Here is a 72,089-nt window from a genome sequence, read left to right as displayed (position 1 = left end):
AACAATCCGTCTTATTCTCCTACGCAATGCAGGAGGAATTTTAGGAGGCTGCCAGTGGATTTTGTTTTTCTATAATTCTTTAGAAAGATGCAAATCAGCAAATCACAGTTTTACTGCGATTTACTTTAGCTGCGATCGCCCACTGTGACAAACCTTGTTTATGGAAATCTAGAACTCGAGCACGCTAAATTTCGGTAGGTTCGTTTGCTTTAAGCATGGTGACACCTTTACGCGATGACTGTACTAAAAAACTGTACTATAACTGTACTAAAACAAATCAATTTATAACCTTGGTCTTACAATTTTGATCACGTGAAGAATGCCCCATTTCATAAAATGTAAATTTCTGAATAAAATGTTTGGAATGTATCTTTTTTCCATAACCTTTTACGTTGTAGTATTGGTAACCTTAAGTGGGACTAGTTTAAATCCTATCCTTGAAAAACGTTTCTTTTTAAAGATTTTCAAGTAGGCTTAAATTTGGGATCAGGAGTGTATCTTCGTTTTCTTATTCTATAAATGCCGTTTCCTTTATGACTTTATTTTAAGTCGACCACTCTTTATACTCTATATAAATTACATTCGAGAGAATATTATTAAGAAAAGTAACAGTTATGCTGTTATGGTGTTGCTTCTAACCTATTTTCCTAAGATCAAGCTAAATTTCTGATTTAGAAGCTAACCTGGGTTCAGCCATCGATTCCGGTTAAAATGGTTTGTTTAGTTTAATCCTGTTAATACTCAGGTATTGCATTTCAATCATGTATTTTTATTGATAGATGTGTTTGCGATGAGAACTCGACTCTATAATCTCTTGATCTTTTTTCATCAAATCTTTCTTAGGGTTCATATATAAAATCTATTTCTTTTTCTGCTTCTCGTAAGGTCGATACTTCATATTTCTCTTAGCACCTTCTAACACCCGAGGCTATTTTTTATTCTTACATTACAGAATTTTTTAAAAATTTGTTTGGTTCCACTTTTTCTTTTTCAGTGCAACTAACTTTCTAACAAACGTGATTTTACTAGTCTCAGTCTTTTCGATAAATACTATTATGCCATGTATTCTTCATAATTTTCTAATCTATTCGCAAACCCCATTGATCTGACTCGTTTTACTAGTTTGTCTAAAGGTTTACATGCTTTAATACTTCATTGTAATAGTTTCCTAATCCAGTAGCTTCTGTTCAAGAACTACACGATTATGGAACTTTCTTCCTACCCACTTTTTTCATCTTACCTATACTGTAAGATCAATAGGCATCTCCTCTCTTTGTTATAAACATCATTAGTTCTTGTTTGATCCTTACATCAAGTGGATTTATGCCTTGTCTCGAGCGATTTCAATAAAAAATTATTAGGCAACCATGAAGTTTTAAAACTAGTCTTTCAAATTTCGAAATGGCAAAAACACTGTATTTTAACTATTAAGTGCAATGTAAAATAGCTGATATGTTTACGAGTAAATCGTTATGGGTTCTGGTGTGCTTCGTACTTTTTTACCCTAAAGTCTTGCTTTATTTTTATTAAGGTTTTTCTTTTTGTTTGAATAAACACTTAATTAATAGTGATCTAGTACTGCAATGATCAAAGTCACATTGGCGCAGGAAAAACTTACACATGTGATACCATAGACGCCCGACAGAGTGTTAGAAAACGATTAATAGAAAACAGGAAACGTGTGTGAAAAGTAAATAAATCAAAACAATAGGAGGAAATTAGAGGAAATTATTCATTATTAAAACCATAGTATAGGAAGTTGTATTGATAAGAATACGATTGGCGGTCCGATTGGATATACAGATTACATTAAAGATTATTGATTTTATGTCAGGTGCGAGTAGATCGAGCCGAGAAGATAATCACTAGGGATAGACAGGACCGAACAGCTAGCAACACACAACGTTTGGGATTCTTTTTCCTACGCTGTCTGTTGAAAAGCTGCGCACTACAGTTTGTGACTCAAGCAACATCGGGAGCAAATAAAGATATGAATGAATCAAAGACCTACAAGCATAACCTCGACAACTAGTAATATGTGGACGTTTGAGTTTGGGCGGTAGGATTCGCGATGGTATAACACACACATACATACACACATATACCAACGATACAACTAGCATCAACAGAAAGTGTATGAGTTTATTTATTTTGTACCAATTTGATTTATTGATTTTTTATATACTTGTAAGCAAGTGCTCGCTGCCTCGGCAATTACCAATGTTAGAGAGACAACGACACAGGAGGAACGGGAAAAATAGATGAAGACTAATAGAAAACCACAGCAGAGCAAAGCGTTACTGAGGTGGTTGTTGAGAAGGTGACGCATAGGTTTATACACTCATGAAGCAGCGATGAAGGATATTTCCCGAGTCGAGAACACCATAATTCGACAAGGATGTCGTAAAGACTGTTTCCATTTGATTTGCAATATTGTTGGCAACATCTAAAACTTACGCGGGTGTACAGAGGTGGCAGTGTTGTTTGGATCTTGGGGAAGGTTCGCGATCGAAATTCAAATAATGGCATCCGTGACCATTGACTTGTTCTTGTAAGCGATCAACATGCCACACTCTTCGTGTATGCACATAATTGCTGCATGGCCTGCGTTCTACTGTGACGGACATTTGAGAGACGCTAAAGATCATGGTTGCCTTGGAGTCTGTCCAAGTTTACATAGATCTCGCTGCAATGTTCTGCTTTGGCAGATGTTATTCATTTCGTCGTCCGATTTTTTTCCGCCATGCATTCATGTAATTTAATAAAGAATGTCTAGCTAGACATTGGTGAACGTATTTTTCTTGGACCGCACTTTATCTTTGACAGTTGGAGTGCGCAGCAATAGTCGTTTGCTCATCCGATGTCTTCAAGATTTTTTGGGTCTAGTTTAACTATTGTCGCTTTTTTCTGATGTAGACAGTTGCCTTCCTTAATATATTTCAACATTAATAACTGGACATGAAGCCGGATTTTATTATAGTGATACTAATACAAAACAGTATCTCTGCTTTAAGTCCTTTATACCTGTGTACCTTTCACAAAGTAAAGAGAGATGAGCAAGCGTGTTCATTGTCTAATTGTTTACTTCTCCATATTTTATTTAAAGTGATCCATGGATTCCTGATACGATTTTTAGCCTGAGTCGGTCTATTCAGAAGCCATTCACGCATAAGTGTAAGACAACACTTTACAGCGTGGATTGGCAGATTTCATTAGCGAATTAAAAAAAATACAATTTCCTGTGTGATCTATCGATCATACATTTTGTAGATAAGACCGAATGTACCGATTACGTTCATGGTATTGACGCTTTTCCCCTAGAACAGTTTTTCTCGTAAATCACGTTTTTGAAAGTTTCTGTAAATATTTAAATTGCGCATCCTCATAAACATGCAAACATATCAACATGACGGTGATGTTATTTCGGTCCTTATCACGATTTCTTGAAGATGTTTGTGTCAATGTGTATTTAAAAATTGCATAACATGTTTTTGTTTCTTAAATGCGTGATCAGGATGGTGTCCGACGCCACTTTTGTTCTTGCTTTTTACTTTAAAATTACATAACATGAAATATAATTTATATATATATATATATATATAAATATATATATATATATTATACTTCTATTTTATGTCATTTGAAAGTAAAAAGCAAGAACAAAAATGGATATGGAATATACGCGCCATTTATAACTAGGTATTTCTATCCTCAATGCTGCTCCTAAGAAGTGGGGATAGGGTTCTTGTTGAATTAATCATTAAATTTATATACATTATTATATTTTTGTATCATTGATATTTCCTTTCTTCTTCTGTATCTAAGCTCCACCTTACATGTTGAGCTTTTTTTTACTTTCCCGATAAGTCTCCATTTAAAGAATTCTTCTATATTTTTAGGAATCCCCGTGCATATATGTATCAACATTTTACATTAGATCCAAAATAGAGCGAATATTACTTTTGAAAAGCAAACACAGTATATTTTAAAGAAAATCAAACCAAAATAAAAGGAAAGTACGGGCATACGCAGATAATAATTGCCTAGAGAAATGTGTTCAGAGATACCTATGATTCTGATTGGGAGAAATAAAAATCGATGCATGAGAGCAAGCATCTTTTCATACATAAAGACTTAAACAGTGGAATGTTGTAAGTAGAGTCTTTATGGTCAGATATAATGTATAGCTAAATAATAACAGACAACTGAATGCACACATATCTAGAACAATGTCTGAAACCTTCGAACTCGACGTAAGGTCTGTAGTGGAATTGTGCCGTAAATTAACAGTAACCTTCTATATTAAACTTTATATTAAGCTTCTTTCCTTTACCAATTACAAAAAGATATATTTTCAACCCCCTTATATTCATTACTAATAGCATTTTATTAAAGAGCTCTTCGACAACATTCACAGGTAACGTGAATTTGAACAAATACATCGAGAACATCGCCAGGGCTGCTGAAAGAAAGATAAGTTCAATTAGCCGTGCTTGAAAATAACTAACTCCTAAGATTCTCTTATATTTTTATAAAACAATCATTCGCTCATACATGATAACTTGTTCCAACACCTGAGCTAGTACGTCTACTACTAGTCTCTCTGTCTTAAATAGGGTCTACAATCGGAAAGCTAATCTAAAGCTCCCGCATTGTCATCACAGCTTCAACCCTCTGTCCAATCACTATAATGGTAGTATCACTGTGTCTGTTTTGCAAATAATTAAAATGGTGAACTCCCCATGTACTATCTTGTCATATATATATATACCCGAAAAACCCATCTAACAACACAATCTCACCCCTTCACTCTGGATGTTTCTAGAGGCTGAAAAAACTTCTACTTTTATATTTTCTTTCTTCGGGCGGCTAGACTTCAGACATATCTCCCTGTTGCCTGCTTCTTAATAGTAGTAACACGCAGAAGTTTAAATGTAAGGTGAACAGACATCTTGCTCATCCTCACACATAATCCCTAGATCACATAATCCCAATTAGAAACTCTTTACGTGCAGCTGACAATATGCCTTGTTTAAGGTGAATGAGGATGAAAAAACAGGTCATAGACGTTATGTGATTTCACGAATATCAAAGATCAAAAGTAGGGAATGTTTCAGAGGAGTTTGGTTGCAGAACGTTGCGCGAAGCAGGTCCCCAATAATGCTGTATTAAAAAAAAAATGTTCGATGATCGCCAAGAGTGAAATCCCCACTGCCACTACGAACTTTGCTTTTTGGGTTCATCTATCAATATTTAATGAGATTGTTAATTAATTATCTAATACCACAGGTTAGAACGAAAAAAAAAACGCCGCCATAACGAAAACAACACCACAGCTTTATTTTAGAACTTTTTATTGAAAAATCAATTCAGGTAACTTGAGAGCTGATATCTATGCAATGTAGCCGCCTTCAGTCTCAATCACCGCCGGCGGGAGCTGGAGAATACTAGGGGGTTTATGGCGATCAAGCTGGTTTTGGTATTTTCGGATGTCATATTGATGATGCTGCCGACGTATGACCAAACGAAGTAGTCCAGAGGAGTAAATCCGAGGAGGAGGGAAGTGAGAGAAGGATGCATGTTACGTGTTCGACCTGAAGGAGAGAATTGTCCCTCATTGGGGAGGCGGATATGCTAAGATAGTTTTAATAGCTCGCGCGTAACAGCGGATATCCCGAAAATTCACAATGGAGGATATAAATATATATTTTATTTCATTGTCAAAATAGATATATTTACTTATTGTTTGAAAGTCAGAGAGATATATTTTGTTATTCAAAATTGGTGACAGAAATCTGGGAACAATAACATTGACATTGTCTGACCTCCACGAACTCAGAGCCAAATGTTCGGACTGACAGTCGGGAACTGTAGGGGTCATAAGAATTTATATTGACTTGAATCTCAGATTGCAAAATTAGTGATATGGCTGAATTGCACACCCGCTAAAATTTGGAGTTTGCCCAAATTTCGTGGCGTAATTTGATTGGCTTAGAGATTTTCCACCCCGACCACACACACTCCTATTAATGCTAGTGCCGCGCAAAATAAGTCGGTTTCCAGCGAGAGTTTTTGCGAGGAACTCGAAGTAACCACACCTTTCCCTGAATAAGTGACCCCTTCTCCAACCCCTCTGACGCTATCTGTGAAGAGAAGAGAGATTTGAGACTTTTAAAAACTTAGTAAGAACTGAACCATATATTTGTAAAAAGACCTGTAATATATCTTGTAAAATAGAATAGAATGCAAACGTTTGTTGACCTTGCCTGCGTGAGTTTTGTCATTCGTTTTAAGCATACCAGATTTCATACTTCATGTGACGGCCTCCAGAAGTACGAAGACGACACGAGCCGAATTTTCGACGATCGAGGGGTCCTTGTGTAACTTCATAAGAGAGGGTGTTACATGCAAAGTCGTAGCACACCTTCTGAAGCCAAAATTGTGTCTCATGGGACTTGTAGGCCAGCACTGTCTTGCTGCCACACTCAGGGTCTACCAGACCCACCTGACTGCACCACGAGGCCACCACATTTTTCAAAACATCCAGGTATACTTTAGTGTTGACTTTCAAGCCGACTCCTAAAATGTGTGGTGTCATGTTGGGGCCCTCACCTGAAACCACACCAAAGACTATAACTGTGGGTCGTCCGATGCATTGAGCTGTGCCCTTAAGCGTTGAATTGTTTAAATTTGCATATTGCCGGTAATGGTCCTGTTGTCGTAATTCGGATTGCTCGAAAGCATGAGTTGTATAGCCACCTATCTCTGATCTCGCTTGTTGAACATTGTGTCAATTTCAGACATGATAAAAAGTAATCATCGCTTTTAGGATTTTTACACAACTGGCATCTTAGTAGATGGTCTGGAAGAAAAAAAGAAAACTGGTTTTCATCAAACGGAAATTGAACCATGTCGTCTTTTCTTGGGCGACAAAGTTCTCGTCCAACCCTGTAGTTTTCGTCCCTGTATTAAATATTTAACTAGGAAAATATACATTAACACCTCATAGCCGTTATTAATATTATTTTCTGTTCACATAGAAAACATTTTAAGAACATAAGAATTCGATAACGTAAAAGTAATTCTTTGTATGCAATCTTCAAATATAATGTTTACAAATACTTGTCAGTAAACCTTCTATACATTTTTCATATTATTCATAAGTAAATTGATTATATGTATATATATATATATATATATATATATATATATATATATATATATATATATATGCTAGCAATTCCGCCCGGCTTTGCTCAGCCCCTATTTCTGTTCCGTACTTTATATTGAATATGTATACATATATTAAAAAGTGTGCCTATGTACCGTAATGGCTTTCTATATAATAGGCTTCCTTAACTACCATAGAAGCAAGTTTGCAGAGACCACAGACGTCAATTTTTTTAACTTTGACCCTAATTTTGACTCCTTAACATTTATTGTTTTGGGCTCAAATAAAAAATTAACTGTTGAACCTATGTCCAACCAACCTACATCTAAAATTTCAAGTGTTTACGCCCATAATTGGCGGAGTTTGGTAGAGTCTGCAAAGGTCAACTCTGTAAACTTTTACCTATTTCCAGACAAATTTTCGCCCAAAAACTGATTGAAAAGCTTGCTGCATGTCTGAATACGTTTTATGTAAAATTTCAAATGCTTAGGCACAAAATTGACTACACCGGAAGGAACATAAGACAAGTAACTCGATGACTTTTTTGTAACAACGGCATTTATTCCGGGTACTTTCCAGAATGAACGTTATTTTGAACTTTTGCTCGTGATTTTGACGCCTGTTCTATCGAACATCATCCATGTCTCTCCCGTTATCGTCCTCTATAACATGTTCGTTCTCATTTTTATAGTCTTTTCCTATATTGGTAACGTCATCTTGTATTTGCACATCCTGTCACGTTGTTGTATTCTCGACTCTGAGAATTTCTTTCATCGCTGGCGTAACTATTCAATGAAATGTTTGCCTAAAATGTAGATTTATTTGAACCGCCGTACCAAAGTACCAATCTTTCAGTAAAAAGAAGTATTCTGAATACAGCAAATTCTTTCGCTCATAATTGAATACGCGAATCACTAACGTCTAAAATCACAAGGAGATTTCAGGCGGTTTAAAAGTTTTATTGAGGAGAGAGATTATTTCATGAGAGGAGAGAAAAATGTATTTCTTTGAAGTGGTTCTTTCCTACAGAGTATTGGTACTTACATTTAAAATGGTTGAGGAACAGACAGGATCGAGGAAAGATTCACTTAGGTCCCTACATTGTGTTGACACACCTAGTTTGGCTGCTCATTCGTCGCAAACTGCCCGAAATTTATATCGCCTTACTCGCTGGGAGCAGTGGGGCTGTAGAGTGGCGTTACTTTTTTACTGCGCCGTTACATTTACAAACCCTTTTGCCCCAAACGCTCTCTGGTATCGTCACAATAAAGTAAACAAATAAAACAGGAAAGAAACAATAATCTGACTCGGCATTTTTCTTTAAAAATTTTTTCACTTTAAATGAAGTATATTTATTCGTGGTTCTCCCAAAAACAACGCATTTCATTGTTGTGCAAAAGTCTTTTCACATACACATGTGCTTTTTAAAAGTCTCTCCTCTCGCCACCTAACGCTGGTGCTAGCCACCACTATCTCGTCATCGTATTTACATGTCCATCTTCCCCGTTCTCACTTTGCTTCTCTACTCAACCACGCGGTGTATTTTTCTCCCCTTCTTCTGTGATGCAAGCTCGCTAACACTTGCTCATTTGCATACGTGTTTTAAAAGTTGTTGTTGCTTATATTTTCGTTAGAAGCTATCATTCGATTGCTTCTGATTTGCTTACACGCGCTGTGTTACATGTTTATTTCCGTTCGTTGCTAGGCCGCCCCCACATGTACTTTATGTAACATAATTTCTTCCTACCGGCATAGAGTCCTAATATATAATTGACATTGTGTAGAAGTACACGGTTATACGATATGATATCATACCCTGGCCAGTATGATTTATATTTTTCACTCTCAAATATTAATTAATTTATTTTTATTTATAAATAAATGAACAAAATGAACCAATTAAAAAAAAATTAATAAAATAAATATAAAAGAAGTACAGGTAACAACATGAATGCGATGTCTCCGGTCAGTCTCGAAAAACAAAGCATATCCGCTGTAGAGGCAGCTACGCGAGTAATTGTGAGGCAAGGATTGTGCAATCCTAACCACACATTTACTCAACTGGCATTAAGTCCAGTTGCAGGGAGAAGTTTAGGAAAACTGGAAACAATGGCGAGATCACACGGAGAGAACAACATGAATAGATAACTATTAATTTATTTTTATTTCGGATTTTTAATCTCATCTTTATTAGTTGTTATTTTTCATCTTTTATTGGGTTGTTTATTCACAACGTTTCGGCCAACTATTCCTCTGGCCTTCGTCAGGTAGTAACCGCGACGGATAGGAACTTCGAATCTCCTAACTGCATTCTCAAAATAAATTAATATATATATAATGCTCATCTCAAAAAACGAATTCCAATTAAGGAATAATATATATACAAATCTGTACGGACCCGACTATGGAAGATCAGATAATAAATAAACGTGGATTTATAAGATCAAAGAATCCAACCTTGATCGCCCTTCGGGGCCCGTGGCGCAGTTGATAGAGACGTTGAATTTCTACAGTTCCAGATGAACATTGGCTTAAGATAGCGGTTTCAATCCCACCCAAAGTGTGCCAGAGGGTTACTTGGCCAAAATGTGGTGAGACGACAATAACTACGGATGGCAGTGATGGCTGAGAATGCAGTTAGGAGATTCGAAATTCCTATCCGTCGCGGTTACCACGTTGTGAATAAACAAACCAATAAAAGATGAAAAACAACAACTAATAAAGATGAGACTAATTGTCCGAAATAAAATAAATTAATATATATAATGCCCATCTAAAAAAAAACGAATTCCAATTTAGGAATAATATATATACGAATAGATAACTTATTTTAATTCGACGTCATACGTTAGAATAAAGTTGAATCTAAGGTACCCACTCGACATAATGACTCTCAAGAATGAATGTTACACTAAAGACAATAAGGACTTTGTTTGGGAGGGAATCAGTAATTGACCAATGAAAATTATAGTCAGACAGGAAGTAATGTTAACAACTAATTAGACTGGTCAATTAACCAGAGTAAACACTACATTTAAATAACAATAGCCGCAAATAAAAATTACACGTATTCAACATAAATAATGGCCGACAAAATGAACACATGAAACCTTTGGTTTAGATTACTTTTCATAAATATATTTCTACACTACTAATGAACACTACTCATGTATGCAGTGCTGTTCTACTATATATTAATCTAATTATATGTATACATACAATCAATATAATTATAAAACTCAAATGGTCTTGTAACGATGTATGTAAGCCACTTTCCGTTTTATGACATCCGGTTGCGAATGCGCGCATGACCTGTGCACTGAAATATTGTTATTATTTCGAAATTATTATTTAACATGGGAAGAGTGGGGTTTAAAATAACTTAAACGTAATACAGAAATGAAGATGTAAAAAAACCCAGACAGTATTAAAAATTGGTTATTTGGATAATTTAAACCCAAATATAAACGTTATTATTTTGAAAGTATTATTTAACATGGAAAGAGTGGGGTTTAAAATAACTAAAACGTAATACAGAAATGAACAATGTAAAAAAAGGCAGATATATTAAAATTTGAATTAAAGTATAATAAGTATTATAGTATCTGATCAGTGCACAATTACCCATAATGTATGGCCAACCACTTATAATTCCGTCACTGGAATTTTTTTTAAATAATCAATTATAATAAACAGAACGACTCATAGAAATCTATCTATATTATTTTTGATTTAGTATACTTTCATAGAAATGTTTCTGTTATGTCAAAAAATCTATTTTCTTTACGTCACAAGTGTCACGCTCATATGTGAATTTCATAGCAAATATAACATACTGACCCAACGGGTAACGGGTAGTCTAGTAAATTATATTTATTAATAAAAATTGGGAATTAAATTCTGAAAATTAAAAAATTCATAGCAAATCTATTATTCAACAAAGAAATACGAAAATTTAAACGTCCTCTTTAATTCATTGGCTTTTAAATACATGGCTTATTTTATGAGAAGACATTCTCAGTTAACCTATTGCTATATATCTTGTATTAAGGTCCTTTTATCTGGCTTGGGGCTGTCTTATAAATATCGTTACTAATAATTCTATGAACTTTATTTTTATAGTATTATACACTCTGTAATCTGGAAGTATTTCAACTCAGAATTAATAAATTATATATATATATATATATATATATATATATATATATATAATGTATATATATATATATATATATTCTTTTGTTTTAATTTCATTCAGAAAAAAATCACTTTTCAGAACAGAAATCTATTGTTTGAATTAAGAATTATGTTCATATTTTACTTTCTTTAACCCATTGATTTTCGATGTAGAACCCATGTCCACAGAGGAAAATTCATTAGCAAATATTAAATCTTATTCAAAATAATATTGTTATTTCGCACAGGCAATGAAAATATATTTGAAATTAACTACATCTTTTTAGAGGGCACAGATAAAGAAAATACATGAAATAAAGGTAGTATAAGTGAGAGCAAGTAGAAAGAATATATTGAGCTATTCTCTTTTTCGTTGTGATTGTCGTATATAATATTACCTCCCCCCCAATTATGTAAGACTCGATAACACACGATTAATATATCTGTGTTCCTATTTACTTCAGGATTCTCACACACACCCACACACACACACACACACACACACACACACACACACACACATATATATATATATATATATATATATATATATATATATATATATATACTTCAGAATAATTTTATTTAACAATCAGTTGGTATGGAAACCTCTGATTATAAGATTTACAAAATATTACTGGTAGTAATATTCTATAAGTATTATCTCATCAAAATAAGAATTGCTCCATATGCAAGATAGAGCAAATAAATTAATTGTAGTAATTCAATGAGTTTCAGAAACCCATTATGGGAATGAAGCATTTGAGTTTCATGTCAAAGATTTGAAGAAAAGTATATGAAAATTGTAGATTCAGATTACTTGGTAAAATCCATGGGGGGCGTTCTTTAAAGAAGTTAGGTAATAAGATCCAGGTTATATATTGGTTAATCCGCATAGCTGATTAGTATATATTTATGTGCATATATATGTATATATATGTATATATACATAAATATACATATGTATACATATATATATATATATATATATATATATATAAATATATATACATATATATATGTGTTTAAAGAAAAAATAGAAACAACCGAATGAAATTATTAAAAAATCAACGTTTCGTCCTTGTTTCAGAGGACATCTTCAGGATAATTGAAATAAAAATGTGAGAAAAGAAAAAGTCATAGATCGTGCGAAAAAAGACAGTTTTTAAATCCAACCCATGTCGGGAAAGGACGAATATTTCTTTTCTCACATTTTTATTTCAATTATCCTGAAGATGTCCTCTGAAACAAGGACGAAACCTTGATTTTTTAATAATTCCATTCGGTTTTTTCTATTTTTTCTTTAAACATAACGTCAACCACCGCTGGTATATTTTTTCATTCCTTATACATATATATATGTATGTGTACATATGCATATATGTATATATATGCATATAATTATGTATATATATATATATTATGTATACATAAATGTTTATATATATATGAATATCCACATATGTATATATATTCATGTATATATATATATTTATCTATATATAAATTCATATATATATGTGTATATATATTCATGTATATGTATATATGTGTATATATATGAATACATATTATATATATATATTCATATATATGTATATATATACATTCAAAGATATATATATGTATATATATATATTCATATATGTATATATATATATATATGCAAAAAAGAAAGAGAAAGATCGGTAGATAGAAGAGAGATGCGCTAGATAGAAACAAATCAAGAACTCGACGTGGCAAAATCAAAACACTTACTTCAAGTACGTACAAAACAATAAGGGATGGAAAGTAAGTAGAGATTTTTTTCAAGTTATCAGAACAAAATCTATAAACAAAAGATGAATAACATCAAAGAGAGGAAATGCATGGGAATTGTAAGAAAAAAACAATAACTGATCGATGTTGCAATGGTATTGACAAGATCACAAAATCAATATTAATAAGAAAAATAGTTTTCTTTTTATGTGTTTATTTGTTTTTGTTTGTTTACCAGGAACTCTGATTTATTTATTCCGTCGTTAAATAGCTGAAAGCAATTAAGTTATACGAATAGACACGAATACACAGATATACACATACCTTTACAAAACATTTATATATATATATATACATATATATATATATATATATATATATATATATATATATATATATATATGTAAACCAATACAGAAACGAACAATTGAGTAAGTCGAAAAGCCAGACGCTGAATCGATCCAATTAATAATGATAAAAAATATTGATAGTGAGATGGATTTACATATACCTTCTGTAAGTTTTTTTTGTTTTACACACACACACACACATACACACGCACACACACACACACACACACACACACACGTGTGTGGGGGGTGCGCGCGTTTTGAAAATATATATGGCAATTAGGCTACACAGAATTATCACGAGAATAAAACGTGGAATATTCTCAGTAGACTTATTGCCATGTACATTTTAATAAATTACTACCTATGTATTGAGCATTGTTGAAGTAAATACTGAAAGTTTGCGCATAAATTATATTTTCTGTATATTAAGTCATATGATTAAATGAAGTAATGACACACACACATATGTAAATATACAAACACACAAATAGATAGACACAGTGTGATGGCCTTCTAAATCTCTACCACATACTTATCCCACGCAATGCTTCAAGCAAACTACATAACAATTCCATATATATATATATATATGTATATATATATATATATATATATATATATATATACATGTTGTATTATAAATTACGTAGAAAAAAAATCCTTGTTTTGCATTATTTTTATATTTTCTTGCGAAAATTAAAAGTAAGATCCAATATATAATTCTATTCAATTTTCTGTGTTGAATGTTTACGTTGTTTTATTCTTAAAATGTCTAAAATGTAACGCTTAATCTCAAGAGTACCTAAGAAAAAATTTCGTTTAATTTTTTTCAATTATAATCCAACGAAAATGTATAAAATACGGTTTAACCTAAACTAATTCCTATAAGAAATATAACAAAAACTGATATGTTATGCATGTATATTAATTGATGATTTTTTGTTTTGCATTTAACATACGATGTTTGATAGTTTACGTTTTTAATAATTTTTGGAAATAAATTATATTGCAGGAATGTATAGTTTAAATACGCCTAAATATTTCGTAAGAGTTACAGCACAACATTAGTTAACATGGCAAGACAATGGTCCGTTTCTATTTCTAACACTGATTGTCGACTTTAATATTACGATCTAATTCCATTACAATACGGCTATCCTTTTGTGAATCGTATTGTGTTTGTTTTTAATTTGAAATAACATGACACGAAATATGATATTCGCATTTCATGGATTTCACAGTCAAACGTAGAATTTAACAAGAAAATTTTTTACAAATGTTTAATTGAAAATTGTGACGTCATCGCGAGTGTTGTTCTAGTCGAGCATAACGAGTTTATTTCGTACGATTATTGTTGGCAGTCGTTTCTGTGATATTTTTCTAGTTTGAATTCTTACTAGAAAAAACATTTGATATTTGCGGAACGGACCAGGTGAAGGTTGCCAACATGCCTAAATGAAAGTGTTACTGTGGGGCAAACTGGATTCGAATTTGACCAATCCAGTTTGTCAGTTCGCGTCGTTACCAAATTTGTAACCATCGGAGAATAGAAATGTTAACAGCTGGTTTATTTTCGGTAGTTTTTAATACGCACTATGGTTCGTCTCGTTTACAAACGAAGTGAGTGTGTGTGAGCGTGAGTATTATAATTGGATAACAAAATGCATTATAAGAAAACCCACTATAACGTATGCCGTGTCATGTCGAAATAAGTAAAAATATCCACCAATTACGAAAATTGATCGAGTAGAAAATCTGCTACAACTATTTTTACAAAAGAAAATAAAAACAAAAAAACAGCGCTTCTATCGTCTCTTCTCGATCATACATTTTTCGAAGTCAAAATAATTAACTGAAAAATAGGGAGGAAAGTCAGTTTTCCATACCTAATTGGGTGTAATAAAACTCGATAAAACTACATTATTCGATAATCTTTATTTCATTCTTTTTTTTTTTTTTAATTATTTTGACTTATTTCTCACTCCTAAAATGCGTATTGCTACTTTGTCTCCTAAAATGCGTAGTGCTACTTTTGGCTCTCATCTTAAGAACACCTTATTCTTAGTGAAACTTCCTGCTCTAACCATCACTTCTGATCTGAAATGGAGCACATACATTAAATCCTTAGCCAAGCTTGCTGGGAAAATGGTTCAAGCATTCTACCGCTCCAGTAAATATCTCATTGCTGAAGCAATTCTCTATCTATATAAGGGCCAAGTATGTTGTAGGGTGGAGTACTGTTGCCACATCTGGGCAGGAGCTGCTCGAAGTAACTTATCTTGCCTTGACAGATTTTAAAACGCAATGCGTAATTCTAGTAGGTGATGAACATTTCTCTTTCTCTCCAACCTCTTTCACGCAGAAGAAATGTTGCGAGCCTGTCCCTTCCGTATCACTATTTTCATGAAAAGTGTTCGACTGAGCTCCAATCCATGCTCCCTCGCCAATCCTTAAAAAAATACGCGTCTAGCCAAAAATCACGATCAACACGCCCCTCACTCTATCGTGTCCTAAACTTTAACATGGATGCCATGGACAAAGCTTCTTCCTTAGAACTACCCGCCTGTGGAACTGTTCCGCTGGTCTGCTTTCCAGCTGGCTACAATATCATTACTTTCAAGTCCAACGTAAACAAGTTCTTATTAAACCGTCCGGATAAATAATCTAATTGTACCAAATTCATTCTAGAAATGATTATTATGCAACTGCCCTAATGACTACCATACACACATTAACCCTTATCCTTGAGTGGCCCCAGGGGCTTGAGATGTGGTCACTTCCTAGTAAAAAACTGTGGTGACTTCCTTGTAAAGTAATAAAAGAGATCTTATGCCATGACTAAAAGCAGGCTTCAAATTCTGTATTTTGATAATGCGTAGGAAAACATTGATTAAAATATAGAAATTTGAAGACAGAAGATATAAAAACATGAACGGAGGAATCGACTGAAAGAAATCAGTTTACGCCATCCGTTGGATTGGAGGAATGAAACTGGTTTTGAGACATATAACAAAGGAACAACACAAATGTGTTTAAAACTAAAACACATTAGAAAACAAAATGACATAAAAAATGAATTAAAAAGAAAATAATTTGTTTTGTCAAAAAATACAAACATCAAAGTAAGATTGGGCGATCCGAGTTAATTGGACGGGATAATTGATTAGTAAGAATTATATAGAGAGGCTTTCTGGACATCTTCAACTCTCTATCTTTCCTTCAACTCATTTGTCTTTATCTCTTATATATATATATGGGGGTGTATGTGTGTGTGTGTATTTACGCAGCATATTTTTTCATTTAGCAGATTTGTTTAAAATAACGTAATAATACCCTTAGTAATTACATCTTTCTTATTTTTTCGATGTACTTTATCATCTATATCGTGTCGAAAGCATTAATATATTTTTCCATATGTATTATGAACGTTTTTGGTTCTTTGTCGAATAATCATGAGGTGAAAAAGCAAATGACCAAAAATATTGAGCTCAATAAAATGAATGTCAAAAGATAGTCGAAAAATGGCACGTGTTGCCACTTAAATGCAATGGAACCGTTCTCATAGTCTTCCAGAAAGGACGTCAATAATTTACTTTCCCCGATGCCAGATTATAGGTCAGAGGAAAAAAATGTATTGCGTTAAACGTTTTTAAATTCTGTTTACTTTAAATGTAATTGAACTGTAACGTAGTCGATTTTTTTTCTAACGGACCCAATACGTTGTACGCAGAGACAGTCAAACGTAAAATGATAACTTCGATTTTTTTTATGAAGAAATTATGGTATGCGGGTTAAACTGTCGGGACAAGGTAGCAGAAAACTAATGTCGTAAAGCACACTCGCACGACGATAATTTTTACAAGTTACACATTGACTAGAGGAAGAAGGCTCGAGTTGGTCGCCGGGCATAATTTGCTACGCGTTATTTTTCCCCCTCTCTTAGTCTCTATTGTCTTGCTTCTCTCGATATTAATTCCTATATACGCATTTACGTCCGTGACATCATGTATACGCATGACAGCCAAATGCTAATGCGATTTTTCACTCTGTAAATTGTTGGTTGTTGGGTTTTACTGAATATTGCTTTGAGTACTTTACATTTTTTTATTTAGTTTCGCAAAGAAGTATGGTAGTGTTATTTATTTAACCGTGTCTCAAATGAGAGGAATCAGTTATCCTTAGTGCGAACGATAGTTAGAGTGCAATTATAATATTACTTTAGATTTCTAATTGGTCGTGGCTGACAAAGCGAGATGTTATATAGAGCGTTGCTGGGGAAACATCAAGTAATCCGAACGATTTATTATTGTGTTTGTAGTAGATGCTTGGAAAATAGAATGTTGGAAAATATGTACTGAGACAAATTAGGTATTTTACAGATAAAATATTTATAATGTTAACGTTGAATGTTAGAACAAACAGAAATCTTAGCTTAATAAACAAAACACGGTACAACGATAATTCAGCTTTTTTTGTTTCTTTGGTTACGTGAGTTGATGAGGTAATGAGGTAGTTTAGAAATGCACGTATAGTTTCAGATTAGATAGTAGTCAGAATGAGATATTTGGACACGTTAGCACGGAATACATTGTCTCCGCGTTTGGAAGCTGGGAGAAACGCGGCCCTGGTATGGTGTAGAACTTACAATGCCTAGTAGTTTCGATGGGAAGTCGAGAATAAGTTTATGTAAAATGAAGTTTCTACTTGACGTTCATTCAAAGGGAGACATATGTTTCAGGACTGCAAGAAACAAACGAGAAGTAAGAGGGACTTACTCGTCCCTATGAAGAAGGTGTGTGTTTTTTATTTGTCTGAATCTAGCGGACAAGGATGTTTATTAATTGTTGTAAAACAATGTCTCGCGTACTTTTGTTTGTTACGATGTGAACAATGTTATATGTGAAACACACACACATGCATACAACTAGAATGGCATTTCAAATAGTAGACATTCACATATTACATATATATATATATATATATATATATATATATATATATATATATATATATATATACCACACTTCGACATATAATAGAGTGTGCGATCACGCTGGATTAAATAAAAGAGTCTGTTCGGAATTCCGCCCAGATCTCGGAGTCTGACACAAAGATTGCAGAGTTTGTCAATATAAACCTTAAAATGTGTGCGATATGTCGGATGAAACGTTGTGTGAAAACACTCAAGGTGAAAACAGTAATTAGAATAATCAACATAACAGATTTTATTTTGAGTGCCATTTTCTATTGATGTTCGTCTTTTATCATTTTATGTAAATAGCATCAGTGTTTTATCTCGTTGTGAAAGTTATGAGATTTACGCATAGATATACGAAGGACGTCTCGACAGTTATTCCTCCTATTTTTTTATTCCCCCCAAACAAATCAGAGAGGATTTTCAATTGCATTCATCATATGAGTGAACTTTTGCATTCATGTCTTTAAATTTCATCTTTTTATTGCAGACATTGACGATGTGAGACTAAGATGACGGTCCCTTGTATGAGAGTACGTCAGAAACAGAAAAAAATAAACCGATCAATATTTACCAGCGCCTACTGGACGTTTATGAAGTGTATGTCAGCAGAGTTAGGACATGCGTTTGTTGATTTCAGAGTAGCAACAGAGATGTGAATAGCTCAGAACTTTTACGTCCAAACCATCAAAAGAGGCATTGTGTATGATGACCATGTTCAGAAGAAAAAAATCGCTTGTTTTAATGGTACCACTTCTATCTCTGTAGTTTTTCAACGTTTTTGATTTTGACTTATAAAATACAGAGGTTAATATCGTACTTTTTGCAGCAAATGGGCCGGTATAAATAAAATTTAGTAGCATAGAATCTGTAAGGATTTTTGTAATAAATTTAATAGTAACATTCAATTTATTTGTCAAGGAAAGGTCTCCGTTTTTTCTTGTTTTTATTTATAAAAAAAAAAGCAAATTATTTTCATTTCCATCATAAAAGTTAGTATTTTAAGATTACTGTTCATGTGAGATGTTTCCTTAATTTAGAAAAATAGGTTGGCTTATACTGATTTCCATCTGTTTTTTTTTTAATCTGTTATCCGTTTGTGATAACGGTGATTGAGATCGACAATCAGTAAGAATGGTTTGGTTGTTTTGTTATATCGACTCTTTTGGGTTACTTCATGCCGAAGCCAGTATTTTAGTAAAAGTTCATGGCAAAAGTTTCGTGCAACTAAAACACCTGCTCGCTCTCAGTAAAGTTACAAGAAAACTCATGCCGTAAATCATATTTGCACGATGATCATTTTTAAAAAGTACGCCTTTCGGAAAAGGGTGGAAAAAAGGAGAAGTTTTTAGCTACTTTTCGTCTTCTTCTTCTTCTTCTTCTTCTTCTTCTTTTGCCCTCTACTCCCTTGCCCCTCGATATGAATTCCTATATATGCATTTGTTTATGACGCCATGCTTACCCTACGCATCCTAAAGCTAACGCGATTATATTTCATTATTAATTATTAGTTGTCTCTGTATTTTTTATTATTAAAAAGCAAATTCCGTTCATTTCCATTATAAACGTCATTATTTAAAAATCATGCGGTATGCTCTCTGAATTTAGGAAAAATAAAGCAACATTTAATTGAGTTTTATTTGCATTATCGTGTTGTTATCTCTTTCGGATAACGGTGATTGAAGTTCGACAATCGGTTAAAATGATATAGTTGTCTTGTATTATATAAACTCATTTGTGTTTTTGTGTTTTTTTTAATTCTTAATCCAGTTTTTTTTTTTTTAGTTAAAGATTTGATGCTTTAATTCTTTATAGTGTCAAATATTTATTTATGATGTTTGGTTTGATCGTTTTTTATAGCATATGAACACATTATGCGTTCTTCATGCCGAATCTAGGTAATATTATGAAAGAGTTTTATGCTTCTATTCTTTATGTCTTCGTGGTTTTTGGTTTGTATACTTTGTTTTACGGAATATCACCATTTTCTCAGGTTCGATAATTTTAGTAAAATATTATATGCTTCAATTAGTTTGCATCTTCAAATATTTATTCATGGTGTTTGGTTTGGTTGTTTTGTTTTACAGTATAACAAGAGTTTTAATAATAAATGTTTGGCAGAGTTTCCTATAGATATGATTAGAACTTCCTAAAAAAAAAGAACACGTGACTATATGCGCGTCACTCGACTTCTAAATTAAACTCAATTGAAAAACAAATAATTAGCAAAACGGTTTAATCTTTAACGCGTATATTTTGTTTTACATATCAAGCATAACCCGTTGCCGACATATTTTGCGCAATAGCTTTTTGGTACTGCAAAGTGCATAATAACATATTTTATCTCAGTTTTATAATTAATATTGTCATTTGAGCTTAAATTGTTTAAAAATATATATGTTGATCGATTTTTAATATTTCATCCTAGTCGATAGTTTAGAAAAAACTACGATAAAAGTAAGAATGTCTACTATCTAGGTTAATGCTAGGTATTTCGATTACCAATTCCTAATTACTGCGATTCTCTATCAGTTAACGCTCTACTTAACGAAAATACGCAGCTAATATTTTTCTATCCTTATTATCATAGAATTTGGTCGACTGAGCTCTAATCTATAGTACTTCGTTGTAAAAATTTACTTGCTTACTTAAAGCAAGTGTAAATATTTCCTTTCCCCTCTGTTTACTTTAAATAACTATCTATTTATGAACAAAGCTTATTAAAAAATACAATTTCTCCGTAGAACACAGTATCACGAAACTGCTTCCGAGTTCATTATAGAATTATTGTTTTCAAGTTTAATGTTAAGTAATTCTTGATAAACCATCCTTTTAAATAATCTAACTTCTAAACTACCTCGGATATTGTTATCAATCCTCGTGCTGCTGTCTCACTATACCCCGACAAAGTGATTAATGTTTTAACCTCGAGTGACTTATGACCTTAATAAACGATGACGTCTAGTTCTGTCACATATTTTTACTAATAAATATTTTGCTAGTTATATCATCGTATTTGTCTTGATTATTACAGGCTTGCAAGGCTTAAACAGAAAGAAAGAGGCAAAGAGAGAGCACAATGAAAGACAGAATAATATACACAAACGCAACAGGAAATGTATAAATAAAAACTGTTTTCTATGCAAACAGAAAAAAATATATGAACAAACAAATATCAACATATAAAGAAAAGGCACAGATTTACAGAAGAAACTAAAAGAGAAAAGGAAGGAGAAAGAATATAGCCATCCTCTTAAAGGAAGGACAGAATATAACCATCCTATACGTGTGTGTTCCTCTGTATGCGTTTAATAGTTATATGGTTGTACTTTCCTACATGTAAATCGACTGACACTCCTGTGATTATAATATATTCCTTTATAAAAACATTATTGACTGTATATGTGCATACATATTCTTGTGGTTACTCTTTTCTAGGGAAACAGCGTCACCAGACTTCGCCTTCGAAAAGATTAACTCCAAATTATTTATTATTTTAATACCAAGTTTTTTATCCAATAATACATATATAATATATGTAATAATATAAATATATAATATGTTTAATAATATATTATTCTTTACTTTCATTTGTTAGCATAATTTGATTAAAATCGTTGTATTTATCAACCAGCAATTTTCTGTTTTGTGTTAAGGAAGATGCCGTTTTTTTTTTAAAAAAATCAATGCAGAAATATGTGCGCACTTATGTACACAATAATGTTTATATAAATAAATAGTATATATATATATATATATATATATATATATATATATAAACTATGAATATATATATATATAAACTCGTATCTTATCGTTGAGCACTGTCAGTTGAATTAAGTCGGTCAATTTAGCTCTTATGCATGGATCACCATATAATAATTAGATCACTTAGACTGACGTAAAAAAACATTTAAAAATAAAATGTTTCATCTCAACGTTATATAACACAGTTAACGGTAGCCGATTGTATACGGTTCTAGCTAATAAAGCCAGAGATGGCTTTTGTCACCGGGTTCGAATCTATCGACTAGTGTTAATCGTGACACCCTGCATTGAAGATTCCCGAAGAAATGAAACACTAGTGCCTGTAGATATTTAAGTATTATAGTAAATAATTATATATATATATATATACATATATATATATATATATATATATATATATATATATAAAGATTTTCATGATACATAATTTTATAATACTTCTGAAGAACACCGGACGTAGTGTCATAATTAATTGCTGGGGGTTTCGGTTTTTTCTTCGATAGTTTAAACATAAACCATTAAGCATAAATTAGATAAAGGGATAAATAAGGGGTTGGATAGAAAAAAAACCTATCGAGTCGTCTTTCAGCCAACCCTTTCCAAGATTAACGTTGGCAACAGAGTCGTTTAAAAACGTGGTCAAAAGACCATAAATTAATAGGAGGGTAAAAATTGAAAATAAATTGTATAGAGAATAGGAGAAAAAAGAGAAAAAATCCTATGCGTATACTCCCCTGGTTTACACAGAGTTGGTTGGCGTAAATTAATGAATACAGCCTCGAGAATTTTAAGTGCATATTATATATATATATATATATATATATATGTGTGTGTGTGTGTGTGTGTGTGTGTATATATATATATATATATATATATATATACTAGCAGAAATACCCGTCGTTTACTGGGTTCATAAACAGACTACAGAAAATCGACTGTGGTTGATGAAAGTATGATACGTTATGAAAAGGAGAGGGTTGTTAAGACATCGGTTATGATACTCCAAAATTTTTCCCTACGCAAAATATGAAGAAAGTAAAGATAATTTTCGCGAAAATATATTTTTTATATCAATTTTGTTTCCAATCGTAGCCAAGAGTGACCAACAAAATGATGTTTCCTTACAAAGAGAAAATATTATATATGTATAATAATATAAATATACAAGAAATAAACGTTACCATAGTAAATAAAAGTAACTTTTATGGTAGAAAAGTTCATTGCTTTGTATTTTTAAGTAGTTTGCAAATTTGTTTTTTTTAATTCCTGAATCAAAATGGCAGCGACTTTGAAATGGAGAGCCCCGTTTTCAATTTGTAGGAGGGGCACCTGAGCATTCTGTGTTAACAATTTAAGAGAGTTCCGTCAACGTAAGGGATATTCATAAACATATTTTAATGTTTTCTGTTATTTTGTGCTTGAGGAATATTCGATTATAGCATGTGTAGTTTATATAAAAATTCATTTAAGTAGTTATCGCCTCAAATTTCGTTTTAATTTCGGTTCACTGAATTTATTTCAAGTAAAGAGCATTAAAAACTATTTAAAAACAAAAAAAACATGAACTAAACTTTTATTGACTATGGTAACATTTATTTCTTGTATATTTATTCTTTTCGGATAGTCGTTTTTGGCATTTCTGCTAAACATTCTTACTAAATAATATCGACGAATTATCGAAAAATAAAGAAAAAGAAACAGTTTGGAAAAATAATGCAGCTTTACTTACTTTAGTAAAATAACCTGAAACAGCGAAATGGGATATTAAAAAAGTAAATACGTAATTACTTTAGTTTTTTAAAGCAAAGAATCGATATAAATATGAATAAGAAGAAAATGGCGCCCTTTTCAAGCAGAACAGCTTCGTTCCAGTTTTACAGTATTGAACGGTGTAGTTTTGCGCCGTCGAGTTCAGGGTTGTACGATTGCAATGTAAAGAACGCGCAGAAAGGGTTGTAATCAACTGGATTCCTTCTAGTACACAGACAAAAAGGCTTAAACAGATATATAAATAAAAATAAAAAAAGGTTATGTAAATGTTTTTAAAAAGACACGTAATCACGTGAGCAGGATTTTTCCTTCTATTGACACGATAACAAGTAACGTTCTTATTTTTTTTTATTTATCTATTTATCTATTTTCGAGAGAGTTCCACGTGCAAGTGGAGAAGGAAAAAACAGAGTTATACTAAATTTGTGTCGAGATTTGTCTAAAGCTCCGACTTATTTTTGTCTTTCACTTTTATAAGACCGTGAATTTATGAGGTGAATTTATTCGACACAATATGATTCAACTCAAAAAAAATAAATAAAAGCTAACGTGAGTTAAGGTGTTATTGTGGATCCTCACCCCTTTTAAAAAAAACTTTCTTAAACTTTGTGACATATTTACATTCTATGGGGGTTAGGCGCAAACAAACACCCCATAATTTTATTATACCATACTTCTTCAAATTGAAACATAATTATCAAAGCATACTTACGTAAATAGATATGAAAAATCTTTGTTAAAGTTTGTGCCATATTTCCATGGAGTTCAGGTGCGGACGCAGACCCCACAATTTTATTGTACTATCCCTATTTAAGTTGAAACATACTTATCAAAGTATTCTAATGTACATCTATATCAAAAACCCTTGTAAACGGTTTTTTTTTCATTTTTTATTTCCATACTTTGGGGGCCAGGCGCGAACGCAGACCCCACAATTTTTATGAAATACCATTCTGCCAGATGAAACATACCAATTCCTGATCTTCGATACATCTTCTCTCATTATATGTAACAAGTTTTTTTTAAAATAGTCAACCATATAGGAGCCTATTCGTGACCGGACACAAACACACACGCACACACGTTCAGCTTTATATATATATATATATATATATATATATATATATATATATATATATATATATATATATTCTTGGAAAATCTTTAACCTTAAAAATTATATAATAAAAAACTTATTTAATATTTACATTTTTTATCATTCCTTAGAAAACTATTTAGTCAGTAATTCATTTAATCACCTGCAATCAATGCATCAACTTGCTCTCTCGAATTCACTATAATTCTAATATTAATCTAAGAGAATATCAGTTGTTTTATTAAACACTGTTTCTAGGATTTAAAAAAAAACGTATATTAAATCATGGCTCCTCAGCAGTGTTGATTAAACACCACCTCCCTTAATCACAAGAACAAAAAATGTTACAGTTATTAGATATAGTTTCCTACCCTTGATTAATTTGGCTAGCCTATTCATGTTATAAAAAAATGTCTTCCTTACCTGTGAAATTTGTCTGTTTCCAAATTCAAAATGGATATATACTTTTTTTTACTTTGTCAGTTTTGTATTTATAAGATTAGGATTATTCCATTTTACTACTTATCACTTCCTTCTATGATTAGTAAAATATATAAAAGTCAACACACACACACACACACACACACACACACACATATATATATATATATATATATATATATATATATATATATAAACTCTAACACAGTTGTTCCATAAAACATAAAAACAGGGCAGGTGCTATCTGTATGCGGCGTACGAACTATTTTAAAAGGGAAAGTTTCCTTTATCAAATATTTTATAAATAAAATTCCCATCATCAATGTTTTATATCTAAATCCAGAAATTTAGCTTGTTGTTCTCTATGTTCACAATTCAATTCTTAATCCTTTTGATATATAAGATGTTCATTTTTTTTTTCAAATTCGTCATTATCGTTTTTACATATAAGATCATTAATAAATCTCCTACACCCATTAAAATTATATGCTTTATATATATTATTTTTATTTGCGATGACATATATTTACTCGAGTCTATGTAAATACAGATTTGCACAAAATGTGCAGGATCCAATCCCATTGGGATACTAATCGTTTGAAGTAATATTTTATTCCTCATGTTAAAATAACATTCTTTTATAAGATTACTTATAAGTATTTTAATATACCTTTAGAAACACTAGTTTTGCTGTTTTTATTTTTACACGAGAAAGCATAGAGTTTGAAGAGTCTATATATTTGCCTGTACTGCCTTCAAAAGCTAGATCTAAAGTATCGCTTAATTCTTTTATAAGTGTTTCGTGTGGAATTTTAGTATATAACGTACTAAAATCATAAGTCGCTATAGTTTTTGCTTTTATTCTGAAATATATGTTATCTAATTTTTTCTTTTACTGTTGGTGCATTATTTACCATCTAAAATAAATTAATATTACTATAGAATTTTTTTCTGCTGGAAATTATTTTTTTAATTTATAATTAATTTACACATTTTAGATATAGCTTTAAGGGTTTAGTCTTTGAAACTACAATAAACTTAGGGCTAACTGGATTGTTGGACATTGTAGGTATTTTATACATACATGGGATTTTTTCTTCTTCTAACTATAATCCTACTTGCCACTTATCATGCTATTATTCAGAATAATGCTATGTAAATTAATATTACTTGCTTCATAGGTATCTGAAACTTTACTTATAATTCCTACTTCTAACAATAAACGTGGTATATAATATTTTTCACATATAAAAACTATATTGTTTGCCGCTTTATTAATTGGAACTATTATAAACTTATTTTGAAGAATTTAAAGTTTCTTAATGTTGTGGAGACGCCCACCAATTTACATAGGTGGGTGAGTGAGATATATAAAGGTATCAATCACTCATACCGGGGGAGTTCTGCAACGACCGCCAAATAGGCAAGACGCCTATGTTGCCTCCAGTAAGACATGCAACATGTCACCTGTCGGAATATCTCCAACTGAAGTATATCTGAAGACATGTAAATATGTATATAACTTTTCTGCCTAATATATTATTTTTATAACTTTACTTTCCGTGTTATTGTTAATTATTTGTGCAGACATAACACTTAAGTATTTCTGAATTTTTATGAGGGGATTATTTTTCTTGTGGTGTTTAAATATTTTATACATTCAAAAAATAAGTTTATTATATATGTATATAAATATATATATATATATATATATATATATATATATATATATATATATATATATATATATATATACTGACACCATATTCTTACAAGACTCCAGGCGCATTTTGAGGATCTGCACATCCTTTGGACACCAATATTAAAATATGCCTAATAATTTACTACAATACATTTAAGACAAAAGCTTTAGCAGTAACACAACTTGCCTTCCCATTAAGTTGTTCAAAAATCGACACAGATGATTTGTCTATAGTGGTGAAGGCTTTGTGTGGAATCAACCACACATATTGGTTATACTGCCACGAGACAGAGTATACAGCAGTTGCTTACATGAGAGTTGTACCGTCTTCTACGTGCATGCCTTAACAAAGACTGGTGGGGTGCATCACCAACAGTAAATTAATGCAGCCCCAGAAATCAACCTGGAAAATTCTACGACTCTGCGCGATACATACAGCGCCTAGTCTTTCCATATGGCCGCCTATCTGGTAATGGTCAGGCTCACCGTTGCTTAACTTCGGTTATCTGGCGAGAATCGGCGTGTAAACGTGATTGTACCGTACATATAATAATAATAATAATAATAATAATAATAATAATAATAATAATAATAATAATACTAATAATAATAATAATAATAAATTGTCCAGTTGCTCCCATATTGCCGGGCTGCAGTGCGGACGAGCGCCCACTCTCCTATAAAGTACTCCGAAGGCATGTTCAAATCTATGGCCTATCTCACTCTAGTCCTACTCCTGTCTTTATCATATCGCTAGTCACTAAGCCCGACATACCTGTGTTACTGACAGAAGGATGTGTTTCAAGCGAGTAACTAGCGACTTAAAACTAGTAGCTCTGTGTAGGTGGTTCTCCGCACTCTGGTTAGCCTGATCATCTAGGAGAAGAAAAACTCATTTCCAACTTCTAGCGATCGTGACTTGAAAAAATAAATTACGGTGGTTGTGTAACCTAGGATAGCTACACTTCTTATATAAATGCATTTTGATAGGAAAATACTTCGGTATTTTAAAGGAAGATTCTCAAAGCTATGCATGCAATGGGTAGAATACAGCAACGAATATAAACTGGTTCTAGATAGCTAGACTAAGGAATGGATGGAAATATTTGGAATAGCAGCAGATGTCCGAGATTTATTGGAAGGAAGTCTGAAACAATGGAAAGTGCTATTGACGTCAAACGGAGACGATCTTGAGGAAGTTTATGCGAACACATAGATTTTTCAAGGAGACACCTGATCACCATTATTGTTTGCTTTGAGTATAGTACCCTTTTGTTTATATCATAGAAGGAGTGCCGGGAAAACCGTTTATTATTTATAGATGACTTGTATGTAAAGTTAGGATTTGGTTGGTTGGTTGTTTTTGTTTTACGGCATATCAACCCTTTTCAGGTTATTTAATGCCAAATCCAAAGAGTTTGAAGAAATTTTTTTAATAGAATATATTTGTTGTTTTCAAGTCGGTTTCTAACAGCTACTATCACTCCGGCTCAGAGTGGACCTGGGGCAATGGTAATTAAAGGGTGGCTCCACACTCCTCAAAGCCCGCAAGCTGGGGGCTCACCACTGGATATAGTTTAAGGTCATATCCAGGACGGTAAAGTTAGGAGTGTTCAAATATCCAATAATTACATAGTTAAAGAATTTTGCGTGAATAATTGTGATGCTTTGAAATGGAAGGGCGGAAAATTGTTGAAAGTGAATAGATGAAGGTTTTGCATGAGTAAAGGAAAAACAAGGTTGGAAAAAAGGATATGCATATTTAGAAATTGTGGGATTAGATAAAATAAAAGAAACTGAAATGAAAGAAATAATAGGAAAAGAGTACAAGAGAAACTACAGCATGTTTTAGGTACGTATCGAATAGGAAAAACAAAATATCCACAGTAAATATATAGACGTAGATATATTTCAACATGGACGTGCACTGTTCAATGGAAGGAAAATGAGTTAAAGATATGGATAGGAAGAAAAAGAAAACAATGACATTCAATGAAGTGCTTTATACAAGGAGTTTTGTTGATAGGTTCTATGTAAAGAGAAAAGAAAGAGAAAGAGGATAAATATGTATAGAACAATGCATGAAAAATAGTCATAAACATTACACCTTAAACTGCAATATTACTGCTAACATAGGTTGTGCCAAAATTTGCAAATGAGTGAAGTTATAAGGAGCAGAATATGTAAGGCAATAAATAAACAAAAAGGAGAAAACAAGTGGTTTTAGAAGAACATAATTTCGTAGAATTCTACCTGAGGCAGTAAAAAAAGAAAAAATATGGCGATGGTTGCGTGACCCAACCAGTAATGATGGTTTAAAATTGCTCTAGACGTCGAGGGGCTAAGAAGAGCTGAATTATAGGTTTTATATTAATTTATTTGTATGATGATCGCAGGATATTACCAAGCAACCCTGCTAAACAAGAAAAAAGAGAGGGAGAGAGATAGAGAGAGAGAGAGAGAGAGAGAGAGAAAACGGCTTGAAGGCTTATATGAAAAGAAAGAAAAACAATATTGAGAATTTTAACAATATGGTTTGTGCATGGTTGTTTTGAGTATCTAGCCATATTTAGATTAGAAATCACCTTAACGATCACGGCTGAGAGGTCGGCCAGTATGTGAGAAATAGTTGATGAAAATGCTTGTTGCTGACGGAAAATCACCTAATTAATATGCATTGGTGGGATAACCAACGAGACAATCAAGGCGAATCAGAGTGTGACGTTACGAGCAAGGATTAGTTGGATGGGAAACATGCTAACTCCTCCATTTAAAAGGTACTGCAGAGCAAGAAAAATCAGCTGGGAGTTGTAGAATTTTTGTTTACCACGGGTCGTAGTTAGCCTGCGTTACTGTCCACTGCTCCCAGTAAAAACACCGATTAGCTGACCGACCGACAAGCTCGGAATAATCGGTAATTGAAACAAAAAGGCCACGTTGGAATGGCTATTGAGAGACTGCCAGAACAAAAAAATATTATGTAAATTTGTATTTTTTTCTGTTGATGACTGTACATAATTACAAGTGTTTTCTTTGTACTCAGAAATTTTAATAAGATAAGCTCCACAATGGAAACTAAAACTTGCTTCAGTCGATTATTTATCATTTGTCAACTTGTGAATAACTATGGAGACGTGAAACCATATTGATGTGATCATTTTCAGCGTACAGTCAGCAAGAGGGAGCATCATCGAACTACCGCGTCAACTTAACCATGTCGTCATAGATGTGGCTTAGACTGCGCCATTAGACTTTTGTGGGTGTTCGACACGAATCTCATTGAACTACAATTCTAACCGGTGGACACCACAGTCTTGCTTGTATTGTATCTAAGCTGAGGAACCGTCTTCCTACCATGTTATAATTGTTACAATGTGATTTGAAGTTTGGAACAGATGCCTTAATATGTGCTGCATATAGTTAAAAGTAGCATGTGTCTACTGAGATGGCAGAAAGTTGATATTTTACAGCACTTCATCAGAAGTAGTAAAAAGTTAGCCAATAGAAGTACAAGAGGCGTCATGACACTATTGCAAGAAGAATCTATTCGGATCTATATTTGGAAATAGGTTGGAATTCAGTAAAATATGGTACGAGCATGTTCTAGAAAAAGTGGTGTAGAGTGATAATGTTTAATTATTGTGGGATATTAATATTAAACGCTAATCTTATTGAAACAAATGGACCAGATTTTGCGTTGTTGAAAAATGTAACAGAGCACAGACGCGCGTATGGAAATGAGCTGTGTGCTGAATAGCGTCATACAAAGGAAAAGAAAAGGGCTATAAAAAAGTGTGTTCGCTTGCAAGGTCGAATTAATTTGACCAAGTACATTAATATGTGGAATAGTTATTTTTTACCGTACTTTGGCCGGAATTTGGATGATATCTTCATGCAGGACAATGCTCTCATTTACACAGCTGGCAATGTCAAGAGGTTCCTTGAACAGCATGGTATTCCGTATTTGAATTGAACAACACAATATCAAGACGGCAATACTATAGAAAACGGAGTACATCAAGCAAGAGCTACGCAATGATAAAGTTTCAAATCTGGAAGAACTTTAGACAAAAATTAGAGAGAAGTGAGATGCCCTTTCACCAGAGTATTGCTCCAGACTAAATCAAGAAATTCCAAAAAGAAGGACTATGCTATTAAATATAAAGGAGTGTATTGTGTTCCTGTTGTATTTAGATTGCATTAATGTTCCAAAGTTATGTTTAAATAAGAATTGTCCATTACGCAGAGATTATTTTGCCATTTTCTATGTGAAGTTATTTTTTTAATTGATGTGAACACTAAGATACTTCAATTAAAAGTAAAAAATGAAGAGATAAAATTATAGAGGAATAAAAGTTGAATCAATTGAGCTAAAGGGTGTTTAAACAGTTACATGAAATTTATCATAAATTTGTAGTTTTTAAAAGATGACAACTTCTGGCGCCACTGTATATTTACAGAGTATATAGAGTGGAACGATAATCTTGTCACCCTAGTAACAGTGATATGATTCTATTTCCGTTTAATTAAAACCGTTTTTCTTTTTTTGTTGCAGGCCATCTACTAGTTTACCAGTTTTGCACAAATCTTACAAGAGATAGGAGCTTTCTATTATGTCTGAAAGTGAAACAATGTTTAACGAGCGAGATCAAAGATTCGCCGCTGTAAAAGTCATGCTCAGTACCGATCCAAGTTGTGGCAACAGGACCATTACCAGCAAACTTAAAATACAAATCCGGACGATTAAACGATTGAGGGCACAGTTCGACGGAGTTTTCGATTATGGTTATGGTCTTTGGTGTGGTTTCAAGTGAAGGTCACATCATTCCACCTCACAGCAACGAAGCTGTCCTGACAGTCAACACCAAATTGTACCTGGATCTGCTGAAAAGTGCGATAATATCCTGGTGCAATCAGATGGCTGCACGGAGACACTGAATATGGCAGCGGGACTCGGCGCTGGTTCACAAATCACAAGGGCGACAAATTTTGATAGGAAAATACTTTTGACCAAGTACATTTACTCCTGTATTTACTTTAATATTATACTAGTATGTCTTAAACTAAACTAGATATGAAATTGCTATAAAATACCATATTATAAATGCATAAAAAATATAAATATTCAACAAGTATTGAGTATTTTTCGAAGACAGTTTATATATATATATATATATATATATATATATATATATATATATAGAGAGAGAGAGAGAGAGAGAGAGAGAGATGCATATATATATATATATATATATATATATATTAATTCCAGGTAGATAAATATCCAAAAATTTAGAAAAATTGAATTTCAACAAAGGTCGTTGATAGTGCGCAATCAAAAAGAGCAAATTATAATTTTTATTCTTTATGTAATTACAGCAATATATGCGTGTATTTTTATAAATTATATATATATATATATATGTATATATATATATATATATATATATATTAGCAGGTATACCGAACGTTGCCCGGGATTTTATAAGTATCAATGAATGATTCAGCCTCCAATATTTTTATTGCCATAGGAATTGGTTAATTCGCTAATCTTTCAATCGAAACAAATGGTGTCCTGCTCTAGTTAGGCAATCACTGCGATAAACCAGGAAGAAGCTCACATGCCTCCCCGCAGTGAATCAACCCGGAATATGTTGTAGCTTACATTGAACTGTAGAGAACGCACTGTTGATTTTATAAAATTATTTTCAGATAATGATATGAATTAAAGTTTAAATTGCAAAAATCAAGCATCATAGTTAATCTGTGCTCTAAACAGGAGCATTCATTTTGAACGCGTCTCTGTCATATGAAAGAACGTTCTGTAGATATCATGTGTCATTCCTTTCTGCTTGTGCAGTAATAAAGCTTTTAAAATGCATTGGTAATACATATAAGGCGTTAACTTTTGTCAAAATCGCTTTTCCTTGATTTCATCAGATATTTTCGATTACCGGTTTTCGATACTTATCGAAGACATTCCGATTCAAAACTTATCTAAGAACACTGCCAAGCATATGCAGTATATTTGAATAAAAAGTTTTTTAAAAATCGCCTGATCTTTTAGGAATTCATAGAGAACGAATCCATACATAATTACACACATAACAGTTCCTTTTAAATAACAGTATATATAGAGTTGTGTTTGAGCTTGGTGATTAGGCATGAGCAATCGAATGTTAATTAATTGAATATTTTTTATTATAAAAGTGAAAGTAAAATTATAAACGATTATTTTCAGATATTGTTACGTATTTTCTCTATTGTCTGTACGTTTAAAAGTAAATTTGCATTAGAAAACATTAACGTTGTGAAAGAAAGTGAGATATTTGTAACGGAGCCGTCTAGGTGCCTGTATGTGAAGCAGCCGCATGACACATATGTAAATGAACGAGCCAGTGTGTAAAATGACGTCACAGCAGCAGAAGAGAAAAAGGACAGCATGCGGAGAGATAAAAGTGCACTATGATGCGAACAGCAGAAAGAAAATCGTGAACCGCATGAAATAGACGTGTGGCCAGGTAATGGCGGCTAGAGACTTTTAAGCCGTACCGAGATGGTAGGCTTTTATAAATTACAATGTAGACTATATGAAATAAAAGAATTTTAAGACAAAGAGCAATGCGTTCTTTCAGAAGAATCATGAATAAATAAATACATTATTTCAACTGAAATGGCTGAGTCGATCTTTTTCTTTGTTTTCGGCGACTGTCTCAGCCACGACATGTTGTGTTTGAGTATCAAAATGTAAGGACACCGTTTAAAACGAGAAACATGTAACAATAACGTTGCACACTGACTTAGAAAATCCTTAACTGATGATTATTGTAATATAGTATGACGAGATCCCTGGCGACACCAGATGATCTTGCTTTTCAAATAGAGGAAGAGAAGGGAGGCAGATTTGGAATTATCTACATGTCAAAAGAGATGGTCTTGTTTTTCAAATAGAGGAAGAGAGGGCAGAAGAGGGGGGTGTTAATGCCTGATTGGGACAAAACAAATGTCTATGGGATTTTGTCAGAAAGAGAAAAAACAAATAATAATTTGTTTTATCTCATTTGCTGTTATATATCTGTTAACAACGAAAAGGTTGTTTTTAAAAACCCTGTTGAGCGATATGAAGACAGCTTGGGGTGAGGGGTCGCCGCCAGGTATTGTTCGACCTGGGTTGACTAATCATGCCTAATTGGTAATAAGTAAAAACCTCAGTGCAGGTGGGGGTTGAGGTCTGGTAGAGATAAGCTCTAAGAGAAAAGAAAGAATAACTCCAGAAAAGTGGAAGGGGAATTTCTGATTTGATAAAAACGATGTGCTTTTTAGAGTTAAGGTCCCTTTTACTGACTCGCATCGATGCGTCCACTTCGCTCTCACACCGCCTGGGGGGGGGCGAACCCCTCATAAGAGCTAAGTTGAAAAGCTCTTGTTCTTAGCTGGAAAATTAATTAGAGGAACTTAAGTTATACAACCTGCATCATGAAGCTTGGATCAAAGAACTCGACTATAAACAAGTGTTTCGTTATATAAAAATGTCCCAGAGTTTTTCTTTCTTTCTCGATTGCCGGCCTGAATGAAGATGCAGTTTATTTCAGGTATTCCCGGACGCCAGATGATGAAAAAGATAGACCGGATCCAGGACGAAGCCGGAGTGACGGCCGAAATCGACAATGTGTTGTATTTGTCTCTAATAAAGGGTTGAGTGGTTGTTGTGGCATCTCTAATAATGGATTAGAAGAGATGACGTGTTATATTATATATTTATGTTGTATTATAAAGGGAATTGTGTGTGAGTGACATGTATTTTCAGAACCTACCTCTGCTTCTTCGATGTTGGATCATCTGGAATTTCTCGTCCTGGAGGGAAACTTGATACCTGTTTTTGGATGAAGATTCAATCATTCCAAGACAAGGAATTGGTTCTATAGTTTATTTCACTTTCCCAGATGTCTTGCAGAAGGTAGTGTGGGTTCTTCTTCTACACACGTCAGCGTTCGATCCCTCCCCCAGTGAAGAGGAGGAGACAACGGGAAGCCGTCCGTTCTCTTCTGAGTCCAAATCAAATCTCAACGATTCAGCTAATTTGATCACATGACTCGCACGCAATCCAATCAGCTGATCTTGACTTCCGGTCAACGTGTCTACACTAGTACTCACCTCTTCTCTCTCTCTCTCTTTCTATCTCTCTTTCTCTCTCTTTCCTTAATATTCCTTAACAAATGTTGCCACACGGACTTAAGGTCATGCACATTTCGCGTGCCCTGAGCAGCAGAAAGATATTTTCCAGTGACCAGTGAGAGTCTGGTCACCCTTGAGGGGTCCACCACTAGACAAGTAAGAATGTAGCCCTGCTGGGTTGCATCTATGGTCCTGTGAGCTGGGAGCGACGAACACGGCCAGAAGTACATCACAAGTATGCTCCCGTGAACCAGGATAGCGACGGATGAGGGTGTTAGGGTTATAATAGAATTAAAAAGGATGACAGACACGGTGATAGAACGAAAACAAGAATAAAAGCATAGTCAAAAATTGATGACTACTTGAAAAACTTTAAAAAGAAATATTTTTAAGGATAGATTTTAAACTCCTCCCACTCATGGTTATCAATACTACAACCTTAAAGGTTATAGAAAAAAAAAGCTACATTTCAAACACTTAATTCAGAAGTTTACATTTTTTTTTAATAAAGCATTTTACCCTTGATCAAAATTATAAGACTAGAGGTATAAATTGATTTTAGTTCAGTTGCAGATAAGCAATTATTACGTAAAGGTTTCACCATGCCTGAAGCTAGTAAAGTTACCGAAGGTAAACGTGCTCGAATTCAATATTTCGATAAGTAATTTTTGTCACAGCTGGGATCGCAGTTATAGTAAATCGCAGGAAAGCTGAGAATTATGGAAAAGCAAAATCCATTGGTAGGCCCACAAAAATTTCTCTTACATTGAGTAGGAGAATAAGACTGGTTATTATGAAAGACGGGGAACTTGCTTCTAATCAAATTAAGGCAGTCACATATAGTTGGCTACGTTAGCATGCTACAAAAAGCGTTGTTGATGACGGATGGCGATCGTTTGTGTTGGGATGGATGGGTATTCCAACAGGATAATGCTGCAATCAACGCTGCTCGACAGACTTTGATCTTCTTGTAAGCAAATGGGGTCAAACTATTGGGACATCCTGCATGCTCACCGGGCTTGAACTTAATTGAAAATGTTTGGAAATAGATGACAAGAGATGTTTATCGCAATAACAAACAATATTCAATAAAAATGAACCCTGTCAAGCCATCTTCAGAAGCTGGGTCAAAATCCCCCGCACCTTAATGGAAACGCTTATTTCTAGCATGCCCCAATGAACTTTTTGAAGTCATCAAATCTAGCGAAGGTATAATACATTATTAAATTTGGTTTTGTAATGTTTTCATACACTTTTTGTTCAATTTCGTAGAATTTATACACCTGGTCTTTGAAATTTGATCAAGTATAAAATGCATCATTTTATAACAATGTAAATTTCTGAATTAAATGTTTGGGTGTAGCTTTCTGCCACAACCTTTTAGGTTATTGTAATGGCAACCTTAAGCGTGAGGAGTTTAAAATCTATCCTTAAAAAGGTTCCTTTTAAAGATTTTCAAGTAGTCTTAAACTTTTGATCAGGAGTGTATTTTAGTCATTTATTGGTTCGCCACAAACATGTTCGCCAGCGTTCATCAACACTATTTGGGATTACATGGTGCCATGTATTTTCCGTGTCCACTCGCTTTGACATATTTATTAAAACCATCATCAAGTCTTAAAAATCATATGATTCTATTGTTAGCATTGCTTTCGCCGGTATTTTTCTAGTCAAAATTCTATCTAGAAAGGTATCGAGTACTTATGAGAAGGCCACGTGAAGGTTGTTAATGAAAATTATTTTGTGGAAATAACTGGATTCGGACTTGGCACATCCAGGTTCACAGTCCCTGTTTTTACCACCGCCATCTACCTTTTATTTAAAGTGAAAGCGCGAATAAAAAGACAATAACCATTAGGCAGAATCCTCCAACCAGCGAACCCGCCATTAAAAACAGAACACTCCAGGACGCCGAATCATCTAAAAATCAGAATTATTCAAGAAACAATATTTTTCAGGAAGTTATCAAAATATTTTTATCAAGAAATATGACGAAGATATGTTTCTCCGAAAACAAAATGCTACCAACATGAAAAATAGGAAAATTAATAATATCAACAATAGGAAACTTAATAATATTCAAATAGAAACCGACAAAAAATATTTAATTGCAAACATTACACACGTTATGCTCGGTCATTGGTTTTTGCTGATCTTCAAAGCACGTAATTACTCCCTCAGCAACGAAAATCAATTGTGTATTTTGCATTTTATAAATGTTATGTTCGTTTCTAGATGATATTTTAAAATTACATTCAAATTTTCTGGTCCGTTTAGTTTATTACATTTTAAAAGGAAATTACAGAAAAGTCATAGAACGCCCTACCCTCCCTATGTACAGAATGTTTTTCTAAAGAATAACCCGGTTTGTATTTTGTATAAATACCGCCATGTTTGTTATTTTATTTAACATTTCTTAAATAGAAGGTATAATTCGTGCAAGTAATCGCGTCTCTGTTTAGCCTGTAAAGTGACGGGAGCGGGGGGGGGGGCAAAGAAATAATAAAGAAGAACGTAGGTTTGTAGTTAGATTATTTTATTTCATTTTTTTTAATAGTTACGCACGTGCTAGTAATTTGCATATAATTCTACATGTGGTCGATTAAAGGACCGACTTGTTGAGAAAAGGGAACTCGTGTTTGAGACAGTCGAGAATAAGCGGAGACGGGGGTTAACGTTGAAAAGCGTTAGTGCTGAATTCTGAGATTTTGTGTCTGTTCGATTTTAACGTTATGTCGTTCTTTGCGCGCGAGTTTACGATCAGTTGGCGCTGAGAAGGATAAAAAGGAGAGTGCCGCCGCCTAGGGATATAAATGAACGTTTACTCGTGGGAAAAAAATACGAACACAAATCCGACGTCATTTTGTTCTCAACTCGAAAGAATTTATGTGAATAAATATGGGAATTAATTTCTTAGAAAAATATCGTTCGATCACGAAAAACTATTTTTTTCCAATTTTATTGATGCTACTGCTACTATAACTACTCCCACTACTACTGCTGCTATTACTACTAATAATACCACTACTAATATTAATAGTAATAATAATATAAATAATGATGCCAAAAGCAATATACAACAAGTATAGAGTAGAGTAAATTATTAACCGAAAATCGTCCATCAACTAAATAAATAGAATAACATAAATAAATAACAACTTGTATTTAATCGAGCGTATACGCATGTATTAATTATTTCTTAGTGCATTTCAATCCAAACACACCCTATTGCTATTGATACGTGAGGGCTAAATGTGATAAAGAAAGCCGCATTTATAAGTATCATCTTAAGTTTCTGCATGTCGGTAATGCACGGGAGTAGGAATAAAAGTTATAACAGATAATATTTATAGAAAAGTAGCTATTTGAATAGGAGCTTCCTCGCCATTTTCAAACCTCTTAAGTTCGGGGGTTGAATTTTGCTGCTTGTCAGTTTGATCGGGGTTATTTACGTTAAGAGTTCGTGTGTAGTCAATTATTTGGCATCAAATAACACAAGCGAGTTTGTATGGCCGATAATAAACAAAAGATTTCCATAGATCCCATCTTTGGCCAATGTATGATAATGCCACTATGTTATCTTGAAGGTAAGCAACGATTGGTAACCACTCGGTTATTTCAGGGACAGTATGTGTTACGAATGGTGAGTGATAGGACGACCAGTTAACAGCGTATTTCCTAATCTACTGGAGTGTGACGTGACCGCCCAAGGGAGTGATATCCATTGTGGAGATTAAGATCCCCTAAAACACTGAATAAGGCCGGGTTATTATGCTGATATTATCTATTAAGCGTTAATTGGATCCAGGATAGCGGCGGGTTATCTACCTGAAGTGATGAATTTATTGTGTTTTTGTAAAACAGATATATATTTTATTGTTTGAGAAAACGACTAGAGATGTCAGATTAAAGTTAGAATGAAATCATACATACGTTCTTGGCCTGACGAGCACATGCTCAGGGTGTCTGGCTTTCTGGGCACGATGGTTCAAAGTGTTAACCTTTCTGAGCGTGTGAATAAATTTGAGTGCTGATCCCAGACCCGCAAGCCTTGCAGAGGTGCACACACGCAAAGGATTCGGGACGTTTCCGAATAACGTGTTGAGTTCTGATTGGCCGATTGGCGTCATGGATATAGGTCGTTTTAATTCCCGAAATTTCTCATTGTGTTCTTTTTGTTTGCCTGGATACAGCTTCGTAACATTGGGATTGACTTATTGTTCTTCAATCGCCCGAACCTCTCTTTTACAATCGTACATATGCAAAATACCTGTAATTTTTGTGAATTAGCTTTTAGTAGACTAGAACTCCCTGAGTTAGTTTTCTTTTTGTTTTGCATGAGAAAATCGAATTTCAGCGAACGCCGACGTCAGGAATCGACAACGAAACTTGCGCAACGAGAAAATCCTGTTAAGTACTCCCGGAAGAAGACGATCACGGCCATTGCAGTTTCAACAGGGTCAAAGGCCACATCTTCTGACCTCAGGTAAGAGACTTACAGGAGCTTAAAAGTTTGTTCTTCTTATCTCTTTTCACTTTTTTCGATACATTACGTAATAGCAGAAACAGCACATCAATTTCTGCAAGAGAGAGTACAAGAATGGAAAGTAATCTCCAAAAGGTACAAATTTATCTCTAATAATTCCATTATTAATTCTCTTTGTTATAAATTGTTTTCTTTTCAATGCACCTTAACAATGCCAGCTTAGTGGAAGGAGAATATCTTAGTCAGATAGCATTGTTAACTTCCGAGACAAAATGTGCAACTAATCCTTTATAGATCTATTATTCTTGTTTGGGGATATTAATTAATACATTATTTGAAACCGCCAATTAGCATCACTCGTAGCTGATTTTTAAAATTTCCCCAAATTTTAAAAAAACCTAATAGGGACATGGTTATGAAAAAAATATAAATAAAACCTTCTTTCCTTTTATTCGCCATGTGTCCGATTCAATTGAGAGGATATTAAATGTTTGCCTTGTTAAAGAATACAATGTTTCACGCTGTAATTTAAGATTTTTCAAATTATTTTTGTAAAAGTATATTTTAATGGCGGACTTCCGCTAATTAGCAATTGCTCTAATTGCATCAGTATTAGAAGTTTAATGCACATGGACGCCTTAATGCGCCGAGGCTTGAAATTAAAAGTTTGACAATGAAAGTGATGAGTCATGTCAGATACGAATCAACTAATTTCTCTCTAAGAATCGTGTAGAATGTTAATATTTCTAAAAAAAAACAATTTCTTAAATCGATATTTCTAACTATCTGGTATACCTGTGACCGATCCTAGGCTAAAGTAATATGACGCTGATACAGCCGATCGTACATTAGGAGCATGGGTGAATTCGTCTTAACTACAAGCAACATATGGATAAAGAATGAAAATAATAACGGAAACGCCATGTTTAGGGAGGTAGAGAGATCAGAAATCAGAACATTCCTTTGCGTAAGACATCAATTAACTGATCAACAAACAAAGGATTAATACGTATTCAACAAAATATCTTTTTTAAGGAATGTGTCTAAAAATTCAGACGAAACATACCAACGACCAGATACTATTTATTTGGAGAAAAGTATGTCAGAAGATCGGATATAATATGACGTTTACAAGTATGATATAGACGAGGCATAAATGCTTATGGCGAAGACAGTAATTCCGGGTAAAACGGAGCAAAAATGAAACGACGTTATAAGTTGTTTAAAAAACGGGTACTTTTCAGTCGCCATGTATACGAAACATGAAAAATAAATAAATGCTTTTGATTACGAATGATGGCGTTTGTTTCAAAGCTGTAAGGAAGATAATTCTGCAAGCGACAATGACCAGTGTACGAATCCTTTAAAAAGAAAATTCACCTAAGTAAGACATGACATATTGCCCCTTGAATTATACAGTTGATCGTGTTTAATAGAAGACTGCAGAAGGGTTGAACAGAATTATGTATGTTCACATTACATATAAACATCTGTAGATTAGTGCAGTTAGAGAAGCAGAAAACGAAGAAAATTGGAAGTCGACGAACGAAAGTATTAAAGTAGAAAGCTGTCCGGCATCTATGGATCGCAACAGTAAATGATCGGCATTTTACTCCTTGTCAGGTGAGCCAGGAGTACGTACGTCGATAGAACACAAGTGTTGTATGTTCATCAGCGAAATTTTATTGGACCAAAAACAGGCATAGAGGTTTAATATTGCGGTAATGGGACAGAAGTTGAGGCTTAACCGACAGTACAGGATTTATTAGATTTTAGACGTTTTTTTATTCTCTCACCATCCCAGATGAGTCAAGAATATGCTATATATATTCGAATGTTTTGTTTGTAAACATATAAGGTGCGAGTAACATTCTAGCACAGTAGAGAGAGCCCACCTCTCCGCAGCAGCTTTGGCAATGTATTCAGTGTATTTTTCCAATGTATGTGGACTGTGAATAGTAAGCTGGTGATTTTAAGGATAAACTTTCAAGTATGGTGTTAGTTGTTATGGTAATCAGCTGTCACACAAAGTAAAATTTAGAGTGGAGGCAATTGCAATTATACTTCTAGTAAATAAACTGTAATTGGTGTATGTGTCCTATACTTACAAGTTATAATAAAACAATTTGTAAAAAGAGAAAGGTAAAAAAGAATTACGTGCGGATTTTTTATTCTGTGTTTAATTAAATTGTTTTCTTTCCTTTTTAGAATGTATGAAATAGAAAAAATGTAATAATGTCTCTGTATGTGTTCACAATAGTTTTGTCAGTATTAGTATGTGTGATCTATATAAATAACTGATAATGGAGTTTATTTTTCCTGCGTCAACCTACGGAACCGGTAGGAGGGTGTTATATAATCCTTTATGACTGACTACGATTTCGTCTGGTGTTAATATTTTCTTCTGAAAACGATCACATAAACGGAGATGTTTTGCTTAGGCAGCTAGATAGAGTTGGGCTTGATTTGGTATTGTTACATTATAAGGGCTGTCCCCTGTTCATGTAAGTATAAAAATAGAGAGATTAGTAAAAATGAAAATAAGAGAAAGCAGAAATCGAACCCTGGACATAAGTTTTAAAGAACAATAGGTTTAAATGGAATGTCCAGTAAATTGTTAATTCGGATGAAATAAATAATAAATAAACTATTCAATTATTAAAAGAATGTGGATAATAAAATATGGGTTATATAAATTAGATATGTAGGTTGAATTCCTTTGTGGAAACAACACAAGAAAAATAGGTTATTGGGAAATAAATGTCGGAAACGTGCAAAGTCGCGCATGTTGAAACACGTGAATTTTGCTCACGTGGCCGGGATGCATGGACTTCTCAATATAGGAAGTGAGAGTTAGTTGGTCGGGGAGACAGTCAGGGGAGACAATCAGGGGAGACAGTCAGGGGAGGCGGTCAGTGAGAAAACTCAGAGACAGGCGGATGTCTGAAGCGAGACGTCACTTCAGAAACTAAAATGTGAAACTTTGAATTCTTAATGAGGAAATCACGACCGGTCGTAAAGAAATAAATTCATCATGTGTTTTGTGATAAAGCTCATCTTTGTGTTTGTGATTTCTACAAAAAGGTAAATTGTATTGTTATTATATGTATGTGTTATAAAATGTCATTACAACATCTCTATCTCTAAGATACAACATCATATGTAATAAGACAAGAACTCTCACTAAGACTCATATCTTTACTAATAAGAACTTACGTAACATACGCGCACAAGTGGTATCGTCTAATACTAATAATAATAACAATATAACAGTATTATAAATAAGTGTTTTTACTTGATATTTTTTAATGATTTCAGAAAACTTTGTGCGAGCATAAATGAAAATATATAGAATTATATATACTAATCTATTATAATAAAGCCGTATACTGTCTGTTTGTGGACAATTTGATTAATATGTACAAAAGATATACTGCTCCACAAATTAATGTGCATACTGAAAACGGATTTTTACACATTTTTTGCAAGCATTTTTTCTTTATGTTCTATGTATTCAAAACAAAATCTACATTCAATAAGTCACTTTAGGTACGTATTACATGAAAAATATATTTTAATAAATAAAACAAATGTAATTAATTGAATTTAATAATATGATCGTGTTAATTGTTCTATTTAAAAATATTATTTAAAGTTGATTTATTTAATTTATTTTTACTTTAATTCATGTTTAATGTAATTTATTTTCAATTATTTATAACTGAAAACATTTGCCTTTTAAATCCAAAGTAATCAAATTCATTTAAGATATAATACTTTAAGCAATGGTTTACAAATGATACGCATTGTCCACGGGTGTCCAAGACAGGGATTTCCATATCCCTGATGTATTATAGATACATGGTTACCTGAATATACGACGGCTAGTGTTCCCAACTACTAATCCGTCTGTTACTCGACAGGCTAGAATGTGCTTAGCTATAGTTATCTCACGAGAAGCCAGATGTCTACTTGATAATGCCGAATATATATATATATATATATATATATATATATATATATAATATGGTGTCTGTAAAAGGTTCTATTTAACGCATGAATGGGGACCTAAAATGTACTTCCACTTTGACGTAAGTGTTTATATGGAGATGATGCTTACTAAAGTTACACCCCTAAGTTCTACCATTTTTGGTTTTAAAAGGGATTCTTAAAGCAAATATATATTTATTAACGAAATGACAAGGAATAAAAGTAAATTAATACAATGCTGCTTTTAAAAACAATATGAATTTTTTTTTTAAAGTTGACTAGATCACTTGCTAGTTTGGGCGTTTAAAAGCAGGCCGAAACCTTTCCGCGAATCCTACCTTATTATATCGTTACATTCCGATGTAATTTAAGAGAGTTATATGAGCGTATGAATACATTTACATAGATTCAAAGGCATGCACATATGTATTAATAGTCGCTTTATATTTCTAATAAAAGTTGTAGACGCTTTCGTATTTATACCACGTTGTGTTGTCTAGATATTTTCTCGTGTTGATTAAAAATATGTAAATTCCCTTGATGAAAAGACATGATTGAGTCCCATTCTACTGATTAATATTTCCAGTCGCATTATTTCAATTTGTCAGACGATACAATGTACACAAAAGTACCCCCATATATATATATATATATATATATATATATATATATATATATATAGAGAGAGAGAGAGAGAAAGAGACATATATATATATATGTATGTATGTATGTATGTATGCGTGTGTGTGTGTTATAATAAAAAAATAGAGAGATTTATTTACTTTGTAATCGTTATTTCCTGGTGTAATTTTCTATTTTGACTGGAAAAATGATATTAATTAAAATTTAAAATTTAACATTTGTTACAAATTGAGGCCTTACGGTAGCAAGCGAACAGAGTTTATTAGGTATATTGCATATTCACCAACTTAATCCACCTCGCTCGCTACGGTAGGTTTCCAAAATGCACACATATTTCTATCAGTATAAACTTAAGTATGTGGCATAATCACGTTGACGCAATAGTTTTCGTTTGATCATTGCAGTTAAACAACGTTGACTCTGGCTAATACAAGATAAGTAAGCATTAAATAAATATATATTACTATATGCAATTTTCTTAGCTGCAATATACATCATGAATTTGGAACGCATGTAAATCTATACTCGCCATAAAGTCCCATTTCTAGTCGAAATGTTCGATACTAGGAGCATACCACAAAAATGGTGTTACTGGTTATTCATTTATTATAGTATGTGTGCATGTGTATATACTTATTTATTTGCATGGGAGTTGCTCCTAAACGAATTAGCTATTCATTACGAATATTATTACGCAGTTGCTTAGCGTAAAATGTATATAATGTTGGTTATATATATATATATATATATATATATATATAATTATTTTTTACTATAATAATTAAATACCTACAGACACTAGTGTTTCATCCTTTCGGGATTCTTTAGTGCAGGGTGTCACGATTAACACCAGCCAAACGATTCGTACCCAGCAACACGAGACATTTATGGCTCGATTAGCGGAGACCGTATCCATTCGGCTACCATTAACCGCGTGAAGTAGCGTTGAATTTTAAATATTTTAATTTTAAATGTTCATTACGTCAGTCAGAGAGTGATCTAATCGTTATACGATGATCTATGCATAAGACCTAAAGTGACCGACTTTAATTCAACTGAAAGTGCTCAACGATAGGAAATGAATTTCTTAAAGGGGCTTTCATAATTATTTTTTACTATAATAATAATAATTATATATATATATATATATATATATATATATATATATATATATATATAGTTGAATTAAATTTCGACCAAAGTAAAAATGCAGGTGAAATTACTCCGAATTCATACATTTTTAAGAATACGCATTACACACGAATTAATAAATATTCTTTAAAATTCATTTCATTTGGGGGCTTAAATGCCCCCAAATGAAATGAATTTTAAAGAATAAAAGTGTATTTTTGTGGAGGGCGCAATACAACTCTTTTTAAAACTTAAAATATGTTTTCATACAGGTTGATAATCATAAGACACCAATTCAAATATTCCTCAAATTTAAAATTCTATTTAATACCTCTTAGACGTACAGCTTGTATTTTAGACTTTCGCGAATGTATTTATTAATATTGTTCCTTCGTTTTTAGAATGGATAAAATAGAAAAAAATGTAATAAGTGTTCTGTTAGGGAAATAAATTGTATCTGGGTTGGATAGAGATATACTTTTTTTATCAGAAACTACATGCGGGCAACAGGGAGTGTTTGAATGCAATTTATATTCTTTCAAAATTTGGCTCCGTATAATAAACATTCCATCAACTTTAAATGCTTCGAAATTTGAAACATTAAACTTGATAACATATATTCTATCCCTACTTTAAGATGTTTGTAAATCAACCACTTGGAGCCTTAGAATTACTAAGCGACTATTTTAATTCCATCTATACATCTAATCAATAAACATTTTGTTAAAATTCCACCGGAGTTTTCGAGTCTTTTTTCATCTAACCTTCATGTGGGATACCGTTTTAACCAATGTATTTCTGCAACATTACCAGCTTTTATACATGTAAGACTTCGATCATAATTACAGGTTTTAAATTATGTGCTAACCCGCAAAGTATTTATTTTGTAAACTATTTCCCCCATAAGATAGGATCCATCGTTTGAAACTCTATAGCATGAGGATAGTTTTATGTTTTCAATGTCTATTTCTTGTCGAAAAATAATATATATATATATATATAAATATATATATATAAATATACATATATATATATACATATATATATATATATATATATATATATATATATATTTATATTTATATTGTATAATTTCACTAGGAACGGACATTCATTTTAATGCTCATCTCAAAAATGTTCCGTTTTATTTATTGAACGAATGTAAAATTGCTCTTAACTTATAATTTCATATATAGTTCTTTTTTATCATTTTATATCAGAATGGCACTCATCAGCGCTGCGAATGTATATAAAAACAAACAACAAAATTCAAATCGAATTGAAGATAATCCTCCTCTAATAAATTCACAATTTTGGAAGTTCATGTATATATATATATATATATATATATATATATATATATATATATATATATATATATATATATATATATATAATTATTACTTATAATTTTTTTAGTAACTACCGACCCTAGTGTTTAATCATGCAGTGAGTCACGCCGGTCGGGATATACGAACCCGGCCGTGAAACAATCTCTAACTACAGTAGCAAAGAAAAAACCGCTCGCTCAGCGTTAACCGCAGTGAGAAATAAAGATGAAATTAAGATTTACATAAATCCTAGATGTTGTTCAAGCGGCCGAGAGTGACTTTATGATTTTAACAGCATTATCTGCGCACGTAAGCTTAAGTGGTTGACTAATTTCATTTCAACGTAAAGTGCTCGACAAGAAGAACCGAGGTCTTAAAGTGGGTGACATAATAAATCTTATTATTGGCTCACAAGCAGCGTTCACACGTGAAAACAATCCGTGGTGTTCAATGGAAGCTGAGTGACAACTAGTTTTTCCAGATTTCCAGTACTCTCAACTTCTTTCAATAACACCGCAAAAGAATTAGCGTGCTCGCAACAGCCGCTTACCAGCGATTTCTCGTTGGCAGAGGCGATTGGTTATATCTGGAATTTGAGTGGCAATAAGTCTTCTTTAAGTCACAGTTAATTTCGCAATTATTCAGCGGAGGTCTGGTGAGTGCTCTCCTCTTGGTCTTTCCATCCTCCTTGACCTTCTCAGTTATTTAGTATCACTCTTTTCGGGAGGGGTGATGGAGCAATGGGAGGAGGTAGGGAGGGGATGGAGAACTGATTCAGGTGCATCATGGCTATGATAACCAGTAATGGTGACGGTGAATCACCGTGGAAGATGACTCTTTCTATATTAATTTCTGTTATGTGTTGTCCATAAGTTGTCGGTTCCAGTCCCATGTTCTTATGATCCTGCTTTGTATTCTATTCATTTTAAAGCATTTTATTATCCATGCTTGGGAGATCCTGTCGTACGCTTTTTTTTTTTTTTTTTTGTAGTCGATGCATGCCATGGCTAAATTGTTTCTCCTTTTTACCTCATTTAGGATATTTTAATCTATGTATAACAGTGTTCCGCTTTTTCTCTCTAGCATCCTTTCTATTCCTCGAGGCGAAGTCCATGATTATTTAAAGAGTGGTGGATGTGTTCCTTCAGTTGTGCTGCTAGTATTTTCCACTCAGTGGGTAAGCACGTGATGGTAGCGGTTCCATTCTCTGTGTCCTTCTGTATCAGTGTTGATTTGTTTTTGTCATCCAATCTTGCAGGTTTATTTCCTGTATACATCTTCTCATGTTTTGGGCGACTCTTCTGTGTAGTGGTGTGAATTATTTGAAATAGTATGCATGTATCAGGGTGTGTCCTGGTTCTGTCCAGTTTGCAATCTTTCCTATGGTTTTCTTTAGGGTTTTCTTGCTGATTTCATTCATTGTTCCTTCTTCCAGGTATTGTAGCTCTTCTTTCATGTTTGTAAGCCATTCAGCATTTCTGTTGTGTTCCTCTCGTTTTCCCCATATCTTACTTAGTCTTGTTTCTGTCGGGTTTGGTCATTCTGTTTTTGTTTTTCCTCCGTTCACAATTTAGGGGAAATTCGTTTTCATTGTTTTAAAATGTTTTGCTTGCAGTGTTCAGATTTGTATCGATATCGTCTCAGTCTCACTTCTTTTGCTGCTAGTTTTTGGTTCAGTCTCTGTGTTTCGTGTTTAGCTTCTCCCTGCTGCACACATTTCCAATTTTCAATTTTCTCCACGTCCCTTTCTTCCTGTTTATCATTTTGGCTTCTTTTTTATGTTTGTTAATTTGGGTTTACTATCTAGGTTTTGTCGGTCCATTATTCCCTTGGTATTTTTAGTCGCAGGCAAGCGACTCTATAAGTCACTCGGTTGGTCGGTCTGTCAATCGGTCGGTCTATCAGTCTGTCGGTAACAGTTCTGTAGTTGGCCTTTTTGGTTTAGATCAAAGGTCAGTTCTTAATAGAAGCTGTTCTTAGCTTTTTAAGTTTTTCTTGGCCTTTTGTTCAAGAAAGGATATTAATATCTCAAAGGGTCGTATCTGTTCCGGCAGATACTGAAAGCCAAGACCATATATGGGGGCAGCCCCACACATAAGACCTTGGTCAATGTAGGGGCAACCCTTCATACCAATTGTAAATATCCAGCTCCCCTACTTCCCGGGAGATTGGTCCCAATTTCTCCTTCAATCCTCACATCAAAAATCGGCCTTGTGCCTAATTTGCTCGGTGGGGGATCAAATAAATACCCTTTTCTTGGCCTGTTGGCCAATATCAAAGTGTAGTATCTGTTCCGGCAGATAGTGCAAGCAAAGACCATATGTGGAGGCAGTCCCACATGTAAGAGCTTGGTCAATGTAGGGGCAACCCTTCATACTAATTGTCACTATCCAGTTCCCCTCCTCTCCGGGGAGTTGGTCCCCATTCCCCTTCACTCCTCACATTAAAAATCGGTATTGTGCCTAATTTACTCGGTGGGGGAGCAAATAAATATCAACCCCTTGTATAAGACCTTGGTCAATGTAGGGGCAACCTTTCACATCAATTGTCAATATCCAGTTCCCCTACTCCCCGGGGTAGTTGGTATCAATTTCCCCTTCACTACTCACATTAAAAATCGGCCTTGTGCGACATGTGCTTGGTGGGGGAGCAAATAAATATCCTTTTCTTAGCCTTTTAGCCAAGATCAAAGTGTAGTATCTGTTCTGGCAGATACTGCACTTAAGATAATTTGTACCAGTCAATGGAGGGGAAACCCTCTATACTGGGACAATTATTATTTTTGGTAACCAGAGTGCCCCCTATTTGCCTACTTTTAGGGGAGCTGGTTTTTACCTCACATTAAAAATGGCCTTGTGCCTAATTTGCTCAGTGGGGGAGCAAATAAATACCATCTGTTCTGGCAGATACTGCAAGCAAAGACCATGTGGAGGCAACCACACATATAAGAACTTGGTACATTGTAAGGACAACCCTTCATACCAATTGTCACTATCCTGCTCCCTTACTCAATGGGGAGTTGGTCCCCATTTCCCCTTCACTCCTCACATTAAAAATCGGTATTGTATCTAATTTGCTCAGTGGGGGAGCAAATAAATACCGCAGATACTCTTTTCTTGGTCTTTTGGCCAAGATCAAAGTGTAGTATCTGTTCTGGCAGAAACTGCAAGCTATGACTAGCTATGACTAGCAAAGACCAGATGTGGGGGCAACCCCACATGCCTGACCTTTAACCAGCTCCCATTTCCCACCTCTCTGGAGCTGGTCCCCTTTTTCCCTTCCCCTTCCCTTCACTCCTCACATTAGAAATTGGCCTTGTGCCTAATTTGCTCGGTGGGGGAGCAAATAAATACCATCTGTTCCGGCAGATACTGCAAGCTATGACTAGCAAAGACCAGCTATGACTAGCAAAGACCAGATGTGGGGGCAACCCCACATGCCTGACCTTTAACCAGCTTCCATTTCCCACCTCTCGGGAGCTGGTCTCCTTTTTCCCTTCCCCCTCCCTTCACTCCCTACATTAAAAATCGGCCTTGTGCCTAATTTGCTCGGTGGGGGAGCAAATAAATACCATCTGTTCCGGTAGATACTGCAACCAAAGACAATATGTGGGGGCAACCCCACATATAAGAGCTTGGTCAATGTAGAGGTAACCCTTCATACCAATTTTCTCTATCCAGCTCACCTTCTCCCCGAGTAGGTGGTCCCCATTTCCCTTCACTTCTCACATTAAAAATCGTTCTTGTGCTTAATTTGTTCGGTGGGGGAGCAAATAAATACCCTTTTCTTGGACTTTTTGCCAAGATCACAGTGCAGTATCTGTTCCGGCAGATACTGCAAGCAAAGACCATACGTAAGGGCAACCCTACATATAAGACCTTGGTCAATGTAGGGCAACCCTTCATACCAATTGTCACTATCCAGCTCCCCTACTCACCGGGTAGTTGGTCCCCATTTCCCCTTCACTCCCCATATTAAAAATCGGCCTTGTGCCTCATTTGCTCAGTGGGGGAGCAAATAAATACCAACCCAGCTTACTAGACCTTGGTCAATGTAGGGGCAACCCTTTATACCAATTGTCACTATCCAGCTTCCCTACTCCCCGCGGAGTTCGTCCCCATTTCCACTTCATTCCTGACATTAAAACCGGCGTTGTGCCTCATTTGCTCGCTGGGGGAGCAAATAAATACCCTTTTCTCGCCTTTTGGACAAGATCACAGTGAAGAATCTATTATTACTACATGCTGTACTTATGTTTGTAACTTTAGTATATAAAGTGGACATCACTTTTCTGTACTTATTTAATGTAAAATGATCACCCACTTTACAACCAGTCAGTATCTACCATTCAAATCATTCTCCAGATCATTCAAGTTGTTTTTAAAGAATTCCCGTTACTTTTTAAGCATTCAAGTCGTTCTTAAGGTCATTCAATTCATCCTTAATTTCATTGAAGTCATTCTAAGTCATTTACTTTTTATTTATTTAAGTCATTTCAGCCCATTTTTCTGTCATTTATTTTATCTTAAAGAATTTCATGTCAATCCTACATTCACGCATTCATTCATTACACGAGACAACGCGACTAATGTCTTTCGACCTTGTTCTGTTTCGAACTTCATACTTACGATCTTGGCGCCTGCGTAGATTAAATTGTTTAGGCTAGTGATTGCGTCTGTTGTGATGTGTGAGAGAAACTTGTTAAACTTCTCTGTTTCTGTTTTTTTTTTCTACTCTTGGTTCGTTAATGATGAGAGCTTTGTTTTTGGCTCGTTCATTTTTTTTTTACATGGAGTTCAAACTGTATTATTTTTTTCTATTTCTTCAGCTTTATCCTCCGTTATCTCTGTTTTATTTTTCTCGATTTCCTCGTTTGTAGAGTCTAGTGTTTGTAGGTTCACCGCTTGTACTGTTTCTACTTGTGGGGCTTATACACGTGTGGTTTCAGTGAGGGATGCTTTATGCTCGATTTTATTTTTTTTTTGTCTTACCGTTAGTTCTAGTTTTGAGAGCCAGCATCTATTAAGTATCAGTCTTGCTATTCCGCTATTCTTTGTTTTGTAGTAGTTGTTGTCTATGGTAGTCACTGGACCGGTCTCATAGCTCTTTCATTCGCTTCCTGTAACCTCCATATCTACATTTAGGATGGCTTCTATAACATTCCATTACAAATCTATTCTCCTTCGTTTTCCATTTCTTCACTCAGGTTTTTCTTTTATGTTGGTTATTTTGGCTGTGTTTTTTTTTGTGTGTTAGTATCATTTCGGTCCCTTGAATGAGGGATTATGATTACCTGTTCATCCTCTGTTATCTATGTTTCTGAAATTAGAAAGTGTGCCAATATTTGCAGGATGACGACTAGGTCCCCCATGCTTGCTACAGAGAGAGCACCTGCCAATCATGTTACGCAGATCTTTCTTCTGAGTCCCACGGTCTGTGTTATTTGTATTAGGCATCTTTCATATTGTGGTGCTTGTGGTAACACTAAGCCAAATTATTATTATTATTATTATTATTATTATTATTATTAATATTATAATCTGTACGAATATATATATATAATTACGCTAATTCGCTTCGACCGTTATTGCTGTGAATATACTTTAAAAGGAAAGTAGAATATTTAAAATGGCTAATAAACATTTGAGTTTTATAAACCAGAAAAATGTGTCGCAGATAAGGATATAACATAACCACATCCTTATTGGATGATGAAACCCCTAGATACATCCTGATTGAATAAAAGGTATCTCGCTTACCGAAAAAAACTAAAAAAAAACATGCCGGTTTTCTTAAATACGTAAATAATTTACGTATTAACGTTTATTCATAAAAGCTTATAGAAAGAAATATAGAAATAAAGTTAAAATTGTTATATGAGTCTTCTATTTTGTAAATTGTAAATGAATGTAATAGATTCCTTTTTAAAATTTAAAATTATTATTTGTTTGTAAATTAAATTAAATTAGAAGTAAAAATCATTTGTATGCTACTACGCTATATTTTTAATATTATTTCAAGCTATTTTTCAAGTTTTTTTTTTATACATTTGTATATTTAAAGATTTTATGTATGATTTTTATTATTTATTTATTTTTGAAAAATAGTTTTGACAATACAGTTACTTATGTAGAGAAATGACCGGGCAAGTTTTTTTTAATTATTATTAAATCCACGGTATCTTGTGATTTATTAAATTGCTAGGTGAAACTAAAGACTAGTTTTAAAAAAACGCTCCCCGTGGTAAAACTTGATTTATGTTAGCACGGTCTTTCCTCTGCAAGAATATCATTTTTTTATTTAAATAAACATCGCAGTTTCTCTCATTCATTTTTTGTTAGTTTGAATAATTCTGATTAATTTGACCTTTTCTTGATAACGAGACCAAAGATTCCGTATTTCACATGTCATGATAGACAAGTGAACTAGAATGCTTGATTTAAATCATAAACAGAATTTGATAGGTTAAATACTTCAAAATCTTCTTCAAATGACGAAAAAAACAGGGTTCCCCTTAAAAAAACAGGGTTTCCCCATTAAAAAACAGGGTTCCCCTTAAAAAACAGGGTTCCCCATTAAAGACGAAAAAAAAGCCTTACAACTAATTATTAACAGAATAGGAAAGTGTAAATATTTAAAAATCTCCTAAATTAAATTGTTACGTGAGAATACAACATATTTACAAAATACCCTCCCCTTCTCATGTTAAGAATGGCGTTCTAACAAGCGATTTCAATGTGTTAACATAGATGAATAAGTATCATCATTTTTTATTTCGAATTATTTGCTCAAGAACAAAAGTTGATGGAATATGTTTTTGTTTTCGTAGTGATGGAATGTGTTTTTTATCTATTTCGTAGTGATATAAATAAAAAATAAAATTAATACAAAAATCTTTTTCCTATTTCGAATTATTTAATCAAGTAAAAACTCTATATTTTATTTGAAAGTAAAGAAAAAAGTTGATTTTACAACTAACTGTTTAGAGTGAGATAGGGTTGATCGCTATATCACATAAAGGAACCAAATTTCAAATAATATGCTTTTATTTACTTGACTCCTTACGACATTAGACATAAGGTTGGATTTTAGTGTGAGGGGTATTCTAGATAAGTACCACAATAAAAAATGCCTCTGTTGTTAAGGATTTTTCTTCCACTGATCGAGATCAGAAAAGGGGAAGTGTATGATCGGAACAGATACTGCACTATGATCTTGCCTAATGCCAACAAGATATAAACAATGATATCGGTCAAATGTTCTTTTTCAAAAATGAACAATATAAACAGAACTTTAACAAAAACACATTATTTATTTTAAACAATATAAATAATTTTTTTAATTTTAAACAATCCAAATAGAACTATCCACTTAATTACAGATTATTTATCTCATGTTTATTGAAAATGGAATCACGTATTTTTTTGTTTTTTATAAACGATTTAAATTAACATTTACTTATACACGTTTATTCTTTTTTTTGGTTTGTATTTTGTTAGAGTCTCAGGTTATTTTTTCAAGCGAAAATATAATAGAAAACGAGTCAAGAATGGAGTCTGGGTTTTCGGAGCCGTCAAACGTGGCTCGAACGTGTGTAATATTACCAGAGTTTTTCCCGATAATTAAATCGTGGATCCTACCAGGGGCATAATTAAATCAGATTGATAGACAGTCTATAAACGTTTGGACCACTTCCATTATGGAAAATATAACCATGATGGAATTATTGACCCGATTGACACCTAGATACACCCACAAACAATAAAAGGCTTATGGTTCCCGTATAATCAAAAACATTCGTGATAGTTGTTTAAAAAAATCTGTTGATATTGTTTAAAACTTTAAAAAGTTCATGGTAAAGATGTACGTGGTTTCAACCTTAACATTTTCCTTTAAAATAACGACTTTTACATGTTTTCGCATATAGTGAAAACGAATATCGCATTAAAATTTAATAGATTCCCGGATATTAAGCAATATAAATTCTTATATTTAAAGTGCTGGCCATAGCTGTACGTGCAAGCGCGCATATTTTTGGTGTACAACCATGCCCACAACTTTTAAGATAAATTATATTGCTTAATATCCGACAAACTACTTATTTTCGGAAACTTTTGATGCGATATTCGTTTTCAGCATACCCGACAACATTTGGAGTCATCATTTCAGATGGAAAATATTAAGGTGGAAACCAAGTAAAGATTTACCGTTAAAAATTATAAAAAGTTCTTTTATGTTGTTTAAAATTAAAAATTATAAAATGGTCTGTTTATATTATTAAAATTAAAATTAATAAATGTTTTTATTGTTAAACTTCATAAAAAAGTATTCATATTGTTTCAAATTAAAAAAAAAACTCTGCATATATTGTTTAAAATAAATAAAAGTGGTTTACTCTTAAACAAAGTTATAAGTTCTGCCTATTTAAAACTGTTAACTTCTGACATTTTTGGCATAGTTACATAACGGTAATTAGGAAATTATGTTCCATTTCTGTAATAGACGGCCGAGAGTATTTTGCCACCTAATCTCCAGTCTGATAAATAAAAATTAAAAAATAAAATTATTATTGTTTATTATGCGGGCGTTTAGGAAATCGGCCTGCTTCTTTAAATTCGACAATTTACAGTTTTTTCTCCTTTTTTTACGTTAATCTCATCGATTACAAAATTCACTTTCAGCTATAAAAAAAAAAAAATGAAAGAAAAAATTTATGAAATTTATCATCGGGGATTAGTTTTCAATTATAACGTTCTACTAAAGTGAACACGTACTTTGTGACCATCACCGAGAAAAATATTGCGCTTTGATGAGATTAACGTGAAAAAAGAAAAAAAGTGTAAATTGTGGAATTTAGAGGTAGAAGTCAGTTTCCTAAACGTCAGCCATTTTTTTTAATTAGGTTTTCACCCCAAAAAAGGCGCATTGCCACCTTGGTGTAGGGGGCTACTATCAGTGGCAGCAACTACTGGGGCACTATGTTGGGATTTAGGCAGCAAGATGTCGGTTCACGTTGCACTTGAACTTCTGCATGTCAGTACGGTTGGGGAAGCAGGAACTTGGAATGGAATACCAGAGTCTTGCGGTTCTGGGGAAGAAACTACTGGAGTAGAAAGATCTTTTACATCTAGGGATCTCTACTGTGTGGGGGTGGGATTTTGGTTCCTGTCGGGTTCGTCGAGAGTGTCTACGTCGTGGGGGCACAAGTGTCTGCAGTTCGTTAGAGCATTCACCATCAAAATACTTGTATAACAGGCAGAGGGATGCAACGTTTCGTCGATGGGACAGAGGCTGAAGCTTAGATTCCAGTTCAGGGCCTATCAGATTGGCGACTCTCTTTTGAACCTTGTCTAGGAGCGTGAGACTAGCAGCAGATACACCGGCCCAAATGTGACAATAATGCTCCATACATGGGTGAATGGTGGCCTTATAGAGGTACAGGATACTTTCAGGTGTCAACAGTTTTCTAGCACGGTAGAGAGAGCCTACCATTTTCGCAGCGGTCCTGGCAATGTTTTCAATATAATTGTTCCAACTCATATTTCCTGTGAACATTAGGCCAAGCAGTTTGAAAGATGTACTCTCAGACAGGGAGTCACTGGCCATTGCTATTGGTGGCAGAGAAGGGTTCTTGTAATTATTGAAGGAAACCAGTTTAGTCTTGGCAGCATTGAATGTGACCATCCATCTATGACCCATTCCACTTGGTTTATGTACTTCAGTTAGTTATTTTTTTATTTATTATTCATAGTTTTTAACATATACTGCTGTTTTTATTTATTAAATTTCTTTTATTTTTATTTTTTTTTCTTATATAATTTATATGGGAGAGGGCTTGTAATAAGGTAATAAGGTCCTCTCTGGACTTTAAGTTGGGCTGTGAGCGGGAATCTTAGCATGAAAGAATCATTACTAATATCCAAATTATTGCCAGAACTCAATAACAGACTGGAGCTCGGATCTTCATTCATTATATAAATTTACATACGGCTCCCACCAAAGACTTACCATTACAACCATAACCGATTAGAACAGGTACACCACTACACACCTCTCCCAGCCCAACTTACAGCCCAAAATAGAGAACATACAAAATTTAAAAAAGGTCACGCTAAAGCAACAAGTTATAAACTCAAAAAAATAAAAATAGATAAATAAAAAAAATAAATTAAAAATATAAACATGTAAATTACCTAATCAGACCACACTGAAACCCCCTCCTTAAATTTGCTCCGAGGCCCCACACAGCAATCCAACTTCCGCTCAACCATCTAGCATGCTTTGTATCGATCTGTTAGGTTCACCATTTGAAAAGGGATTTTTTCCGAAATTAATAATGGATATTGTCGCAGACATAACAAGTAAGACATTTTACCTAATACAACTGAATATATATATATATATATATATATGTGTATATAAACATATGTGTATGTACTTATTGATTTGTAAATCGCCACTTGTTCTCGTCTACTTTTACCAACAACGACTATTTCATTTCTCGCATTGTGACAGCCTTCTAAAGCTTTACTATATATATATATATATATATATATATATATATATATACGTATATAAATAAATAAATATATGTCAATGCAATTTTCAATCCACACTGATCCATTCCGGCGGAAAAAAATGTAAGGTGCATAGATTTTGGAAAGACCGTCGTGTATGCATATATATATTTATATACGTGTGTGTATTACTTATATTGCTTATAGTGAATTGAATTGCTTACTTCTTATTCAACGAAATTTGGACAGACAGACGTTTTATTTGAAATATAAAAATGTGTTTGGGTTCGTGAATTGTTATTAACACTTCGCTCTTTAAAAAGCAAAAGTAAAATGTAGGAATTGATTGGATGGGTAGAACTAATCAGTGCTGCCCTACGATGATTCAGAATTAATTACAAGAATGTTGAATGTCAAGGAATCCCATGTGTCTAAAAAGGTATTTAAAAATAGCAAAAAACCGGTCCTATCAATAAAAACCACACGACGGCGTCTACGTGAATAAATTCTAATTCCCAGAGCATAATCCTCATAGGAAACGCTAACAAAATAATAAAAAGATGAATCTGAAAATGTTAAGAACACCGTATTGAATATTCAAATAGTAGTCTGTAAGTTTACACGAAACTAATACAATATTTTTACATATGGAATGAGTAATATCTGGTATAGTGGATAACTGTTATATAATAGGATACTACGTTAGCAGAGTAGCAGTTTTAGTTAGTACATACAGCGCCGGCTAAAAGAAACTGCAAATTCAAGCTAAATTTAATGTAACCGTTTAAACAACCTATATCTCATTGTGTTCACCCTCTATTACTCTATAATTTTACATGTTATTATTTGACATTAAATTGAAATATTCTAGTGTTTACGTCAATTTAAAAAAAGTAACTTAAAAATGAGGAGGATAAAAAGAAAGTCCGCAGCAACAAAGCCGCTTAAAACCAGCTTTATTTATCGCCCCTAAATCAGTTTAAAATATCCACCAACCTGCAACAAAGCATCTCTAATCGTAATTGTTGTTGGACCAGGTTATACAACGTAACATTTAATCCACATACCACGACTTTCTCTTAATGATCGCCAGGATCTCATTAATCTCCACCTTTCTGGTTCATCAAATCGAGAAATCGGCCGCAGATTGGAATGTGATGAGAAAACGGTACGAAAGACTGTGCAAAGGCACTAAAATACGGCAGGGTTCGTGATGTCCCTAAATCTGGTCGTTCTAGTGCAACTTCTAACCGGGAAGACAATGCTATCAAGATCCGCAGCCTAAGAAACAGTTTTGAAACGGCTCCCCAAATACAACAATGCAATCTTGTTAAAAATTGCTCTCATTATAACGTCAAGAACAGATTAAAAGAATTTAATTTGCGAGGATATGTTGCAAGACGCAAATTAATGATTGCTGTAAAGAACTGAAAGCGCCGTCTGGACTTCGTCGGATGCAATGAAGATCATAACTCTTCATATTGGTCAAAAGTGCTTTTAGCGACGAAAGCAAGTTCAGTAGACAAGACAGTGATGGTAGTCAGTACGTCCGGCGGAGAAAAGACGAAGATTTAATCCTAGGTGCTCAGAGGTGCTGCAAGGTGATGGAGGTTCAGTGTGGTGTGGGGCATTATTAGTACCAATGGTTCAGGGCCTACAGTTCGCCTGCAAGGTCGAATTAATTCGACCAATTACATTACTATGTTGACTGAGCATTTTCTACGCTACTTTGGTTGGAATTTGGATAATAATCCCATCGTCATGCAGGATAATGCTCCCATTCACACAGCTGGCAATGTCAAGAGGTTCCTGCAAGAGCATCATATTTCGTGTTTGAATTGGCCTGCACAATTTCCAGACCTCAATCCTTTCGAAAACGTATAGCATTATACCAAGCAACTGCTACGCATTGATAAAATTTCAAATTTGGAAGAACTTTGGACAAAAATTAAGAAAAGTTGGATGCCCTTTCTCCGGAGTATTACAGCAGTCTAATTCAAGGAATTTCCAAAAGATAGCAGACTGTCAAATTGCAGAAAGTCTCTGCTACGAAATATTAACTAGTTTATTGTGTTCCTGTTGTATTTGTGTTGCATTAATGTCCTAACGTTACATTTAAATAACAATTTTTCATTGTCCGGACTTTTTTTTGCCTCCTAAATTTGAACCATTTTTTTTAAATTGACGTGAACATTAAAATATTTCAATTCAAAGTCAAATATGAACAGGTAAAATTATAAAGAATAAAAGGGCAATCAAATGATGTATATTATTGTGTAAACCGTTACATTTAATTTAGCTTGAATTTACAATTTTGGAAAAAAATTACAAGTGCGGACCTTCTTTTTGCCGCCTGTGTAGATTTAGAAATGTACTCTATTTTAGTTTGAAAAGTCATTAAGGTTAAAACCTGTTACGAATATAGCCGCAGATTGCTGGTCTGACAAAAAGGCATTATAGGGTTACGCCAAAAATTAACAAGTACAGACACCTGCAGAAGTGTCCCGGTTCATGAGAACGAGAATAGGCGGGACTTTGACGAGATCATTTTTCTGAAGTGAGATTCAAATAGAGTCTTCTTGGAAGTGAGAACGCACGTGTGATTTACGACGTAGCCAAGAAATTGCAAGACTCTCCTAAGATGAAGGGCTGGCGAAGAGTATTAAGCGATGTATTTCCAAACCGATGTGTTGAAATCCAATCAACACAGCTGCATTAAAAATGCAGAAGACTGCGAGTTTCCATTATTGCGCATTCTAAAAGAAATCCCTTTGCAGAGAGGGATCAGGACGAGAGAACAACACTGCAGCCTGAAGTAAACTCGATGGACACCCGACCTCGATGGGACGATTAGACACAGCGAACTTAAGTACGTAACATGCACACATTAGTAATGAACATTGCAAGATAGTAAAATGCCTCGCATATTTGTAATGTACATTTTTTATATGAAAATATATACAGTTGCTTCGATGCATATATATCTGTGTTCCATCCCAGTATAACCCGATTTGCTGTAAGGGAAAAAGCGGTGACATGTCGTATCTTCAACGAAGTAAAGAAAACATTAACAAAAATTATAAACATGAGCGTATGTAACAACTATAGGAGCAGACTAGTAAACATAATTACACAGTACCATCTTCAAAGGCAATCGATATTTCGGCCATAAAAACTTTATCTGTGGTAGACATTGGGGTCTATAGGAAAACGCGTTTGAATAGCGATAAAACAGATCGATAGGACGAACGCATCGTTTTTTTTTTATTTTTAAAACTTCAACGCTTGTAAGTTAAACGTATTTTTCTTTGTTCTTGAAAACGCCAGGGTAAAGTACACAAAACTAAAAAAAAACACAAAAACTAAAAAAAAAAAAAAAAATCAATAACAACACTAATATTATATTTTCCAAAAAAAGGATAATTTAGATAGAACGCATCGATTTTTTAGTTGCAAAATTAAATGAAAGCGGGATGGGATATTAGGACGATGCAAGGTTAAAAAAAAGGATAAAATACTATCGGATATTTATTTTTTATTTCGAGTTTCAAGGGTTTCTTACTCGACCCCATGTGATAATTTAAAGAGAGTCGAAAGTGGATCTTAAATTTGTTTTTGCTTTTTTTATTTTTTTATTTTTATTCTCCATTTTCCAAGTGTCATGTTTCTGACAGAGGGAGAAGAATTATTTTTTGGGTCAGAATTTATTCCATCCAACTCTTATTGTTGGCGAGTTTTTACTTTGCAAAAGTGTTTTTCTCTTAGCTCCTTACATCAGCTGGTTTCATACCTTGTCTGGAGTGTTTTCTATAGAAAAGGTTGTAACCAAACACTATTATGATTTAAGCCGTATTATTAAGTTTAGAGCAACGACGAAAGGAAGAGAATAGGCGTGAATGAAAATCGCGAATCGATGAAAGAGAGATAAAAAAATATGATATATTTATTGATACGTATTGCGGATCTAAATATTTAATAATCCAATATTAATATAATCATTAATCACTAAACTGAAAATTAAAATAAAAAACAAATAGGAAGATATAAACTATCTCCATTGATTACGTGTGCAGATTGGAGATGGGTGGGAGATTTTAATGTTGTCGGCGCGTTGTTGGTGAGATGACGTGCTTGTATCATTCAAAAACAGATGGAACAGAAGGTGGAGTATGGAAGCAGTGGAGGTGGCCATTAAAACGGAGAGAATGTCAGTGTTGGAGCCATTTTACCTCGCCCAGTTTCATGATTTATAAATGTTTGTATAGCGAGAACTAACCGTTGTGAAATGTTGGAAATATTTAAGAAGTCAGGTAATTCCTGATCTTATTTTTAGTTTGTTAGAGCAGCCTGGATTCTGTAAAACCTGGCAATTTCGAGCCGTTATTCTGAAATTGTTTTCAGTTGTCTTGAACATCTTTCAAGTTAAAACACTATAAATAGAAACAGATGAATTACGCAACCTTTGCTTCATCATTAACTATCCGCATCGGGACTACGTACACAATCTTATTCTTGGAATGGCAGTGGGCTTTTAATATAAATATATGTAAATGGTATATATATATATATATATATATATACGAGGGGCGTGCAATAAGTAATGACCCTGACCCACTTCCAGTTGTCTGATCTAGGTGAAATTTTGTTTGTGCCAGGATTTATATCTCTACGTGTTATGTGGCAAATTACAGCTATGAACTAATTGTGGTTTCTGTTTTACAGGTGTTTGAACTGAGTCAGGTGTGAAATGGAATCTGCTGAATGTCGAGCAGTGATACGGTTTTTGTATTTGAAAGGACGCACACCACAGGAGAATTTTGATGAAATGAAAGAAACATGGTGATAATGCCCCATCATATGACCTTGTAAAACGCTGGCATCGTGAATTCAAACATGGCCGGAAGTCTGTGGAAACAGCCCCTAGACCTGGTCGTCCCCTCTTCTGCCATTGATGATGCATCTGTCCGTCAAGTTGAGGCTGCCATTTGGAAGATCGGCGCATTACTATTCGCCAAATAGCCCAAGATGTCAAGATTAGTACAAGGTCTGTGGAAACTATCATTCATGACCATATATATATATATATATATATATATGTGTGTGTGTGTGTGTGTGTGTGTGTGTGTGTGTGTGTGTGTGTGTGTATATACAATTTACTCAGAACTTTTACCTAGTCATGGTTGACGAAACGGGAGCATCCTTACGCAATAGATTAAATCAGGGGTCACAAAACTTTTTTCACAGTGGGCCGGATAACTGAAAGAATGGCGAGCGCGGGCCGCATAATCATTCTGTTCAATACTTGCAAACCAGAACGAAAGCTCTGGGAAAAAAGACGAAAAATTAAGTTTAGCATTCCATGTTAATCAAAAAACAAAGACAACCAACATTTTATTTACTAAAAAGTTTTCAAAGAAGGCGACGTAAGCAAAAAGATAGTTACATCAAACCTAGTGTGCACATATCCGAATCTCACAACCCAAACAGCAAAAAAGTTTAGTGAGATTTGTGAAACTGACGTTTGGCTTTCAAGATATCATCAATGTTTGGTTTGGAATTGCTGCATCCAATCAAGAGAATTGCTTTCAACTGATCATCAGTCAATCTCGTTCGATGTGTTGACTTCACATACTTCATTTTTGAAAATGTTTGCTCACAGACATAAGTTGTTCCAAACAGTGATGCCATACCAGCGGCAAATTTCTTCAATTTCGGAAACTCAGGATCAGGTAAGCAGCGGTAAAATTCAACAAGTTTTCCTTCTCTGTGCTTCTCTTTCAACAAGTCATTTGCTTGCAAATCAATGAGCTCCAACTGTAGTTCAACTGGCACATCATCAAGGTTACAATCAAACGGATTCTGGAACAGAAGAATGTCACTCTCAGTTCTGTCGAGATCTGAAAATCTTTCCAAAAAATGCGTCTTCAAGTCACGAATAATCTTTTATGGAAAATCGAGGTTGACATCTTCAGCGATTGAAGCGCAAAACTCTCTGAAACAGTGAAAATGAGAGAAGTTTTCTCCTTCCAGTTGTGCTTCAAACAATGACAGCTTTCTCCGAAATCCTTTGATAATTCTGTACATATCACAGACGAGGTTATCCTTTCCCTGAAGTTTCAAGTTCAGTTCATTCATGTGGGATGTGATGTCGACCAAAAAAGACAACTTTGACAGCCAGATAGGATCTGACAGCTGTGGATCGGCTCTATCTTTTTCAGTGAGAAAAACATCTATTTCTTTCGGAGCTTGTAAAAAAGAAACAGGACTTTACCACAGCTGAGCCATCTCACTGCTGTGTAATAAGGCAAGTCACAGAAATCAGAATCAATTTCTTCAAGAAAAGCCTGGAACTGACGGTGATTGAGTGCATTTCCCCAAATGAAGTTCACAGCAGAAACGACTGGTTTCAGTACACAAGAAATATCTAAGTCTTTCCCACAGAGTGCTTGCTGATGTATGATGCAGTATATGAACAGAGCGCCTGGAATTTGAAGATCTTCCAACTGAGTCCTGATCTGCCCCACCAGACCCTTCCTCCCTCCAGCCATGTTTTTACCTCCATCAACTGTAACACTTCGAACATGATTCCACTGAAGGTTATAGTCTTGCAAAGTTTTCTGCACTTCCATGAAAATGTCTTTTCCAGTTGTTGTTCCATGCATGCTGCAAACAGATGCCAACTCTTCTGTTATCTAAAAGTCCGAATTGACACCACGAATGAACTCGAGAAGTTGTGATGTACTCGAGAGATCAGTGGACTCATCCAGCGCCAGAGAATACCACAAGAAGTTCCTAGCTTTCTCACGTATCTGTAGCTCTATGTTCTCTCCAAGTTCTTCTGTTCTCCGTACAACTGAACTTGTCGAAAGGCTGATACTTCCAAACAAATCGGCTTTCTCAGGACACAAGTCATTTGCTGCTCCTTCATACACGCTTTGATGAAGTTGCCATCAGTAAACGGTTTTCCTCGGTCTGCCATCTTATGCACTATTTTGTAACTTGTACGAGTGACAGATTCATTTTCAGCAAACTTTCTCGTGAAGAGGTTTCTTTGAGTTTCTAAACCACGTTTCATGGACTCATAGCTGTTTTTCGTAGTCTTCAAAAAAGGATGCACAATCATAATATAGTCTATTTTGCTTTAGTCGATTTTCAGTAACAGAGAAGGTACAAAATTTATTTTAAGTAAATTTATATTTTGTGTCTTTAATAAATATTTATCAAAAATATGCTTAAAAAAATCACCATTAAATTCCTTAATCCAAATAAATTATTTATAAGTTTTGGCAAATAGTACCCTAACCATACATTTTTGAGACAACGAAAAACAGTTATATAGAATTAATAAACTCAATTACAATCCGACAAAGATATAATTTTTATCTTATTAGAATTACAATTAGCGATGACGCAAGATCCTTTCGTCATGCGAGACCCAACAGAAAAACTCTGAGCGAGAATTAAAAAATATATAAGTATAAGATATTTGTACTATTATTAATTCTATAATATTATATCTTTTTATCCAAAAAAAAATAATTTGATTATCATTTGGTGATTTACTGGGTTATTTTCACCTAGAAACTTTAATCATACAAAATTAAGATGTTTCACCTTGTTTGAAGACAATATAAAAACAGTCAAAATTGACTCATTTTTAAAATCCTTACCTCCCTGCCGTGAGGGGGGTAAAACTGGTCGGCAGGCCTTGTACTGTGTTTGATCGCTCTGTACTCTGACACTTACTAGACAAAGAGCCAAACTACTAAAGCGAGAAAATTAATAAATATCAATCGTTTTACATTTACCATTCCGAGATTGTAGTGGTTCAGTGGAAAAAGGTCGAAAGTTGTTGTGAATAGTATTTCTAAATTTTTTCCACTTAATTCTTTCATAAGTAAAATAAAAAGTTTTTTTCAGTTTGATGTTGGCATGTCTTTTCTAAGAAATTAAGTTAAGAATGATATTTCTATCATTTTTAAAAAGTTATCAAATATCCTATTTTTTTATTGAACTTTGCACACCTTTGAGATAAATGAATAAGTCGATGAAAAATTGCAAGAACCTTTTTTTTAAATATCATTGGCAAATCTATATTTTAAGATAAACAACCTTCTCAAAAAGGTCTTAAAGCGATGAAAACCATGGTGACGTCAGAGCGTAGGCGGAGCTACCACGAGCCGAGGAAGCGACGTCACTTAAAGGTCGACGAGCCTGGTGAACTGACGTCGCGGGCCAGATTCGGCCCGCGGGCCGTAGTTTGGTGACCTCTGGATTAAATAAAAGGTTATGTTCAATGTTTCTTGTTAATTCGCAAGTTCGACAAGAAAAGCCTAAGAAACATTTGAACTTTCATCGAGGTTGTGCGAATAACAATCACAGTGGGAATAATCCAAATATATCAAATAGTAAAAAACAATAATCCAAATATTTCGAATAATAAATAATTCGAATAATTCGAATAACAAAAAATAATAATCCAGTTATTTCGAAAAATAAATAATCCAAATAATTCGAATAATAAAAAAACAATAATTCAAATATTTCGAATAATAATAAATCATTCGAATTATTCGAATAAAAAAAGAACAATCCAAATATTTCGAATAATAATAAATAATTCGAATAATAAGATATAGTTTGAAAAATAAATAATCCAAATAATTCGAATAATAAAAAACAATAATCCAAATATTTCGAATAATAATAAATCATTCGAATAATTCGAATAAAAAAAAGAACAATCCAAATATTTCGAATAATAATAAATAATTCGAACAATAAGATATAGTTTGAATAATAAATCTTCACCTTAAAAATTCCAAAACATTATATAGGGGCTGCATGACTCGTTAAACTGACTTTTCATAATCCAATATGGCCGCTGTGAAAAATAGAAGTATGTGTGTATGTTTCTTATCTACTTTTTATATACGTACGATTGTGTATGCATAAAGGTTATTCATCTCTGTTAATTATGGCTTACTATATAATTAAGACATTCCAAATGTGAATGGTCCTGGATATTACCTTAAACTATATCCAGTGATGCGGCACCAGCTCGCGGGCTTTGGTGAGAGTGGAGCCACCCTTTAATTACCATTGCTCCCAGGTACACTCTGACCCGGAGTGGTAGCACCTGTGGGGGTCCCAAGTATGGGTTAAATAGAAACCTACTTGAAAACAACAAATATATTCTATTAAAAAATGTTCTTCAAAATCTTTGGATTCGGCATTAATAACCCGAAAATACGTTTATGTTGAAAATATACTGTTATTTCATCTCTAATGGTTAGGTTCGAAACAGCGTATTATTTCGTCTCTTACACACATACTTGAAATAGCTTATTTCTCATATGTTACGTTTAAAATATTTCTCTTACTTCTACAGTTACGCTTATTTATTTACGAATTTTAATCGCCTATAATTTCGTCTGTTACAGTTATATTTGTCTAGTTTTAAAGTTAGTTTCCAAAACGTTGTGTAATCTTCTCCGACTACGGGTTTTCTTATAGACTTAAATAATATGTTGCACGTGTTCGTCTCTGCACTACGCCTTCTTCCAACTTCCTTCGTATTTTACACGGTTCCTTTTAAGAGCCTGGTATCGTCTCATTTTCATAGAAACGGCGAGATTCTGCATTATTCACGCGAGATCGTCAAGCACAAAAGTACCTACGAGTCGCCATTTTTTTTTATCTTGTTTAGCGACCGAACTCTACAAAGCACACACACGCACACGTTAGTCAGATAAGTTACGAGTTGCCATACAGTTTGAAATGACCCGTTATTATTTCTCTAACGCTTACTTTTTTAAATAGCTTTTATTTCGTTTCTTACGTTTATATTTAAAACAACCTTTATTTTGTCTGTTACTCTTATATTCTGAATAGACTTTCAATTCGTTTGATATGTTATGTTAAATGTGAAAAATTATAATTCTGTCCGATTAGATAGTTGAACACTGTCATAACTATCCAGTAAAAGTTGGCCGCTTGTATACAATTAAATAGATTTATTCTTCTCGTTTTCGATTACTATTGGTGGTAGAAGTTAAGACTAGAAGTTTAACGGTGTTGTTTCTGTGGGGTCCGAATCGTATGGCTAACGAAATAGTTCTACTCCGAACTGATGATTACTAAATCGATGAAATGCATCTTACACTGGATAAAGATTTAAGTAAATAATTAATCATGGTATTGTTAATCTCTACTATTATATAAAAGTTACTTTGTGTGTGAGTTCCTTCCTCATATGTTCCGAAACGGCTGAGCCCAGCTTTTTCAAAGTTTAGACAAAGCTAATTTATATATCTGGCAGTGTTCTTAAATATGTTTTGTACAGAAATTCATCCGATAAGTAGCCAAAATCGAAAAATCCGACCTGAAACATAGCTTTTTTTTCTGTGATATATAAACAAAGAATTTTTACAGGGGAATATTTTACGTTACACCGGCAATGTATATTAAACAAATTCATCAAATAATTTCTATTTAATAAAAACAAAAAAAAACATACATTATAACAACCGGAAGATATAGATAGCTGGAGCATTTGACTACAGATCGAATGAGTCCGTATTCAAGCCTGGGTGTACCAAGATTTTCATTTTTTCTTATTACTCAGTTCAATTTACGGTATAAGAAAAAATATTATTTAAAATCGCCGCAAATAATTTCTTCGCTTGCATATTTTTGAACTAATCATTAATTAGAAGTGACTTTTCCAGGGCATTCATCATCAAGCCCAAATATCAGCTGACGTGGTATTCTAGACAAATACAGACGTAGTTTGATCTACATTATCATTATATATTTTGTTATTATTTCGAGAATTAGACCGCCGGACGAATTATTCCTCGTCACATGCATTAATCAATAGAGGATTGATACTATAATAATACACACGCAATATGCGTCAATTAAAATATTATGTTTAAGCGTATTTACGACCGCCGGGCTGCCAGCTTGTAGATATATAAATTAAGTTTTCCTTATTTCTTTCATAGATGTTTAAGGTGTTGATTATCAACGTCTTTTTAATTCCTACAACAAGCAAAGTCAGGTATTTGAATTACAAACCGCCCAATCAAATGACTTTTGGCATATGTGATTTGGTGTATAAGATTCTCATTCACACGAAAAACTCTGTTCACAAGTTGTTTAGTTTTTCATGCTTCAATTTGTAACAGCTTTTTTGTTTTATCTGGCACTCTTATATTTGTAATAGCATTTCCTATTGCCTGTTAAGATTATGTTAAATAACGTTTTCTATGTCTGTTACACATGTGTGAAAACGACTTTATTTTGTCTGTATTTTTAACGTTTATGTTTCAAATTCGTCTGCTTGGCTAACATTTTGGCCTTTACGTTTATGTTGAAAATATACTGTTATTTCATCTCCAATGCTTAGGTTCTAAACAGCGTATTATTTCGTCTCTTACATGCATGCTTGAAATAGCTTATTTCTCATATGTTACGTTTAAAATATTTCTCTTACTTCTACAGTTACGCTTATTTATTTATTTACGAATTTTAATCGCCTATAATTGTTACATGATAAGGGCTGTCCCCTTTTCATGTAAGTATAAAAATAGGGAATTAGTTAAATGTAAAAATGAAATAGAATAGACGAAATTCGAACCTCGTAATTTAGGTTTAGAAATAGATTACGAGAGAGAATTAGAAAATGGAATGTAAAAACAAACTATTGTTTAGTTTAGAGATAAAATAGTTTTAAGAAAAGGAATGTGCATTTGTCAATTCTGTAATGAAATTGAATTGAGGAATGCAACTATAGGATAATTTAATAAACATGTTTTTAACATATTGGAAATATAGGTTTCTGGAAATAAAGGTTAAAATTCCTTTTGTAAACAAAGGAAAATGTTTGGACACGCATTTTCAGAACACGTGAAAGAAGACATGTTTTAACATGCGTATGACGTCATGGAAAATGGGAAGTTCTCGATATAGTTAGAAACTTTAGAGTTAAGCAAAGGAGAGTATGAGGACGACAGACGACAGTCTGGAGTCCAGAGATGGACAGTCGAAAGTCTGGAAGCGAGACGGTCACCTTTGAAACATAGAATGTAAAACTTTGAATTCCTGACTAAGAAAACCACCGACCGGTCCATGGAAATAAACGTAGCATAATGTGTTTTAATAAACGTCGTCTTTGTGTTGTAATTCTAGCAAAAGGTAAAGTGAAATTGTCATTATATGTCTTATATATCCTGTGTTTTAAAATGTCTTCACATACACAATGTCTCTACATCTCATATCTACAATGTGAACACTAAGACTGTCTCAAAACTGTCTCCTCACTCTAAGAGCTTCTACTACACTTCTAAGTATGAACATTTTATATATATGAATCTCTTCATAACGCGAACACAGAACGCAACATCTCTCTTAATAAGACTCTCTAAGACTCTCTTTTAATAAGACTTCCTAACAACGAACAATAACAACAATAATAATAATAATAATAATAATAATAATAATAATAATAATAATAATAATAATAATAATAATGAAACAACTATAAATAATTTCGTCTGTTACAGTTGTATTTGTCTAGTTTTAAAGTTAGTTTTCAAAGCGTTGTGTAATCTTCTCCGACTACGGCTTTTCTTATAGACTTAAATAATGTGTTGCACGTGTCCGTCTCTGCACTACGCCTTCTTCCAACTTTCTTCGTATTTTACACGGTTCCTTTTAAGAGCCTGGTATCGTCTCATTTTCATAGAAACGGCGAGATTCTGCATTATTCACGCGAGATCGTCAAGCACAAAAGTACCTACGAGTCGCCATTTTTTTTTATCTTGTTTAGCGACCGAACTCTACAAAGCACACACACGCATACGTTAGTCAGATAAGTTACGAGTTGCCATACAGTTTGAAATGATCCGTTATTATTTCTCTAACGCTTACTTTTTTAAATAGCTTTTATTCGTTTCTTACATTTTAAAACAGCCTTTATTTCGTCCGTTACTCTTATATTCTGAATACACTTTCAATTCGTTAGATAGGCTTTCATTTACTATAGTATATTCCTTAGTAAACGCACAGATTGAATGAACCTCATTTTTTACGTAGCAAGATTTGATGCGGGTGTGTAAAAATGATGATAAAAAGATTTGTCTTCATGCCGTTAGAATAAGCATGATCGTAAAATTCAAGATTACGCGCCAATAGATTGCAGCACAGGTAAAAAGTTGATAGAGGTACGTAGCGGATAAAACGATAATATATTTACATTGGTTCTGGACAGCAAGATGGTGTATATGCAGAAAGTAGAGAAAGAAAGTGAGAGAAACAGAAAGGTTGGATTAGAAACATTTGCTTCATATCCTTGATTAATGAATGTGTTGTATGGAGAATATATACTGGAAAAATGAAAAAGCCCCCAACCGCATTCTTACAATCTTTATTATGTGATGTTATCATTAATATGTTTTGCCTTCACTGTCATTACAGAGAAGAGTTGGTCATAAACGCCTTCTAAATAGTAAGAAAACTCAGCTGTTTATGTGATGCTATAAACTACACTTACCGTCGCGGGTATATAAACATTATAGACCTGTGAATTTCCTGCTTGTGTTGGTAAAATCGATTGTGATTGAAAACCTTGTAGATTCGTGTTGTTTCAAAGAGTTTTATTTAAATCGAACAATGACAGAGAACTGAAACGTGTTTGTATTAGAGAACAAGAGAGAGAGAGAGAGAGAGAGAGAGAGAATAATTCAGATGGAATAAACTTAGGTGAAGTGTCCTTTTATACATGCTGAATTTTAACCATGTGCACACCGCCCGCGACCCTCTGGTGAGGTTGGCAAGGACAAAGATTTACGCGTCTGTTCTGATCGATTGTCATAGGTCAAACAGTAAGAAATTCTCTCCTGGACGGAAGTCACATGCTTTCCGACTTTCACTCTTTCCCAGACCCCCTCCGCTATCTAACAATGAGCCGCTGTTCGGATATTCTGGTCGAATATAATTATTGATCCACTGTGGGCTATATGGATATTTTTATCTTAGTTCACTATGATCCATAATTTGACTTGGAAATCGATTTGCATTACATCAGAAGGGTGTTATAAAGGGGCTGATGGGCAGATCCTATTTGGCTTGGCGATATATTTCCTCTTTGAGAACGACGAACATTGTCGATTATCATAGAACTTGAATAACTTCATAAGTGCGTTATGCACGTCGGCTATTTGCTAGCAAAACATATCTATGTCTGTAGCTTTTGTCATTTTTCGTAGATTTTGCTCGTTCTCTGCTTTATCTTCTACTACAAGACTTGAAATATAAGCAAAAAGAATTCCTCTGTTCAAACATTTTTTACACACTGACCTAAACATATTGCTACGCCAATCAGGGAATTTAAAAGCATAGGAATATAAAATGATTTTTAGTATGTCGGAAAGATAACATACAAAAACGAACGTACTGCTTAACCAACCCAATATTAAATGCATTTTCTAAAATATGTATTATATATTGAAAGGAATATATATATATATATATATATATATATATATATATATATATATATATATATAATAAAAGTTTATATACTTGCGTCCATAGCACTCA

At 33.8% G+C, this 72,089-nt stretch overlaps 1 protein-coding gene and 2 pseudogenes across 1 annotated transcript; 2 read left to right on the top strand and 1 right to left on the bottom strand.

Moving 5' to 3' along the window:
- The first annotated feature begins 49,624 nt into the window (after positions 1–49,624).
- On the top strand, positions 49,625–49,772 carry LOC145240587 (U2 spliceosomal RNA; annotated as a pseudogene).
- Positions 49,773–50,073: 301 nt separating this feature from the next.
- Positions 50,074–50,237, top strand: LOC145240553 (U2 spliceosomal RNA; annotated as a pseudogene).
- A 12,741-nt stretch (positions 50,238–62,978) lies between these two features.
- Positions 62,979–64,144, bottom strand: LOC145240263 (general transcription factor II-I repeat domain-containing protein 2B-like). Its single transcript, XM_080103845.1, has 2 exons — positions 63,773–64,144; positions 62,979–63,422 (listed from the first exon to the last, which is right to left on the bottom strand). The coding sequence occupies exons 1-2, from the start codon at positions 64,142–64,144 to the stop codon at positions 62,979–62,981; spliced, it is 816 nt and encodes a 271-aa protein (XP_079959971.1).
- Positions 64,145–72,089: the final 7,945 nt, after the last annotated feature.

This window comes from Euprymna scolopes, chromosome 19, assembly GCF_053919585.1.
Source record: "Euprymna scolopes isolate OS-2025 chromosome 19, ASM5391958v1, whole genome shotgun sequence".
In the NCBI taxonomy this organism is placed as follows: domain Eukaryota; kingdom Metazoa; phylum Mollusca; class Cephalopoda; order Sepiida; family Sepiolidae; genus Euprymna; species Euprymna scolopes.
Note: the sequence above shows the minus strand (reverse complement) of the source record. Positions and strands in the feature narration are given on the sequence as shown.

Excerpts from the sequence above, each read along its gene's own strand:
- LOC145240263 (XM_080103845.1), bottom strand. The coding sequence starts at position 64,144 with ATGCATGGAACAACAACTGGAAAAGACATTTTCATGGAAGTGCAGAAA. Across the intron at positions 63,423-63,772 it reads ACTTGCCTTATTACACAGCA|ATTATTCGTGACTTGAAGAC; the intron begins GTGAGATGGCTC and ends TTTCCATAAAAG.